Source organism: Loxodonta africana, unplaced genomic scaffold, assembly GCF_030014295.1.
Source record: "Loxodonta africana isolate mLoxAfr1 unplaced genomic scaffold, mLoxAfr1.hap2 scaffold_120, whole genome shotgun sequence".
Lineage (NCBI taxonomy): Eukaryota > Metazoa > Chordata > Mammalia > Proboscidea > Elephantidae > Loxodonta > Loxodonta africana.
Window position 1 is genome coordinate 16,024 of NW_026974882.1, and position 72,089 is coordinate 88,112.

The window sequence follows — 72,089 nt, forward strand, 5'->3', positions numbered from 1 at the left end:
GAACATTCTCAATATTTCTGTTATGGTTGTTCCACTTTCATTAATCTAGTTGCCCTGCCTCCTTGCATTCTTACCTTGGTTTTAAAGTAATTGTTGACTATTTGGTCCCATAAAGATGATTTTTTATGGGATCACAGTCGTCATGGCTGGTATTCTTTATTTTAGGAGCCTATTTATCTATTATTTAGCTAAAAGATAACCTCAGGTCTAGTTTCAGCTCAAGGTTTAAAGAGTATCTCAGGACAGTAGTCCTCCATTCTCAACCAGTCTGGTTTTTGTTTAGTTTTTTATGAATTTGAGGTTCTATTCCACGTTTTTCTCCCATACTATCAGGGTCCATCTACTGTGGCCCTGATAAGAATGGTCGGAGGTGGTAGCCGGGCACCATCTAGTTTTTTTTTTTTTTGGTTTCAAGGTAGATGAGGTCATGGCTCATGTAGACTATTTGTCCTGTAGACTAGTTTCTTCTTTGAGCCTTTGGTTTCTTTCTTTCTTTTATTCTGGAGGAGTAGAGACCAATAGTTGTATCCTAGATAGGCAATTGCAACCTTCCAATAATCTACTTCCCCTGACTCTTACATTCTCATCTTTGTTTTAAAGTAATTGTTTACCATTTGCTCTCATATAGATGATTTTTTTAAAGCGGCACGTTACTTATGAGAGGTATTCATTATTTTGTGAGCCAATCTGTTATTTCGCTACTGGGATTAGTTTCAGTTCAAAGTTTGAAGAGTATCTCAAAGCAGTGATTTCAGGGAGTCCTCAAGTGTGAACCAGTCCAGTAAAAAAAAAAAAAATTTTTTTTTTGCCCCCCTCTTTTTTTGTATTTGATGATAAATATATATTTTTTATTTTGCTTTAAGTGAAAGTTTACAAATCAAGTCAGTCTCTCTGATAAAAACTTATATACACCTTGCTACCAAAACTAAACCCACTGCCATTGAGTCGATTCCGTAGAGCTTCCAAGGAGCACCTAGGTGGATTCAACCCACTGACCTTTTGGTTAGCAGCTGTAGCACTTAACCACTACTCCACCAGGGTTTCCTATACACCTTGCTAAAAAAAACCTTACTACATACCCACAATTACTCTCCCCCCTAATGAGACAGTCTGCTCCCTCCTTCCACTCTCTTTTTCCGTGTCCATTTCGCAAGCTTCTAAGCCCCTCTACCCTCCCATCTCCCCTCCAGTCAGGAGGTGCCAACATAGTCTCAAGCGTCCACCTGATCCAAGTAGCTCACTCCTCACCAGCATCCCTCTACTGCCCATTGTCCAGTCCAATGCATGTCCGACGAGCTGGCTGCAGGAATGGTTCCTGTCCTGGGCCAACAGAAGGCCTGGGGACCATGACCACCAGGGTCCTTCTAGTCTCAGTCAGACCATAAAGTCTGGTCTTTTTTATGAGAATTTGGGGTCTGCATCCCACTGTTCCCCTCTCCCTCAGGGGTCATCCACTGTGTTCCCTGTCAGGGCAGTCATCGGTTGTGCCCAGGCACCATCTAGATCTTCTGGTCTCAGAACAATGTAGTCTCTGGTTCATGTAGCCCTTTCTGTCTCTTGGGCTTGTAATTACCTTGTGTCCTTGGTGTTCTTCATTCTCCTTTGATCCAGGTGGGTTGAGACTCATTGATGTATCTTAGATGGCTGCTTGCTAGCATTTAAGATCCCAGAAGCCACTCTTCAAAGTGAGATGCAGAATGTTTTCTTAATGGATTTTATTATGCCAATGGACTTAGATGTCCCCTGAAACCATGGTCCCCAAACCCCTGCCCCTGCTTCGCTAACCTTTGAAGCACTCAGTTTATTCAGGAAACTGCTTTTGGTTTAGTCCAGTTGTGCTGACCTCTGCTGTATTGACTGTTGTCCTTCCCTTCACCTAAAGTAGTTCTTATCTACTATCTAATTAGTAAATATCCCTCTCCTACCCTCCCTCCCTCCCCCCCTCATAACCACAAAACAATGCATTCTTCTCAGTTTAAACTATTTCTCAAAATCTTATAATAGTGGTCTTATACAATATTTGTCCTTTTGCAACTGACTGATTTCACTCAGCGTAATGTCTTCCAGGTTCCTCCATGTTATGAAATGTTTCACAGATTCATCACTGTTCTTTACCGATGTGTACTATTCCATTGTGTGAATATACCATAATTTATTTATCCATTCATCCTTTGATGGGTACCTTGGTTGCTTCCATCTTTTTGCTATTGTAAATAGTGCTCCAATAAACATGGGTGTGCATATACCTGTTAGTGTAAAGGCTCTTATTTCTCTAGGATATATTCCGAGGAGTGGGATCCCTGGGTCCTATGATAGTTCTATTTCTAGCTTTTTGAGGAAGCGCTGAATAGATTTCCAAAGTGGTTGTACCATTTCACATTCCCACCAGCAGTGTATAAGTGTTGAAATCTCTCCACAGCCTCTCCAACATTTATTATTTTGTGTTTTTGGATTAATGCCAGCCTTGTTGGAGTGAGATGGAATCTTATTGTAGTTTTGATTTGCATTTCTCTAATGGCTAATGATCGAGAGCACTTCCTCATGTATCTGTTAGCTGCCTGAATGTCATCTTTAGTGAAGTGTCTGTTCATATTGTTTTCCCATTTTTAATTGCGTTGTCTTTTTGTGGTTGAGTCTTAGCAGAATCATGTAGACTTTAGAGATCAGGTTCTGGTCGGAGATGTCATAGCTGAAAATTTTTTCCCAATCTCTAGATGGTCTTTTTACTCTTTTGGTGAAGTCTTTAGATGAGCATAGGTGTTTGATTATTATTAGCTCCCAGTTATCTGGTTTCTCTTCAGCATTTTTAGTAATGTTTTGTATTCAGTTTATGCCATGTATTAGGGCTCCTAACGTTGTCTCTATTTTTTCTTCCATGATCTTTACCGTTTTAGACTTTATGATTAGGTCTTTGATCCATTTGGAGTTAGTTTTTGTGCATGATGTGAGGTACGGGTCCTGTTTCATTTCTTTGCACATTGATATCCAGTTATGCCAGCATCATTTGTTAAAAAGACTGTCTTTTCCCCAATTAACTGACACTGGGCCTTTGTCAAATATCAGCTGCTCTTATGTGGATGGATTTATATCTGGATTCTCAATTCTGTTCCATTGGTCTATGTGTCTGTTGTTGTACCAGTCTTTTTTATCTACTGTGGTAGTATAATAGGTTCTAAAATCAGGAAGAGTGAGGCCTCTCACTTTGTTCTTCTTTTCCAGCAATGCTTTACTTATCCGGGGTTTCTTTCCCTTCCATATGAAGTTGGTGATTTGTTTCTCCATCTCATTCAAAAATGCTGCTGGAATTTGGATCAGAATTGCATTGCATATATAGATGGGTTTTAGTAGAATAGACATTTTTACAACGTTAAGTCTTCCTATCCATGAGCAAGGTATGTTTTTCCACTTAGGTCTTAGGTATGTCCCTTTTGGTTTCTTGTAGTAGTACCTCATAGTTTTCTTTGTATAGGTCTTTTACGTTTCTGGTTAGATTTATTCCTAAGTATTTTATCTTCTTTGGGACTACTGTGAATGGAATTGATTTGATGATTTCCTCTTCAATCTTCTTTCCGTTGGTGTAGAGGAAGCCAAATAATTTTTGTATGTTTATCTTGTAACCTGATACTTTGCTGAACTATTAGTTTCAGTAGTTTTCTTGAGGATTCTTTAGGGTTTTCTGTGTATAAGATCATGTCATCTGCAAACAGACATATTTTTACTTCTTCCTTATCAATCTGGATGCCCTTCATTTCTTTATCTAGCCTAATTGCTCTGGCTAGGACCTCCAGCACAATGTTGAATAAGAGTGGTGATAAGGGGCATCCTTGTCTGGTTCCCGTTCTTAAGGGGGATGTTTTTAGAATGTCTCCATTAAGGATGATGTTAGCTGTTGGTTTTGTGTAAATGCCCTTTATTATGTTGAGGAGTTTTCCTTCTATTTCTATTTTGTTGAAAGTTTGTATCAAGAATGGGTGCTGGACTTTGTCAAATGCCTTTTCTGCATCAATTCATAAAATAAAGTGGTTCTTGTATTTTGTTTTATTTATATGGTGGATTACACTAATTGTTTTTCTAATATTGAACCATCCTTATTTACCTGGTATAAATCCCACTTGGTTGAGGTGGATTATTTTTTAGATATGTTGTTGAATTCTATTGGCTAGAATTTTGTTGAGGATTTTGCATCTATGTTCACGAAGGATATAGGTCTGTAATTTTCTTTTTTGTGTTGTCTTTAGCTGGTTTTGGTATCAGGGATATGCTGGCTTCATAGAATAAATTAGGGAGTATTCCATCCTTTTCTATGCTTTGAAATACCTTTAGTAGTAGTGGAGTTAAGTCTTCTCTGAAAGTTTGGTAGAACTCTGCAGTGAAGCCAACTCTTTTTTGTTATGCATTTATTTAGTTGTTCTACTTCTGTTTGTGTTAGTTTAGGTAGGTAGTGTGTTTCTAGGAATTCATCCATTTCTTCTAGATTTTCAGATTTGTTAGAGTACAATTTTTCATAGTAATCTGATGTGATTCTTTTAATTTCAGTTGTGTCTGTTGTGATATGGCCCACCTCATTTCCTTTTTGGGTTATTTATTTCCTTTCCTGTATTTCTTTAGTCAGCCTGGCCAATGGTTTATCAATTTTGTTGATTTTTTCAAAGAAGTAGCTTTTGGGCTTGTTAACTCTTTCAGTTGTTTTTCAATTATGCTCTAATTTTTATTATTTGTTTTCTTCTGGTCCCTGAAGGTTTCTTTTGTTGCTCTCTTTCTATTTGTTCAAGTTGTAGGGACAGTTCTTTGATTTGGCTCTTTCTTCTCTTTATATGTGTGCATTAATTGATATAAATTGACCTCTGAGCACTGCTTTAGCTGTGTCCAAAAGGTTTTGATAGGAAGTGTTTTAAGTCGCATTGCATCCTATGAATTTCTTTAGTCCCTCCTTAATGTATTGTATAACCCAGTCTTTTTTGAGCAGGGTATTGTTCAGTTTCCAAGTATTTGATTTGTTTTCCCTAGTTTTTCTGTTATTGATTTCTACTTTTATGGCCTTATGGTCTGAGAAGATGCTTTGTAATATTTCAATGTTCTGGATTCTGTACAGGTTTGCTTTATGACCTAATATGTGGTCTATTCTAGAGAATGTTCCACGTGCACTAGAAAAAAAATATACTTTGCAGCTGTTGGGTGGAGTGTTCTGTATAAGTCTATGAGATCAAGTTAGTTGGTTGTGGCAATTAGATCTTCGGTGTTTTTGTTCAGCTTCTTACTGGATGTCCTGTCCTTCACTGAATGTGGTGTTTTGAAGTCTCCTACTATAATTGTGGAGTTGTCTAATCTCACTTGTCAATTCTGTTAGAGTTTGTTTTATATATCTTGGAGCCTTGTCATTGGGTACATAAATATTTAATATGGTTATATCTTCCTGGTAAGTTGTCCCTTTAATCATTATGTAGTGTCCTTTTTTATCATTTGTGGTGGATTTAACTTTAAAGTCTATTTGGTCAGGAATTGATATTGCCACTCCTGCTCTTTTTTGATTGTTGTTTGCTTGATATATTTTTTCCATCCTTTGAGTTTTAGTTTATTTGTGTCTCTAAGTCTAAGGCATGTCTCTCGTAGGCAGCATATAGACGCATCATGTTGTTTTATCCAGTGTGTGGCACTCTGTCTCTTTATTGTTGCACTTAAGCCATTTACATTCAGCGTAATTATAGATAAGTGTGAGTTTAGTGCTGTCATTTTGATGCCTTTTTCTGTGTGTTGTTGACAATTTCATTTTTCCCTTTCCTTTTTTTGTGCTGAGAAGTTTTTCTTTGTAAATTGTGTGTTCCTCATTTTCATAGCAGTTGAATTTGTTTTTGCTGAGTCGTTATGTTTGTCTTGGTTTTTTTTTTTTTTGAAGTATGGAATTGTTAGACCTCTTTGTGATTACCTTAATATTTATCCCTATGTCTCTAAGTAAAAACCTAACTTGTATCATCCTATATTGCCTTGGTTTCCTCTCCGTATGGAAGATCTATGCCTCCTGTATTTAGTCCCTCTTTTTTGATTATTGTCATCTTTTACATAAAGACATCAATGATTCCCTGTTTTGATCATTTTTTTTCATTAATCTTATTTTGTTTTTGTGATTTCCCTATCTGAGTTGATATCAGGATGTTCTGTTTTGTGACCTTGTGTTGGTATCTGATATTATTGATTTTCTGACCAAATAATTTTCTTTAGTAATTTTTATAGCTTTGGTTTGGTTTTTGCAACTTCTCTAAGCTTGTGTTTATCTGTAAATGTCTTAATTTCACCTTTCTATTTGAGAGAGAGTTTTGCTGGGCATATGATTCTTGGCTGGCAGTTTTTCTCCTTCAGAGCTCTATATATGTCATCCCATTGCCTTCTTGCCTGCATGGTTTCTGCCGAGTAGTCTGAACTTATTCTTATTGATTCCCCTTTGTAGGTGACTTTTTGTTTATCCCTGGCTACTTTTAAAATTTTCTCTTTATCTTTGGTTTTGGCACATTTGATAATTATTTTGGTGATTTTCTTTTGGGATCTGTCTTGTATGGGGTTCGATGAACATTTGGATATATATCCTTTCATCTTTCACAATGCCAGGGAAGTTTTCTGCCAACAGATCTTCAACTATTCTCTCTGTATTTTCTGTTATTCCTCCCTTTTCTGGAACTCCAGTCACATGCAAGTTATTCTTCTTGATAGAGTCCCACATGATTCTTAGGGGTTCTTCATTTTTTTTAATTCTTTTATCTGATTTTTCTTCAATTACATTGGTGTCAATTGACTTATCCTCCAACTCTCCCATTCTCCATTCTAATTCCTCGATTCTTCTCCTCTGACTTCCTATTGAGTTGTCCAATTCTGTAATTTTATTGTTAATCTTTGGGATTTCTGAATGCTGTCTCTCTGTGTATTCTTGCAGCTTATTAATTTTTCACTACATTCTTGAATAATCTTTTCAATTTCTTCAACTGCTTTATCTGTGTGTTCCTTGACTTTTTCTGTAGATTGCCTTATTTCATTTCTGAGGTCATCCTTGATGTCTTGAAGCATTCTGTACATTCGTTTCTTATATTCTATATCTGGCAACTCCAGGAATGTATCTTCATTTGGGAAAGATTTTGATTCTTTGATTTGGGGGTTTGTAGAAGCAATCATGGTCTGCTTCTTTATGTGATTTGATATCGACTGCTGTCTCCAAGCCATCTATGAGTTATTGTAATGATTTATTTTATATTTGCTTGCTGAGTCTTATCTTCTTGTTTTCTTTTGTTTTGTTTCAATGCACCCAGATGGACTACTAGAATGAGCTAACTTAATTGTTGGAGCTTTTGAATTGCTTATTCCTGTTACCAGCTGGTTTGAGCTGTTACCCAGTATATGAGCCGATGTGTCCATTCACTATGCTTGAATAGAATCAGCTCAGGTGTTCTGATAGTGGGTCAGCTAGTGTGTGGTGTAGGCTCTCTGCTACTAACTTAGAGGAGTAGTGGTGATGGTTGTATGTACTGGTTTCTTGTAACGGCAGGGGGTCACACTCTGAGGAGGGCAGGGTGTGGACAGCCTTCCCCCAAGTGCCAGTGAGGAAAGAGCATCTATGTTCTCTAGAGTGGTCTGGTGGGTGGGCTCTGCAGCTGTACCTTAGGCACCCAATGCTTGTACCTCTAAAAATTGGTAGGCATTGCTATCCTCTAACCCCTTTAGCAGCTGGTTAGGTGGTGTGGATGGAGCCTCAGCCCTCAGTTCCATGCTACAGATCAGTGAGGTCTCTGTTTAATAGGTAGAGTGGTCCAAAACTTGCCTTCCCACTGCTCAGCTACAACAATTACAGCTGATCTCTAAAAGAATTGCCTTTGCATTAAAATAGCCACCTGGTTCCAGGTAGGGGTGAAAGCCAAAGACTGTGGAGCTCTTATGCCTGAATGGCGCTTGTTCTGTAATGCTATTCCAGTTTAGAGAAATCAGGAAAGGATTTTTCATCTGATTGTTAGTTGCTGCTTTTCCAGGCCAGGAGAATGGGTTAGAAAAAAAAAAAACCTGCAAAGCACTTCAATCTCTGGCCCAGGGAATTCCAATGTTAATGAAGCCGGCTGGGGCAGGGAGGGGAGGGATCAGTTAGATCGGAGATAGTAAATTAGATAAACTCACTTCTCTTGTTTGGTGAGGACAGTTTTATCTGAGATTCCGGAGGAGTGTGTAGCCCGTGTGCATGGGCTAGGTCTCTGTGGAGATTGCCCAGGGGGTTAGCACTGCATCCCTGTTTGCCTTGTCTCAGGAAGCCACGATCATCTCCATAGCTCTGCTTCCAAGACTCCGCAAGGGTTCAGGTCTGGGACGTGGCTTGCCTGGCTCTGGAACTGGTCGCTTCTTCAGCGAGCGGTTTCTCATTCCCCTGAGGCCTCGGGGCTGGGGAAAAGCTCACCTGACTCCGGGACTGCACCCTCCTTCAGTACGCGGATTCTCACTTCCCTATTACTCAGGTCAATTCCCTAGTTCTCAGTTTGATGGTCAGCGTTCCTAGATTGCCATGTATGTAATTGCTTCACTTGTTTTTCTGAATCTTTGTTGCAAGAGGGGTCAGCTCGAGCTTCTGCACAGTCAGCCATCTTGGTCCCCCCCCCAATTTTTTTAGATGAGTTGAAATTCTGTGCCACATTTATCTCCCATGCTATCAGAATCCATCTATTGTGGCCCTGATCACAAGGGATGGTAGTGGTATCTGGCACCATCTAGTTCTTCTGGCCTCAGGGTAGATTAGCTCGAGGTTTGTTTAGACTTTGTCTTGTAGGCAAGTTTCTCCTTTGAGTCTTTGGTTTTCTACATTGCTTTTTGCTGCAGATGAGTGGAGAACAGCAGTTGTATCATGGAAGGCCACTCACAAGCTTTTAAAACCACAAACACTACTCAGCAAATGAGGATATAAAACATAACTGTATGAACTATATCATGCCAAGATGTTCTATGAGACTCTGGTCCTAATAACTTAAAATCCAGAAAACCAATCCTGCAGGTTTCATCTCAGCGTCCTCTTCCTCTGAAAGGGTGATCTGACCTTCTTTATTTTCCACCATGTCGTGTGCAACATCAAACACACCAGAGGGTGTCATGTGACCATGATGGACCCCAGTTGACTGCACATAGGCCTCCTACCTCACTTGTACCCACTCAAGGACTTCTGCACCTTATGGCGACTCTCTTTCCTTTTGGTGGATTCTACTGCGTAAAAGTGTACTGACACCTCTTTCTGGAATGATCAAGTAACTTCTTCTCTGTACTACAAATGGATCCCTTGTAGCCTGGCCAGTCTGCTTTATATGTTCAGTGTAGCATTATTCCCAACATGATGACCGTACTTTGTAGTAATTATGTACTCTTTTTTTGGCAGAATGGTGGTTGGCCTTCTTTTATATTGTAAAATACCACATATTTTACAATATAAAATGTGGAGATCCAGTTGTCCCAGCATCATTTGTTGAAGGGACTATTCTTTGCCCATGGAATGGGCTTGCATCATTGTTGAAACAAATTTTATATTAAATACAATATTTAATAATTCATGCTAGGTTTCATAGGTTTCTTTTCCTTTGGTTTTGAATATTCTTTTTCTTGTTGCTTTGTTTTCAGCAATGACTCCCTATGCTTTGTGCCTTCAGTTCTCCTAGCCATTAATCTGCTCTCTATCTTTGCGTGTTGTAGATTTTCATGTAAGTAGGATCACGCAATAATTGTTCTTGGGATTTCAGTTACTTCATGCATAACAATGTTTTCAAGGTTCATCCATTTATTGCAAGTAATAGAACTCCACTGCTCTTGTGGCTGCATAATATTGCATGTATGTATTTGTCATGTTTTGCTTATCCAATCATCTTTTGATGGACACTTGGGTTGTTTCCACCTTTTTCATTCAGTGAATAATGCTACAATGAACGTGAGTGTCCAAGTACCTGTTTTCTTACTTTCAGTTCATTTGTGTACATGCCTAGGAGTGGAATTACAAGGCATATGGTAATTCTGTGTTAAATTATTTGAGGAGCCACCAAAGTGTATTTTACAGTGGCTGCAGCACATCATATCCCCAGTAGCAATGCACTCCCCGTTTGTCCATATCCTCACCAAATCTTTTTTTTTTCCTTGTTTGTTCGTTTTTATTCTGGCAACATCCATCGATGTGATAAGGAATGATACCTCTCTGTCATTTTGATTTGCATTTCCCCACTGACTGATAATGTTGAACATCTTTTCATGTGCTTACTGGCGATTTGTATATTTTCTTTGGAATAATGCCTTAAAGTCTTTTGTCCATTTTTTAAGATGGGTTGTTGGTGTTTTTGTATTTAGCTCTAGGCAGTCTATATATCAGGATATGAAACCCTTAAGCAGAGTAGAGATTCCGAGTACATTCTCACAATCAGTAGTTGTCTTCACTTTCCACTTTCTCGATAATGCTCATTGGTGCACAAAAGATTTAAATATTCACCAAGAGAAATTTATCTATTGTTTCCTGTGTCATATCTACGAAGATGTGGGAAAAAATCCTAAAATATAACTCTGGGTTATACTTCTAAGGGTTTTATGGTTTTAGCTCTCATATTCAGGTCATTGATCCTTTTAGAGTTAATTTTTGTATTTGATGTAGAGTATGTGTCCAACTTCATACTTTTCCATGTGGAGATCCAGTTGTCCCAGCATCATTTGTTGAAGAGACTATTCTTTTCCCATGGAATGGGCTTGCATCATTGTTGAAACAAATTCGGCAAAGATGTATGAATTCATTTCTGGGCACCCTATTCCTTTAGTCTCTATGTCTATCCTAATGCCAGTACAAAACTGTTTTGTTTACTGTGTGTTTGTAGTGATACTTTAAATCTTGAAGTGTGAGCCCCATACTTTCTTCTTCTTTTCTAAAATTGTTTTGTATATTCAGAGCCCTGTGTGTTTGCAATATTTATGTTATACAGACTTGGTAGATATTCTTGAGTTCTTGCGTGTTTGTTTTTCTCTGTTTTACTGAATTTGTAAGTGGTAAGACATGAATTCTGGGAATTAGGAGAGAGTAATAGGAGATTCTCAGCATCTTGACCCAGGACTGAAAATTCCACATCAGGTTTGCATGAAGGAGATTGCCAGAAGGGCTGGTGATGAACAGAGCTGGGAGATCTGGGGCTCATTTTTGTGAGATCTATGTCATGGGTTGGAGAGAGAATGTACCCTGAAGAATCAAGTCCTCCTATGATGGAGAAAAGTGAAGCATGCTTGGCTGTGCCCTGGCTGCCATCAAGGGCACAAGGAGGGTCAAGGTAGCAGAGTCCATAGCATCACAGTTTTGGGAGATGGGTAGGGCCAGCATGTTCTCTGAATGAAGCTACTTTCCCAACATCACAGTGCTCATCAATAGTGTGGAAGTGTCTTTTTATAATAAGAACTCCCCACACAGCCATTTAATGAGACCATGGGTAAAGAGGTCTCATCACAGAGACAGATGTCAATCCTCTTCCTGTTCAAAAATATAAGAAGTCCTCAGGGGCTTCTCACCAGCTCTACCTTGTGGCCTCCGAATGGTGACTGCCAAAATCAGCAGAGCCTAAAGCTATTCCTCACTAAGTACCTGAAAGACAACAGTGAGGTGATGCAGAATCCATGCTCTAAATGTTGGTTGGATGATGGTTACACGATGGTATTTAAATTATAAATTGAAACGGGCAAGTTCCATTGCATGCAAATTACACTTCAGAGGAGATTAATTGCAACGGAAAGAATTCTTTTTTTTTTTTTTTAACTGTGTCAATGCCTTATTTGTAACAGTAAAAGACTATACAATTTGAAACCATGGGAAGTCCCCGGCACAAAGGAATAAGGATCCGGCTAGTGATCGAAAGGTTGGTAGTTTGAGCCTACACAGAGGTTTCCTGAAACAAATGCCTGGTGATCTCCTTAAGAAACTCAATCACTAAATACCCCATGGAACACTGTTGTGAAATGCTTGGGATCACCATGAGTCAGAATTAACCCAACAACACCGGCTTTTTTTTCTTTTGGAACCAACCTGGGTTCCTCTTACTGACTCGTGACCTTGGATGAGTTGTTCCCCATATGTACAACGGGAATGGTCTCAAATCATGAGATAATTTTGACATTTAACTGTATCTTTAACAATCACTGAGAAAAATCTCGCATGAAATATTCAGCAAATGATAGCAGATACAAATATTATTGTTGTTTTGTGTTAATGTCCTAGTCCAAGTGAAGACAAGGACACTCTTTCTGTCTTTAGAAAAACACAGTTAACAGGGAATAGGAACACTGGAACAGTGACATGCAGTGCAGGGTGAGAGCATGATAAAGTCGTAATGGTTAGTGGGTCCTGCTCCCAGGGTGTTTGGTGTGGGGGTGCAAGAGTGGGCTAGGGAAAGAGCAGTGCAGTGAAAGGAGACGTGGAGGCACCAGGATTCATGGTCATATTCGGTCCCAGCACTGGAGTTGCTGTTGTGACAAAGGAAAAGTGCAAATGGAGGTGGAGGAAAGGCAACCAGGTGTTAGGTCATCCGAATTCCCTGCCTGGTCACTGGGAATCAGCGCAATGAATCTCAAGTGATGAGTGGCAGTATGGAAGGAGGAAATGGTAAATATTGGAAAAGTCCCTGCAGTGAATTTTATGTTCCTTCCCTCCAGTTGAGAAGTTTCCCAGTAGAGAACTTGTGAGCAGTTCAACCAGACCCCCAGGCCTCTGAGTACCCAGAAGTAAGAGACCCAAGGTGTCACTGACTCTCAGAGACTGTCTCAGGAATTCCTGAGAGACACCCTGCCATCCTCATATGCTCTTTCCAACACATGGAACAGGGTTGACATCCACTCTGTCTGAAATGCCCCCAGCAAGCTCAATAGCAGGGAATGGACCTTCTAAAGTGAAAGACATCCTCCAGACTTTCTTGAAGGACTGAGCCTTCAAAAGAGTGGTTTCGCCATCTGTTACCTAGTGTTTCTTTTCATGATGCACGGCATAAAACCCCTTTCCTTTTTTGCCAACATCCTGTTTCATTTTTCCCATCTGCCTCTTCATTCTCCCCTGGTGGGATGTCCTTGGTGGTATCAAGAGTTTACTCCTTACTTCTGCTCAGAGAGCTTGTCCCCAAGGGAAGCGTCAAATTTGAATTTCCAAAGGTTGAGGGGGTGGCAGGGTCTGATAACACAACACACCACCTCCCCACCAACTTACCTCCTGCTGAAGTCATCTCCACAGGCTTGGTCACTGACCACAGCTGTCTGGCAAGCTTCAGCATGTGAAGTCGCCACGTCCTGGACTCAGTATGATCTGGCTCCAACAGATGTTCAGAGATCCAAGGAAAGGAGGGAGAAGTTTCAATCTAGACAGGAGTAGAATGTAGGACTCAAGACATTCTACGGTGGGGGAGGGGCGGAGGGCATGTTGGGATGAGGAGACATTCCTGAAGGGGACCTGACAGGCAAAATGCTACAAAACAAACAAACAAACAAACAAACAAACAAACAAACAAAAACACTACCATCTGTTTCCTTCAAATTACATTGCCAACACAAGTGGTATGAACCTCTTAGGGCCATTTGTGGGTTCTTTCTCTTATCGACAGCACAAAGGCTGTACTCTAGACTTCTTATCAACGTATCTACTTTTGTGCCCCTAAACTCACCCTGCTCCTTAGCTCAAGGTGGTAGGTTCTTGCATTATTACAAGGGCACCAATACTTCATGAACAAAATTTGGGAAACGTTGTCTAATGAAGGCTGGGGTACATATGACAACAAGGAAACTCAGTGTTTGAAATTAGGATTGTCTCAGAAGTTCCATTGTGTTTCGAGTGTGTATGCACACAGTGCGTGTATTGACTTAGGAAATAATATTGGAGTCATTATTCCCTCTCCTTGAGTACAGAAAAGGTGACCCAGCTGAAGCTGGGCTCACAAGGGCTTGCAAGGACTCGCAAGGACACATCAACTGTGCCCCGAGGCATGAAGACAATAGCTAAGATAATCTTGGAAAATATCTTTTAGGGAGCCTTTTGGAAAAGCCAGAACAGAAAAGACTTTCCACTCTTATCTTTTTCTATTAGCATTTAGTGGATAGAAATTTGTTGGACCATTGAAGACCTGCCTAACTGTCAATACTGAAACCTGTACCAATGATTGTTGAGAGAGACAGTTCGCAATGTAGGATCACAATTTCTAGCCAACCTGTGAACAGGTGAAGCTTTCAGTGGTTTTGCCCATGTGGTAGTGTTAATATATACAGATGACTTCGTAATGTTCTTTGGACTCAGATAGGCATGGCTGTGGCAGCATGCTTGTCCATTTTCCCATTCTTGCTTATTCTGTAATATTTCCTTGGACTTGGGCAGACATGGCTCTGCCAGCATGCTTGGCTGCTTTTCAACTTTTGCCTCTTTGAATGTATGCCGAAAAAAACTCTTTTTGCTCTCACTAAACTTTGTGATGTTTTCACCTACAACAGTATGCATCATTGTTTAGGAAGCAGTCCTTGTGTCCCAAAATTCCTGTCCACTACTGAAAGCTCTGGGAGCTCCAGCATGACCAGCCTTACTCATGATCCTCTTTCCGGATAAGCTCCACAGCCTCAAAGGAAGGCCAGCAGCCTCTAGTTCCATGACCAAAAGTAGGTTCTTGTTGCTTCTCAGGTTATTTTATTTTATATTTGTGTTTAAGTTTGTATTTCTGACAATGAATATAATTCAATAATTGTACATAATTATTTCAAAAGTCAGACAGTTCCAGATAGCTTCTTCAGTGACAGCTCTTCTCCCGGCACCTTTGTCTTGGCAACCAAATGTTGTTTTCACATTACCTAGTGTGTAGGCATTAAGGAAATAACACGGGCTGCCATGTATTCCTAATCACAACACAGAAGAAAAAGTAAACTGAAGTACATATATTGAGGACCTTTTCCTTAGGAGATCTCTTACATTCATTCCTAGAAGATTTGTAGAGCCAGGGGACACTGAGAGAATGATATAGTGCATGTAAAAATGCAAATACAATGTAGTAGGAAGTGCCAAAGGCAGGTGATGTGAAAATCAAACATTTCTTATTGCAAGGCAGCCTGGGATGTTTGAATGAACAGCAGGGCTGCCTGAGGCAAAACTGACCCTTGGGTGATGGATTTCTTCCTTTTTAGAGGCAGCACAGCTGTCTGCCCTGTCTGGTAGGAAGGCTGGGAGGTTAAGTCTGGAATCAGGGGTTTTACAAAGAGCAAGCTTGAGAGGGTTCACATGTCAATCGAGTTTATTTCTCATTTTAGGAACGGCCTCTTAAGCAGCAATCTTTGGATTTGGAGTAAGCGTGCATTTCTTAAATGGGAGTGTATTTGCTTAGGTCTTATATATCAGAAAGTATAACGAATCCTGGAGCTTTATTTGATTCCATAAATATTTTAAATTTTCTTTTTATTGTGGTCAATATATATGTAACAACACACGTGTGATTCCCACCTTCTTCACATGCACAATTCAGTGACACTGTGTTCATCATGTTGTGCAAGCACCACTGCCGTCTGTTCTAAGCGTGTTACTTTTTAAAAAATAATATTTTACTGTGTTTTAGGTTCCCATTCAACAATTTCTCCACAATTTGTTCGGTGACATTGGTTACATTCTTCGCAATTCTTGAACATTGTCCTTATTTACATTCTGGTTTTTCTGTTTCCTATAATCTCATTTCCCTGACTCTGACATTCTCATCTTTGTTTAAATTGTTGACCGTTTGGTCCCATATAGGTGATTTTTAAGGAGCACAGTGTTTACAGGTGATGTTCATTATTTTGGGAGCCAGTCTGTTATTCAGGTACAAGGTGACCTCAGGGGTTTGATTCAGTTCAAAATTTGAAGAGTATTTCAGGGCAGTGATTTTGGGGAGTCCTCAAATCTGAACCAGTCCAGTAAACTTGTTTTTGTTTTTTTTTTTAATGAATTTGAGATTTTGTTTTACATTTTTCTCCCATTCTGTCATAATCCATCTATTGTGGCCCTAATCACAAGGAATGGTAGTGATAGCTGGGCACTAGCTAGTTTTTCTGGTCTCAGGGCAGATGAGGCCGTGGTTTCTGTAGACTATTTGTCTTGTAGACAAGTTTCTTTAAGTCTTTGGCTTTCTACATTCTGTTTTGCTGCAGAGGAGTAGTAGAGACCAATAGTTGTAACTTAGAAGGCCGCTATCAAGCTTTTGAAATCCCAGACACTATTCAGCAAACTAAGAGGTAAAATATAACTTTATGAACTATGTCATGCCAGTGGACGAAGATGTTCCGCGAGACCCTGGTCCTAACACTTCAAATCCAGAAAAACAATTCCGTGAGGTGTTTGATTATATCTAAGAAATATTTATTACTATTTCCTCTATGTGATTTATTATATATATTAATATGCGTGCATGTTTACACCTATATACACACTTATGTATACTTATATATACTTATACACATATATGCCTACATGCATATATATATATACTCACATATATATTTTTTGGTTGTTTTTGCTTATCTTTCAAAATTGTGTGTTACATGCTATCACCAACAAGTTCTTTTTCCTTGTGTACATTTTACTGACATGGTTTGCCTTCATCAAGCTGTATACATTTCACTCTCATTTGGTGTTACTTTTTCCATCACCAGAAATAACAAGTGTTTACTATCTAGTGAGTGAATTTTCATTTTCCCCCACCCCATCTCTGGTAACACTAATGAGCATTATTTTCTATATATTTTTATTTGTTCATATCATTTCAAAAAAGTAATAACATACAATATTTGTTTTTTGTGACTGACTTATTTCACTCAAGGTAATGTCCTCCAGGTTCCTTCATGTTCCAAGGTGTTTCGGGAACTCCTGGATTACTGAGTAGTATTTCCTTGTACGAATGTATGACAGTTTACTTATCCATTAATCGATCGATGGGCACTTAGGTTCTTCCATCGTTTTGCTACTGTGAATAGTGCTGCAATGAAAAAGGTATCCTTATGTCTGTTCGTGTCACTTCTACCAGATTCCTAGGGCATATACCTGCAGTGGAATTGCTGGGTCATATAGCAGCTCCACTTCCAGTTTTTTGAGGAACCAGTAGGCTCTTTTGCAAAATGGCTGTATCATTTTGCATTTTCACCAGCAATGGACGAGGGGTTCAGATTTCCCCAGGACACCTCCAACACTTGTTATTTTCCATTTTTTTTAGTGTTTTTTTTTATCTTAGTCATCCTAGTGGGAGTGAAATGGTATCTCATTGTGGTTTTGATTTGCATTTCCCTGATGGCTAATGAAGTTGAGCATCTTCTCATGTGTCTGTTGGCCATTTGAATATTCCCTTTGGTGAAATGTCTTTTCATGTTCTTCGGCCAGTTTTTATATGGTTATTTGTCTTTTTGTTATTAAGTTGTAGAAGTTTGCTATATATTTTAGATATTAGACTCCAGTCACTTATATCCTTCCCAAATAATTTTTCCCAGCCTGTAGGCTGTCTCTTCTCTATTTTTATTGTCTTTTGATGAGCATAAGTATTTAACTTTTTATGAGGTCCCACTTACATATTATCTGATGCTTGTGCATTCATTATTGTGTTTGCTAATCTATCATTGAAAATTAGTTTGGTCCAAAAAGGTTTACTCCTATATTTTCTTCCAAGAACTGTATGGTTTTAGGCTTAAATCGAGGTCTTTGATCCATATTGATTTAATTTTTGTGTATGGTGTGAGGTATGGTTCTTGTTTTATTTATCTGCTTGGGGAAATCCAGTTTAGCCAGCACCATTTGTTGAAGAGACTACTCTTTTTCCTTTAAATGGATTTGGCTCACTTGCTGAAAATCAGTTGACCATAGAGGTTTGGATTTATTTCTGGGTTTTCAATTCTGTTGCCTTGGTCTGTGTGTCTGTCATTTAACCAGTACCAGGCTGCTTTGATCTACTGTAGTTTTGTAATATGATTGGAAGTCAGGAAATGTGAGGTCTGCTACTTCATTCTTTTTCAAAATTGCTTTCACCATCCGGGGTCTCTTGTCTTTAAATAGAAAAATGAGGATTTTTTTTTTCCATTTCTGTAACGAATGGTGTAGGAATTTTGATTAGGGTTTTGTTCTCTCTGTAGATCACTTTGTGTAGTACTGACATCTTGATTATATTAAGTCTTCCAATCCATGAGCACAGAATGTCTTTCCATCTATTTAGGCCTTCTTTAGTATCTTTCAGCTGTATTTTATAATTTCACTGTAGAAGCCTTTTACATCTCGGGGTACGTTTATGCCTATATATTTTATTCTCTTAGATGCTATTGTAAATGGAGTTGTTTTCACTCCATAAATATTTATTTTAGAATAAAAGTTCCATAAATTTTATTATCCGACTTGTATATGCTAAGGATGCATCTTAAGCCATTCAGCTTGTGAGGAGCAAGGACCTAGGCGAGGCCAGGGGCTACTTTCTGGGACCTGCCCCTCAACTGTCTTAGTCAAGGTAACAAGTACATTTCAGACAAAACCTTGGTACATCAATATTTATTGTGAAATGTCTATGTATTAAATAAATGCAGCATGAAAAATACTGTGTGACAATAAATACAGTAGGAAAAACCTAAGAATGGAGTCAGAAGAAAGCATATCTTACAGTGTTTCCCAGGTCTAAAATTCTTTGGCCGTGCCGTTGTGTAAAAGAACTTTCAAAGTGAATAGGAAAAAGAAACAGTATTTTTTGAAAGTCCATTCAGAAGAAGAAACGAATGTGGTCCAAAGTGTATCTAAATGTGTAAGAGCACTATTCCCAATTCGAGGATACTGTATTTTAAGCGGTGCCAAGTGATTAAGAGCCTGACTACTAACCCAAATTTGGCAGTTCAAATCCATTGTCCACTCCTTGGAAACCCTATGGGTCAGTTCTACTCTGTCCTATAGGATTGCTGTAACTCGGAATGGACTACATGGCAAAGGGTATGCTTTAGGTAAGGAGCCCTGATGGTGCAAGGTTAAGCGCTGGGCTGCTAACCAAATACCCAGCAACTGAGGCTCTGGCTTTAGAGAAGAAAGAGCAGGGAATCTGCTCCCATAAAGATTACAGCCTAGGAAACCCCAATCGGCAGTTCTACTCTGCCCTATAGGGTCTCTGTGAGGGGGGATCGACTCCATGGCACAAAACAGCAATGACCACAATTTTTACAAAGCATGAGTGGTGGCTTCAAACATGCTCCTTTGGCGGAAGGGCTAACGTGGAGCTTCCGGGTGAGGAGGTGTAGCCTGCTTTCCAAGAAGCCTCAGAATGAGCCCCAGATGCTCTGTATTCTGCTCCTGCACTGCTCTCCATAAACCAATTGCCTTACAGTCGATAGCAACTCATAGCGACCCTATAGGACGGGGTAGAACGAAACCACAGGGTTTCCAAGTAATGGCTGGTGGATTCAAACTGGTGACCTTTTGGTTAGCAGCCCTAGCACTTAGCTAATGCACCAGCAGGACTCAGGTGATCCCATTCCCGCCTTGCTTTAGGAGGTCACACATGCGCACCCTCTCCTGGGACAGGAACTTCTGCACTCTAAAGGCCTCAGGCAACAGTTGCGGAAGGTCCTCTTCAGGGAGACATGCAGGCATGAGCAGGGAATGGCAGGGTTCCTAAGGGTAGGTCTAGTGGCTGAGCTGGGCAGGGCTGTCGAGGGCAAGACCTCAGACCCTGCAGACAGCAGTGTACTGCTCTTCCACTTTCTCCTGTCAATTCTCTTACAAACAAAGGTAAAGGCTACTCAAACTCATCCTTAGTAATTTTGCTACTATGCTTTACTCCCATATACGGGCTCTGTTAGAAATATGTTTATATGAATTCACAGTTTGGAGGTTGTGTATATGTTGAATGGGTTCTCGGGAAGTTTGTATTTGTATTAAGTGTGTGGATTGGTGGTGTCTACATGAATATTTGGGGTTCAATATGAGTGTGTTTTTGTGGGAGTGTGCAGGACATGAGATATAAGCATGTGCACTCGAAGACTTGGAGGTGAGCTGTTTACAAATTGTGGCTCAGGGGAACACTTTAGGTCTGGCTCTTCTGCCATGAATTTTGGGTCTTTGCATGTACATAATGGCAGGTTTGGAATGTGTTTCTCTGCTTTCCTTTGGAGCATTTGAGGGAGTGTACCTGTGTATATTAGTTTGGGTATAGGACCAGTTTTTTTTCTATATTTGGGGAATGAGGGAGAGTCACTGGTGTGTACTCAGGGCATGTCGTATGGTTGTGTTGCTTTGGGTGCTTTTCTGGAGTTGCACATGCATCCTTCCATGTTTATTCTGGGGTTTCTATGATTCTGTATTCTGGAAAATTGGGGATTGATTTCTGTTTGAGTATTTTGAATTGTTGGATTATGTATAGGCAGGCATTGTGAGGTTACATTAGTACTGGAAGATATAGGGTCATATTTTAGCATAGGTTTAGTATCCTGGATACTTTAGGCTATAATTGGGGTATGAGGACAGCTGTATATGTAATGAGTTTGTGTGTTTCATGAAGGGGCATGGCAGTTTAGATGACTATTTTCTAGGGCTATGTGTAATATTTTTCAGTAGGGAGTATGGTATTTTCTGGGAAACGAGGATGGGTGTATATGACGAAAAGATGGGGTTCTGTATTTGCACAGAGAGTGGGGAATTGTATTTACATATACTAGAGGCATGTTGATATTGTTATGTGTGAGATTTTGAGAAACGTGGGATATGGGACCTGGAATGGGGTTTCAGTGTATTTCTATAGGATGTGTAAGAGCTATTTCATTGTGCGTGGGGAGTATATACTGGTGTGTGTAAGTCATGAGTGGATGCGTGAATTATTCTTGGAGTATTCTACCTGTATTTCTTTGGAGAATGTTGGGGTATGTCTATGTGTGTTTGGGCATATGTGGATGTTGGGAAAGTGAGGCTATGTTCTAGAGATGTGCTATAGTGTTTTGGGTCATGTGTACTTTGAGGAATTAGGGATATTTGTGTCTGTGTGTGTGCATATGTGTGGCGTCTGGTATTTGTGCACACCTGGGCATGTAGGGGTGTAGGTTGTGTGTGTATAATAGCTAGAGTGCTAGGATTGGCGGTATTTTAGAGTTTTATCTGCATCTCTGAATGTGTGGGGCGTACACCCATGGTTGAGTTTTGGGTGAGTGTATGTGGGTTTTGTCTGTATGAAAGCAGTCAGAGTTCCTCTTTGTGCCTATTCTGGTCTAATTCTTGCAGAATTTGGTGGTATCATTTGTATGTGCATTTTCTGTGTTTGTGTGGTGTATTTATATATATTTATAATATAGATTGTATGTGGCTGTGTTTGTATTTGGTTTCATTGGTTTTCTAGGGTGTTTATTCTGGAGGATGTAGGAGGTTAAGTATGTATATTTGGAAACTGAGAGGGTTTATATAAATTGTGCATGCATTTTGGGAATTGTGTATTATATGTGTTTTAGAGATGTGGAATTTTGTGTCGGTCTGTATTAGGGTGGCATTTTGACCTTGGTGGTGATAGATAGTTTGACTGTGTGTACAGTGGTCACTGAGTATGTATGGGTACTCTTGGTTGTACATGTGCCTGTTCAGCAAATGTGGAGAGCACATATATAGTTGTAGAAATGGCTGTGAATATTCACCATAGATTTTCAGTAAAACTCTAGGCAGTAAAAGGTGGTATGTATTTTTTTTTTGTATATATATTCAGGGTATGGGTAGTATTTGTATGTGTTTGTTCAGGAGTTGTGAGTTGTGTGTTCTGAAAGTATATAGCGATATTTGGTTTACATATTAGGGGTGGGAGTTAAGGGTTCTTCTCATGGTGCAGGTGGAGTGTGTACATACTCATAAGAAAGTGGATCAGTTATGCTGGAATCAGTTCCTGTTAACTTGGGATAGTAGATGGAGCATATATGTGCCCAATTGTGGACAAATGACATCAGGCTGGCACCTTGAAATGTGCCGTGGTGGGATTATTTGTATCAGGTAAATTGCCATCCTTTACAAATCAAGGCTTGCAGCATTCCCAGTGGAGAGTGAATTGATAAATATTTACAACACTTGTCAGTGTGTGTGTATCTGTGTATGTGCCTGTGTGTCATTAGAATGCAAGAACACTTAGACATCATTGGGGTACTTTATCAGAGATTGTGAGTGGGGCATTTGGGGGAAGTAGGCCCTTCCATGTGTTCCTGGAAAAAAGGTGTAGCAATATTGTATCCTTTCATCGTAATTTTTCAATCTCTATGTTTAACAAATAATCTGACAAGCCAGAGTATATGAAGAAGAATGGGATATCAGGATTGCAGGAGTGTCATTTACAACCTGGGATATGAAGACGACACAAACTCGCATGCTGAAAATGAAGAAAACTTTAAGAACTACCTGATGAAGTTCAAAGATCACAGCTTCAATGTGAATCACACCTGTACATAAAGAAAATGAAAATTGTCACGCTGGACTAACAAAGGAAATAGAGACATATTTGAAGTTGTCAAGGATTTCGTGACCCTTTCATCAACATTCAGTAACCAAGGAAGCGGCAATCAGGACATCAAAGGACGTGTTGTGTTGGGCAGATCTGCTGCAAAAGACCCCCTTAAAGTTGTAAAAATGAAAGAGGTCACTTTGGTAAGAAAGGTGCACCTGTGGCAAGCCTGGCTTGGGAGTCCCACCAAAAGGCTGCCCCTCAGAGCTGGGGAGCCTTTCTAGAGTCAGAGAGCACCAGTAACCAGGAGCTGGAAAATGTAATGTTAGTACCTGGGCCTGGGAAGAGAGGGCCCCAAGAACCCTGAGTTGAGGGGTCCTCAGTTGGCTGAAAAACAGCCAGATACAGACCTTCACAGCCAGAATTTCTCCAACCGTCGCTGTGGGCAGTGTGAACCTTCTGATGTGCTCCTGTGCTGGGAGACCTGAGATCCAGGTGAAGGTCTCAGTGAAATCTGAGCAGGTATGTGGGGCTGGGCCTCACTCTGGTGCCTCAGGGGAACTGACAGGTAACGGACATGAGGAACTGGGTGTGTGTTCCTTGAACAATCTGGAAGAATATGCCAGATCCCTCTTGTAGTAGGGCTTCCCAGACACACCCCTTGTCTCTTCTGTCACAGGAGGCCTTAGTACCCCAAGGAGAGAATGTATTCACTTTCTGTGGTGTGTCTCATCTCTTGGTGCTGATCTCCACTTTCTCTGGTAGGCTTGGTGCCAGTTCGGTGGGAGTGGAAGAAGTAAAGCAAGGGTTAGGGTCAGATAAGTGACAAGGGAGGGCAGGGGGAAGCACTGGCCCCGAGAGAGGGTGGGGAGGGTGGATCTAGAGAGCATGGGGAAGCCCACCCGTGAATAGAAATGACTCTTAGTTTCCTGACTCCTTTCTTTTCTGAAGCCATTAGGATGCTGCTGGCACTGGGAAGCTCATGTTAGCGTTCTGTTTTTCTGATAGGGTGACCTGACCTTCTTTATTTTCCCCCATGATTATTTTTTTAATGTGCAGCTACAAACACACCATAGGGTATCAGGTGACCATTATGGACCCCAGTTGACTCCACACAGGCCTCCTACCTCACTTGTACCCACCCAAGGATTGCTGCACCTTATGTTGAGTCTCCTTCCTTTTAGTGGATTCTACTGCCCAAAAATATACTGCCACCTCTTTCTGGAATGATCCAGTGACTGCTTCTCTGTAGTACAGATGGATTACTTGTAGCCTAACCAGCCTGCTGTGTATGTTATTTCCAACATGACGACTCCGTTTTATAGTTTTTATGTGCTCTTTTGTTGGCAGAATGGTGGTTGGCTTGCCTTTGTATAGTAAAATATCACCTAGTTTAAGTACAATATTTTGTAGGTTCCTTTTCATTTGGTTAGGAATATTCATTTTGTTGCTGTTATTTTGTTTTTAACAATTACTCCCCATGCTTTTTTGCCTCCAACCGTCCTAGCCTTTAATCTACAGTGTATTTTGCTTACTGTAGATTTTCATATAAGTGGGATCATGCAGTAATTGTTCTTGGGATTTCAGTTATTTCACTCAGAAGAATCTATTCAAGGTCCATCAATTTATTACAAATAATAGAACATCGTCACTCTTTATGGCTGCAACATATCACACGTATCTTTATGTCACATATTGCATATTCAATATCTTTTGATAGACACTTGGATTGTTTCCACCTTTGTTTTTTATTGTACTTTAGATGAAGGTTTACAGAACAATCTAGCTTCTCATTAAACAACTAATACATATATTGTTTATGACATTGGTTACCAACACCACAACATGTCAACACTGTCCCATCTCAAGCTTGGGATCCCTATTGCTGCCTTTCCTGCTGCCTCCTGCCTTCCAGTCCTTGCCCCTTGGCTGTTGTGCCCCTTTAGTCTCATTTTGTTTTGTGGGCCTGTCTAATCTTTGGGTGAAGGGTGAACCTCAGAAGTGACTTCTTTACTGAGCTAAATGGGTGCCTGGGGGCCATACACTCGGGGTTTCTGCAATCTGCCAGGCCAGTAAGTCTGGTATTTTTTGTGAGTTAGAATATTTTTCTACATTTTTCTTCAGGAGTGTCCAAAACTCTCTATTGTGATCCCTATCAGAGCAGCCAGTGGTGGTAGCCAGGCACCAAGTATTTTTACTGCACTAAGTCTGGTGGAGGCCATGGTAGATGTGGTCCATTAGTTCTTTGGACTAATCTTTCCCTTGTATTTTTAGTTTTCTTCATTCTTCCTTGCTCCTGAAAGGGTGAGACGAATGGAGTATCTTGATGATGACTCACAGACTTTTTTTCCAATCTTTTTTTTTTAATTTTTATTGTGCTTTAAGTGAAAGTTTACAAATCAAGTCAGTCTCTCATACAAAAACTTATATACACCTGGCTACATACTGCCAATTGGTCTCCCCCTAATGAGACAGCGTGTTCCCTCCATCCACTCTCTATTTTTGTGTCCATTTCTCCAGCTTCTAACCCTCTCCACCCTCTCATCTCCCCTCCAGGCAGGAGATGCCAACATAGTCTCCGATGTCCACCAGATCCAAGAAGCTCACTCCTCTCCAGCATCCCTCTCCAACCCATTGTCCAGTGCAATCCCTGTCTGAAGAGTTGGCTTTGGGAATGGTTCCTGTCCTGGGCCAAGAGAAGATCTGGGGGCCATGACCACTGGGGTCCTTTTAGTCTCAGTCAGACTGTTACGTCTGGTCTTTTTATGAGAATTTGGGGTCTGCATCCCACTGGAAGAAAAAAAGGGACAACGTTAAGACCCCTAATACATGGCATAAACAGTATACAAAACATTACTAAAAATGCAGATGAAAAACTAGATAACTGGGAGCTCCTAAAAATCAAACACCTATGCTCATTCAAAGACGTCATCAAAAGAGTAAAAAGACTACCTACAGACTGGGAAAAAGTTTTTAGCTATGAAATTTCTGATCAGTGACTGATCTCTAAAATCTACGTGATACTGCAGAAACTCAACTACAAAAAGACAAATAACCTAATTTAAAAAATGGGTAAAAGGTATGAACAGAAACTTCACTAAAGAAGGGTAACTAACAGATACATGAGGAAATGCTCAAGATCATTAGTCACTAGAGAAATGCAAATCAAAACTACAATGACATTTCATCTCACTCCAACAAGGCTGGCATTAATCCAAAAGACACAAAACAGTAAATGTTGGAGAGGCTGTGGAGATATTGGAACACTTATACACTTCTGGTGGGAAAGTAAAATGGTACAACCACTTTGGAAATTGATTTGGCACTTCCTTAAAAACGCTAGAAATAGAAATACCATATGATCCAGCAATCCCACTTCTTGGAATATATCCTAGAGAAATAAGAGCCTTTACGCGAACAGATATATGCATACCCATGTTCACTGAAACTCTGTTTACAATAGCAAGCAGATGGAAGCAACTAAGGTACCCATCAACAGATGAATGGATGAATAAATTATGGCATAGTCACGCAATGGGACATTATGCATTGATAATGAACAGTGATGAATCTGTGAAACATTTCATAACATGGACAAATCTGGAAGGCATTATGCTGAGTGAAATTAGCCCTGACTAGTAGACTTGACTCATTGGGTAGGGTATGGTAGGGTAGGATAGGGTAGGGTAGGTGTAGCACATGCTAGGGTAGCATATGGTGGGGTAGCATAGGGTGGAATACAGAGAATAGAATAGAAAAGATTAGGGCAGGGTAGGGTAGGGTAGCAAAGGGTGGAACAGAGAGATTAGAAAAATAGAATAGAATCTAGTCGAATCAAGTCGAATCGCGCCAAATGGCATCAAATTGGGTAAAATTGCATTGATTCATGCCAATTCGCGCTGAAAATCAGGGCAGGGCAGAGCAGGGGAGGGGAGCGGAGGGGACGGAATGGCAGGGCACGGCATGGCAGGGAACAGCACAGCACGGCAAGGCAGAATAGAAATAGAACAGAATAGAAATCATGCAATAGAATAGAGAAGAGTAGACTACAGTACAATAGAGTAGACTAGAGTATAATAGAGCCGAAATGAGAAGAATTGCGTCGAATCGATTAGAGTAAAATAGTGTGGTGTAGGTTAAGGTAGAACAGAATAGAGTAGCATAGCATACAATGGTGTGGAATGAATAGAATGGAGTAGAGTGGAGTCAAGTAGAGACGAATAGAGTAGAAAAGAGTCGAATAGAGCAGAATAGGCCCAAATAAGGCCGAATCGAGCAGAATCGAAGCGATTCAAGCCAAAAGGAGCTGAATGGAGCCTAATTGAGCCGAATAGAGCCAAACCGATCCAAATCGAGCCGATTCAAGCTTAATCGCGTCGAATCGCTTTAAAAGCATCAAATCCAATAGAAATGTATAGATTAGAGAAGGGGAGGGGAGGGTAGAATAGAGTAGAATAAAAGAGATTAGAACAGAATAGAAGGAATAGAATAGAATAGAGTGGAAAAGAGTAGGGTCGAATACAGTCGAATAGAGTCAAATAGGCCAAATAGAGATGAATAGAGCTGAATACAGCTGAAAAGAGCCGCATAGTGCTGAATCGCAACTAATCGAGCTGAATCAAGCAGAATCGCACCGTCGCCGAATACCATCGAATCACATCGTTTTGCGTCAAACCAGGCCGATTCGCTTCATATCGCGTCGAATGTTGTTGAATCACAGCGAATCGCATTGTATCACGTCAAATAACTTTGAATTGCGTCAAATCTCATAGAATTTTGCTGAATCATATCGAATTGCATAGAATCTGGTCAAATCTCTTCGAATCCCTTCGGATCTCTTGGAATCCTGTCAAATTCTGTCAAATCACATTGAACTGAATCGAATTGAGTCAAATAGATGAAAGTAGGGTAGGTTTGGGTGAGGTGCAGTAGGGTTGGATAGGGTAGAATAGAATAGAGTACAACAGAATAGGACAGAACAGAACAGAATAGAAAGAATACAACAGAATAGAATACAGTAGAGTAGAATAGAGTCAAATAGTGCAGAACATAGCCGAATTGAGCCGAATGGAGACAAAACGAGACGAATCACATTGAATCGCTTCGAATCGGGCCAAATCAAATGGAATCAATTAGAATAGATTATGATAGGGAAGGGTAGGATAGAATAGAGGAGAATAGTGTGGAATGGAATAGAATGGAGTCGAATAGAAACGGATAGAGATGAATAGAGTAGGAAAGAGTTGAATAGGCAGAATAGGGCCAAATAAGGCCTAATAGAGCAGAATCCAGCAGAATCGATGCAGTTCGAGCCAAATATAGCCGAATGGAGTGAAATGGAGCCAAATCGAGCCGATTTGAAGCGAATCGAGCTGATTCAAGTCTAATCGCGTCGAATCGCGTGGAAATGCGTCGCATCGAATTGAATCAAATAGATTAGAGAAGGGTGGGGGGTGGGGAGGGTAGAATAGAATAGAACAGTACAGAATAGAAAAATAGAATATAGTACAGTAGGGTAGAGCAGAGAAGAGTAGAGTAGAATTGAGTCGAACAGAGTCAAATAGTGCAGGATATAGCTGAATAGAGCGAATTCTAGCCGAATTGAGCCTAATGGAAACAAAACGAGACGAATCGCATTGAATTGCTTCGAATCGCGTCAAATCGAATCCATTAGCATCGATTAGAGTAGGATAGGGTAGAACAGAATAGAGTAGAAAGGAATAAAATGGAGTCAAATGCAGTCGAATAGAGAAATATAGAGTAGAAAAGAGCCGAATCAAGCCGAATGGGGCTGACTGAGGCTGAACTGAGCTGAATCGAGTCAAAAAGAGCCGAATTAAAGTGATTTGAGCCAAATCAAGCTGAATCTTAACTAATAGCCTCGCCTTAACTAGTAGTCTTAACTAGTGCTCTTGCCTTAACTAGTACCCTTGCCTTAACTAGTAGTCAACTAGAAATTTTGCCCTAACTAGTACCCTGACCTTAACTAGTAGCCTGAACTAGTACCCTTGCCTTAAGTTGTACCCTTGGCCAAACTAGTATCCTTAATTAGTACGCTTATTTAGTACCCCTAAATAGTAGGGTATGATACGGTGAGGTAGCATAGTGTAGGGCAGCGTACGGTGGAACAGACAAAAAAGAATAAAATAGAATAGAATGGTATAGGTCAGGGGAGGTTAATTTAATGTAGGGTATCGTAGAGTAGCATAGGGTGGAATAGAGAAAATAGAAAACGAGAATAGAATACAACAGAATAGAAAAGAACAGACTCAATATGACAGGGTAGGGTTGGGTAGGGTTCTGTAGAATAGAGTAGTGTAGAATGGTGTGGAATGGAGTCTAATGGAGTCGAACAGAGATGAATAGAGTAGAAAAGAGTTGAATAGAGCTGAATAGCGCCGAATAGGGCCAAATAGGGCCAAATCAAGCCGAATGGAGACGAATTGGGCCGAATCAAGTCGATTTGACCACATTCGAGCTGAATGGAGCTGAAACGAGCCAAATAGAGACAAACAAAATGAGCTGAGCTAAATCAAGCCAAATCACACCTAATCGCATCCTACTGCATCCAATCTCTTCGAATTCCATCAAATTCTACCAAAACCCGTCGAATCTCGTGGAATCTCACCGAATCCCGTCGAACTGTGTCAAATCAGGTCGAATTGAATGGAATCGAATTAAATTGAACCCATTAGAATAGTGTAGGTTCGGCTGGGATTCGGTAGGGTAAGGCACAGAAGAATAGAATAGAGTAGCATAGAGTAGAAGAGAAGAGAATACAAGGAGTAGAATGGAGTAGAGTTGAGTAGAGTAGAATAGTCAGAGTCGAGTAGTGCAGAATATAGATGAATAGATGCAATTTGAGCTGAATCGAGTTGAATGGAGAGGAAACGGGACAAACCACAATGAATCGAATCAATTAGAACAGATTAGGGTAGGGTAGAACAGAATAGGATACAATAGAATAGTGTAGAATGGAGTCGAACAGAGTAGAATGGTGTGAAATGGAGTCGAATGGAGCCAAATAGAAACGAATAAAGTAGAAAAGAGTTGAATAGAGCCAAACAGGGTTGAATAAGTTTCGATCGAGCCTAATTACACTGAATGGAGCAGAATCGAGCCCAATTGACCCGATTCAAGCCAAATAGAGCTAAATCAAGCCGATTCAAGCCTAATCACATGGAATCGTGTCGAAATGCATTGACTCGAATTGAATAGAGTAGAGGAGGGTAGGGTAGGAGAGGTTAGAATAGAACAGAACACAATAGAAAGAATAGAATTAAGTAGAGTCGAGTACAGTAGATTAGACTCAAATCGAGTTGAATAGAGATGAAAAGAGCTGAATACAGCCGAATTGACCAAATTCGAGATGAATCGAGACGAATCATGTCGAATCGCGTGGAAATGTGTCGAATCGAATCAAATAGATTAGTGTAGGTCAGGTAAGGTTAGGGTAGGGTAGAATAGAATAGACTAGAACAGAACAGAAAGAATAAAGTACACTAGAGTGAAATAGAGTCAAATACTGCCGAAAAGAGCCGAATAGAGAGGAAAAGAGCTGAGTAGAACCGAATCGAGGCTAATGGAGTGGAAAGGAGCTGAATCGAGCCGATATGACCTGAATCAGGCCAAATCGTGTTCAAGTGTGTCCAATAGAATTGAACAGATTAGGGTAAGTTAGGGTAGGGTAGGGTAGAATAGAATGCAGTAGAAGAGAACAGGATAGAACAGAACAGAACCGAAAGAATAGAACACGGTCAAGTAGAGTAGAATATAGACGAGTAGAGTAGAATAGAGTCGAATATTGCCGAATAGAGACAAATACAGCCAAATAGAGCCAAAAAGAGCCGAAGCGATAGAAATCAAGACGAATGGCACCGAGTACCACGGAATCGTGCCGTATCGCGTCGAATTGCATTGAATCCCATCGATGCAACTCAGATCAAATCCAATCGATCGGAATAGACTAGAATAGGGTAGAGTACAATACAATGCAATAGGGAACAGTAGAGTAGAATGGAGTTGAATGGAGTCGAAAAGAGATAATAGAGTTGAGTAGAGTCTAATAGAACTGAATAGAGCCGAATAGAACTGAGTAGAGTCGAATGGAGCCGATTAGAGATGAATCGAAACTTTTTGAGCCAAAGGGGAGTGAATGGAGTGCAATGGAGCTGATATGAGCTAAATCGCATCGAAATGCATGGAATGGAATCCAACAGAATAGAGTAGGGTAGGATAGAATAGAGTAGAATAGAATTGATCACAGTAGAAGAGAATAGAAAGAATACAATAGAATAGAGTAGAAAATGGTAGAGCAGAGCAGAATAGTGTAGAGTAGAACAGAGTTGAATCGAGCCAAATGGAGACGAAACGAGACAAATCGCGTCGAATCCCATTGAATCAATTACAGTAAATTAGAGTAGGGTAGAGTAGAATAGTGTAGAATTGAGTAGAATGGTGTGCAATGGAATCGAATGGAGTCAAATAGAGTAGAAAAGAGCAGAATAGAGCCGAATAGTGCCGAAAAGCCCAAAGAGGGCCAAATCTAGCTGAATTGAACCAAATCGAGCCGAATCCAGTGAATTGAGCTTAATGGAGCCGAATCGAGCCTAAGGAACCGAATTGACACTATTCAAGGCAAATGGAGTCGAATGGACACGAATCGTACCGATTCGACCTGAATCGAACCAAAATTCGTTGAATTGAATTGAATAGATTAGAGTAGTGGAGGTTCAGGTAGGGTAGGGTAGAATAGAGTAGAGTAGAATAGCGTAGAACAGAATAGAATAGTAAAGAACAATACAGAAAGAATACAGAAAAGCATAAGCTAGAGTAGAGTAGAGGAGAATAGAGTAGAGTAGAATAGATTCGAACAGAGTCAAATAGAGCCAAATCGAGCCAAATCGCGTCGAAATGGGTTCAATCAAATCCTATCAAGTGGATTAGAATTGATTAGAGTTGGGTAGCATAGGGTAGGGTAGAATAGAACAGAACAGAATAGAAAAAATACAATAGCATAGAGAAGAGTAGACTAGAGTACAACAGAGTAGACTGGAGTATAATAGAGTCGAATAGAGCTGAATAGAGCCGAATGGAGACGAAATGAGAGCTGAATGGAGACGAAATGAGAGGAATCGCGTCAAATCGATTAGAGTAAATTAGAGTGGTGTTTTTTTTTTTAGGGTAGGGTAGAGCAGAAGAGAGTAGAATAGAATGGTGTGGAATGAATAGAATGGAGTCAAATAGAGATGAAAAGGATAGAAAAGAGTCGAATAGAGCAGAACAGGGCCGAATAAGGTGGAATCGAGTAGAACTGAAGCGATTCAAGCCAAAACGAGGCGAATGGAGCCTAATTGAACTGAATAGAGTCAAATTGATCAGAATCGAGCCGACTCAAGCTTAATCACATCGAATCGCATTAAATGTGTCAAATCCAATCCAAACGTATAGATTAGAGGAGGGTAGAATTGAGTAGAGTAGAATAGAAGAGATTAGAACAGAATAGAGTGGAAAAAAGTAGGGTCAAATAGAGTCGAATAGAGCAGAATAGAGAAAATAGAGATGAATAGAGCTGAATGGAGCAGCATACAGTCGAAAAATGGCACCTAATCAAGCTGAATCAAGGAGACTCTCACTGACCATCCCCAAATAGAGTAGAATCATGTCGAATCGCACTGAATCACCTCGTTTTGCATCAAACCAGGTCGAATCGCTTCGTATCGCGTCAAAATGTGTTGAACGTCGTCGAATCATGGCGAATTGCATCATATCACGTCGAATAACTTCAAATTACATCAAATCTCATAGAATTCTGCTAAATCACGTCGAATCACATGGAATCTCGTCAAATCTCTTTGAATCCCTTTGAATGCCTTCGGACCTCGTCGAATCCTGTCAAATCTCATTGAACTGAATCGAATTGAATCCACTAGATTAAAGTTGGTAGGCTTGGGTGGGGTGCAGTAGGGTTGGGTAAGGTAGAATAGAATAGAGTACAACAGAATAGGAGAGAACAGAACAGAATAGAAAGAATACAACAGAATAGTGTAGAGTAGAATAGAGTAAAATAGTGCAGAACATAGGCGAATGGAGACAAAATGAGACGAATTGCTTTGAATTACTTCGAATCAGGTCAAATCCAATCGAATCAATTAGAATAGATTAGGGTAGGGAAGGGTAGAATAAAATAGAGGAGAATAGTGTAGAATGGTGTGGAAAGGAATAGAATGGAGTTGAAAAGAGACGGATAGAGATGAATAGAGCAGAAAAGAGTCAAATAGAGCAGAATAGTGCCAAATAGGGCCAAAGAAGGCCTAACCCAGCAGAATCGATGCAATTCGAGCCAAATCGAGCCGAATGGAGTGAAATGGAGCCAAATCGAGCCGATTCGAAGCGAATCGAGCTGATTCAAGCCTAATCGCGTCGAATCGCGTGGAAATGCATCGAATCGAATCAAATAGATTAGAGAAGGGTAGGGGTTGGGCGGGGAGGGTAGACTAGAATAGAACAGGACAGAATAGAAGGAATAGAATATAGTACAGTAGGGTAGAGCAGAGAGCGGTAAAGTAGAAATGAGTTGAATAGAGTCAAACAGTGCAGGATATAGCTGAATAGAGCCAATTCTAGCCAAATAGAGCCAAATGGAAACGAAACAAGACGAATCGAGTCGAATTGCTTTGAATCGCGTCGAATCAAATCCATTAGAATCGATTAGAGTTGGGTAGGGTAGAACAGAATAGAGTAAAATGCAGTAGAATGGAGTCAAATGGAGTTGAATAGAGAAAAATAGAGTAGAAAAGAGTCGAATCGAGCCAATAGGGCCTAATAAGGCTGAATCGAGCCGAATCGAGTCGAAACAAGCTGAATCGAAGATATTCGAACCAAATCAAGCTGAATCGAGCTGATGGTGCCGAATCGAGCCGATTCAAGAGTAATCGCGTCCAATCGCATCGAAATGCTTTGAATAGAATCAAAGCGAATAGATTAGAACAGGTTAGGGTAGGGTAGTTTATGATAGGGTAGACTAGAGTAGACGAAACTAGACTAGAGTAGACAAGAGAAGGCTAGAGTAGTAGCCTTAGACTAGTAAGCTGGACTAGTCAGCTAGACCAGTGGCATGGATCAGTAGCCTAGACAACTAACCTTGACAAGTACCTTAAATTAGTAATCTGAACTAGAACCCTTGCCTTAACTAGTAGTCTTAGCTAGTACCCTTGCATTAACTAGTACCCTTGCCTTGACTAGTACCCCGAGCTAGTATCTTGCCTTAACTAGTAGACTTAATTAGTACCCTTGCCTTAACTAGTAGTCTTAAGTAGTACCCTTGAGTTACTAGTACACTTAACTAGTACCCTTGCCTTAACTAGTAGTCTTAACAAGTGACCTTGCCTTACTAGTGCACTTAATTATTACCCTTGCCTTACCTAGTATCCTTAACTAGTACCCTGGTCTTATCTAGTACCCTTGCATTAACTAGTAGTCTCAACTACTACCCTTGCCTTAACTAGTAGCCTTAACTAGTTTCCTTGCCTTAACTAGTACCCTTATCTAGTACCCTGGCCTGAACTAGTAACATGAATTAATACTCTTGCCTTAAGTAGTACCCTTACTTGAACTAGTAACCTTAATTGGTACCCTTATTGAGTACCCCTAAGTAGTAGGGTACGGTATAGTGGGGTAGCATAGGGTAGGGTAGCATACGGTAGAACAGAGAATATAGAATAGAACAGCATAGGTCAGGGTAGGTTAGTTTAGTGTGAGGTATGGTAGAGTAGCATAGGATGGAATTGAGAAAATAGGAAATGAGAATAGAATACAACAGAATAGAAAAGAACAGACTAGATTAGGATAGGGTAGGGTGGGGTTGGGTTCTATAGAATAGAATGGAGTAGAATGGTGTGGAATGAAGTCTAATGGAGTCAAACAGATGAATAGATTAGAAGAGTTGAACAGAGGCGAATAGTGCCGGTTAGGGCCAAATAGGGCTGAATCGAGCTGAATAGAGCCGAATCGAGCCAAATCGAGTCAAATCGACCAGATTCTAGCTGAATGGAGCTGAAACGAGCCAAATAGAGACAAACAAAATGAGCCGAGCTAAATCGAGCCAAATCGCACCTAATCGCATCCTATTGGATTGAATCACGTCGAATTCCATCAAATCCCACCAAAACCCGTCGGATCTTGTGTTTTTCTCACCGAATCCCATCGAGTTGTGTCAAATCGGGTCGAATTGAATGGAATCAAATTAAATTGAACAGATTAGAGTAGTGAAGGTTATGCTGGGATTTGGTGGGGTAGGGCACAGAAGAATACGATTGAATAAATTAGAGTAGGGTAGGGTAGAACATAATAGAATAGTGTAGAATGGAGTCGAACAGAGTAGAATGGAGTGGAATGGAGCCAAACAGAGACGAATAAAGTAGAAAAGAGTTGAATAGAGCCGAACAGGGCTGAATAAGTTTGGATCGAGCCTAATTATGCTGAATGGAGCAGAATAGAGCCGAATTGACATGATTCAAGCCAAATAGAGCTAAGTCAAACTGATTCAAGCCTAATCACATGGAATCGCGTCAAAATGCATTGAATCGAATCAAATAGATTAGAGTAGAGGAGGGTAGGGTAGGAGAGGTTAGACTAGAACACAACAGAACAGAACACAATAGAAAGAATAGAATAGAATTAAGTAGAGTCGAGTACAGTAGAACAGAGTCAAATCGAGTTGAATAGAGCCAAACAGCTGAATACAGCCGAATTGACCAAATTCGAGGTGAATCGAGGTGAATCATGTTGAATCGAGTTGAATTGTGTCGGATTGAATCAAATAGATTAGTGTAGGGCAGGTAAGGTTAGGTTAGGGTAGGGTAGGGTAGAATAGAATAGAGTAGAATAGAACAGAAAGAGTAGAGTAGACTAGAATCAAATACTGCTCAAAAGAGCTGAATAGAGTGGAAAAGGGCCGAGTAGAACCGAATCGAGTCTAATGGAGCAGAAAGGAGCTGAGTTGAGCCGATACAACCCGAATCAGTTCGGATCGTGTTCAAGCGTGTCCAATAGAATCGAACAGATTACAGTAGGGTCAGTTAGGGTAGGGTAGGATAGAATGCAGTAGAACAGAACAGGATAGAACAAAACAGAACTGAAAGAATAGAATAGAGTAGAATAGAGTTGAATATTGCCGAATAGAGCCAAAAAGAGCTGAAGTGATAGAAATCAAGACGAATGGCTCTGAATACCGTGGAATCGTGCCAAATCGTGTCGAATTGCATTGAATCCCATCGTTGCAAGTCAAATCAAATCCAATAAATTAGAATAGACTAGAGTACAATACAATACAATAGAGAAGAATAGAGTAGGATGGAGTAGAATGGTGTAGAATGGAGTTGAATGGAGTCGAATGGAGTCAAAACAGATAATAGAGTTGACTAGAGTCTAATAGAACTGAACAGAGCTGAACAGAGCCTATTAGAGCCGAATAGAACCGACTAGAGCTGAATGTAGCCGATAGAGGCTGAATCGAACTGATCTGAGCCAAAGGGGAATGAACGGAGTGCAATGGAGCCGATTTGAGCCGAATCGCATCGAAATGTGAGGAATCAAATCCAGTAGAATAGATTAGAGTAGGGTAGGATACGATAGCGTAGAATAGAATTGAACACAGCACAAGAGAATAGAAAGAATAGAGTACAAAAGGGTAGAGCAGAGCAGAATAGTGTAGACTAGAGTAGAACAGAGTCGAATAGAGTTGAATTGAGCCAAAATGGAGACAAAACGAGACAAACTGCGTCAAATCCCATCAAATCAATTACAGTAAATTTGAGTAGGGTAGATTAGAATAGTGTAGAATGGAGTACAATGGTGTGCAATGGAATCGAATGGAGTCAAATAGAGTAGAAAAGAGCCGAAGAGAGTCAAAGAGGGCCGAATCGAGCTGAATTGAGCCAAATCGAGCTGAATCCAGTGAATCAAGACTAATGGAGCCGAATCGAGCCTAATCAAGCTGAATCAACACTATTCGAGCCAAATGAAGCCGAATGGACACGAATGGAACTGATTCTACCTGAATCGCGTCAAAATTCGTCCAATCGAATTGAATAGATTAGAGTAGGGTAGGTTCAGGTAGGGTAGGGTAGGGTAGAATAGAGTAGAATAGAATAGCATGGAATAGAAGAGAACAGAATACAGATCAAATACAGAAGAGTAGGCTAGAGTAGAGTAGAGGGGAATAGAGTAGAGTAGAATAGATTCGAACAGAGCCAAATAAAGCCGAAGTGTGTCAAAATGGGTTGAATCAAATCCAATTAAATGGGTTAGAATAGATTAGAGTTGGGTAGCATAGGGTAGGGTAGAATAGAGTAGAAGAGAACAGAACAGAATAGAAACAATACAATAGCATAGAGAAGAGTAAACTAGAGTACAATAGAGTAGACTGGAGTATAATAGAGCTGAATAGAGCCGAATGGAGATGAAATGAGAGGAATTGCGTCGAATCGATTAGAGTAAATTAGAGTAGTGTAGGGTAGGGTAGGGTAGAGCAGAATAGTGTAGAATGGAATGGTGTGGAATGAATAGAATGGAGTCAAATAGAGACGAATAGAGTAGAAAAGAGTCGAATAGAGCAGAATAGGGCCATATAAGGCCGAATTGAGCAGAATTGAAGCAATCAAGCCAGAACGAGCCGAATGGAGCCTAATTGAGCCAAATTGATCCGAATCGAGCCGATTCAAGCTTAATTGCATCGAATCACGTTAAATACATCAAATTCAATCGAAACGTAAAATTAGAGAAGGGTAGGGTAGAATAGAATAGAGTAGAGAAGAAGAGATTAGAACAGAATAGAAGGAATAGAGTGGAAAAGAGTGGGGTCGAATAGAGTCGAATAGAGCCAAATAGGCTGAATAGAGACAAATAGAGTTGAATGGAGCTGAATAGAGCCGAAAATAGCCGTACAGTGCCGAAACTCACCTAATCGAGCTGAATCAAGCAGAATCGCACCGTCACCGAATAGCGTCGTATCACATTGAATAACTTCGAATTGCATCAAATCTTATAGAATTCTACTGAATCACGTCGAATTGCATGGAATCTCTTCAAATCTCGTCAAATGCCTTTGGATCTCATCGAATACTGTCAAATCACCACAAACTGAATCGAATTGAATCAAATGGATTAAAGTAGGGTAGGTTTGGGTGGGGTGCAATAGGGTTGGGTAGGGTAGAATAGAATAGAGTAGAACAGAATAGGAGAGAACAGAACAGAATAGAAAGAATACAACAGAATAGAATAGATTCAAATAGTGCAGAACAGAGCCGAATGGAGACAAACCAAGACGAATCGCGTTGAATCACTTCGAATCGGGTGAAATCAAATCGAATCAATTAGAATAGATTAGGGTAGGGAAGGGTAGAATAGAATAGAGGCGAATAGTGTAGAATGGTGTGGAATGGAATAGAATGGAGTCAAATAAAGACGGACAGAGATGAATAGAGTAGAAAAGAGTTGAATAGAGCAGAATAGGGCTGAATAGGGCCAAAGAAGGCCTAATCGAGGAGAATCCAGCAGAATTGATGCAATTCGACCGAACTACAGCCGAATGGAGTGAAATGGAGTCAAATCGAACCGAATCGAGTTGACTTAAGCCTAATCGCGTCGAATCGCGTGGAAATGCATCGAATTGAATCGAATCAAATAGATTAGAGAAGGGGTGGGGAGGGTAGACTAGAATAGAACAGGACAGAATAGAAGGGATAGAATATAGTACAGTAGGTAGAGCAGAGGAGAGTAAAGTAGAGGAGAGTAAAGTGGGATTGAGCTGAAATAGAGTCAAATAGTGCAGGATATATCAGAATAGAGCCAATTCTAGCCAAATCGAGCCCAATGGAAACAAAACGAGATGAATCGCGTCGAATTGCTTGAAATCACGTCAGATTGAATCCATTAGAGTAGGGTAGGGTAGAACAGAATGGAGGAGAATGGAGTCAAATGGAGTCGAATAGAGACAGAGTAGAAAACAGTCGAGTCGAGCCTAATAGGGCCGATTGAAGCATAATCGCGTCCAATCGCATCGAAATGCTTTGAATCCAATCAAATCGAATAGATCAGAAGAAGTTAGGGTAGGATAGTTTAACATAGGCTAGACAAGGGTAGACGAAAGTAGACTACAGTAGAGTAGCCCAGAGAAGGCTAGAGTAGTAGCCTAGACTAGTAAGGTGGATTAGTCAGCTAGACTAGTGGCATAGAACAGTAGCCTAGACAACTAGCCTTGAATACAACCCTTGCCTTGACAAGTACCCTAAATTAGTATTCTGAACTAGTACTCTTGCCTTACCTAGTACCCTTGCCTTACTAGTACTTTTAACTAGTACCCTCACCTTTACTAGTACCCTTAACTTGTACCCTTAACTAGTAGCCTTGCCTTAACTGGTAGCCTTAATCAGCACCCTGGCCTTAACTAGTAATCTTGCCTTAACTAGTAGCCTTAACTAGTACCCCTGCCTTAACTAGTAGTCTGAACTAGTACCCCTGCCTTAAGTAGTACCCTAGCCCAAACGAGTACCCTTAATTAGTACCTTTATTGAGTACCCTTAATTAGTACCTTTTTTTTTTAAGGAGTAGGGTATGGTACGGTGGGGTAGCATAGTGTAGGGTAGCATATGGTGGAACAGAGAAAATAGAATAAAATAGAGTAGAATAGCAAAGGTCAGGGTAGGTTAGTTTAGTGTAGGGTATGGTAGAGTAGCATAGGATGGAATAGAGAAAATAAAAAAGGATAATAGAATACAACAGAATAGAAAAGAACAGACTAGGATAGGGTAGGATGGGGTAGGGTTCTGTAGAATAGAATAGTGTAGAATGGAGTAGATTGGTGTGGAATGGAGTCTAATGAAGTCAAACAGATATGAATAGAGTAGAAAAGAGTTGAATAGAGCCAAATAGCACAGAATAGGGCCAAATAGGGCAGAATCAAGCTGAATCGAGCCGAATGGAGACAAACCGAGCCGAATCAAGTCGAATCAACCAGATTCGAGCTGAATGTAGCCTACTGGAGCTGAAACGAGCCAAATAGAGACAAACAAAATGAGCCGAGTTAAATCGAGCCAAATCGCACTTAATTGCATCCTATTGCATCGAATCTCAACGAATTCCATCAAATCCCACCAAAACCCATTGAATCTCATAGAATCTCACCAAATCCTATCGAATTGTGTCAAATTGGGTCAAATTAAATAGAATTGAATTAAATTGAACAGATTAGAGTAGTGTAGGTTAGGTTAGGCTGGGATTCGGTAGGGTAGTGCACAGAAGAATAGAATAGAGGAGCATAGGGTAGAACAGAAGAGAATACAGAGTAGAATAGAGTAAAGTTGAATACAGTAGAATGGTCAGAGTCAAGTAGTGCAGAATATAGGTGAATAGATCCAATTTGAGCTGAATCAAGGCTAATGGAGTGGAAACGAGACAAATCGTGATGCATTGAATCGATTAGAATATATTAGATTACGGTAGGGTAAAACAGAAAAGGATAGAGTAGAATAGTGTAGAATGGAGTAGAACAGAGTAGAATGGTATGGAATGGAGTCAAATGGAGCCAAATAGAGAAGAATAAAGTAGAAAAGAGTTGAATAGAGCCGAACAGGGCCGAATAAGGTTGGATCGAGTCTAATTATGCTGAATCGAGCAGAATCGAGCCGAATTAACCTGATTCAAGCCAAATAGAGCTAAATCAAGCTGATTGAAGCCTAATCACATGGAATTGCTTCAAAACGTATTGAATCGAATCGAATAGATTAGAGTAGATGAGGGTAGGGTAGGAGAGGTTAGAATACAACAGAACACAACAGAAAGAATAGAATAGAATTAAGTAGAGTCGAGTACAGTAGAATAGAGTCAAATAGAGTTGAATAGAGCTGAAAAGAGCCGAACAGAGCTGAGTACAGCCAAATCGATCAAATTCGAGGTGAACCCTGACGAATCATTTCGAATTGTGTTGAAATGTGTCGAATCGAACCAAATAGATTAGTGTAGGGCAAACTAGGTTAGGGTAGGGTAAGGCAGAATAGAATAGAGTAGAATAGAACAGAATAGAAAGAACAAAGTAGAGTAGACTACAGTCAAATAGAGTTGAATACTGCCGAATAGAGCGGAAAAGAGCTGAGTAGAGCCGAATTGAGTCTAATGGAGCGGAAAGGAGCTGAATCGAGCTGTTATGGCCGGAATCAGGTCGAATCGCGTTCAAGTGTGTCCAGTAGAATTGAACAGATTACAGTAGGGTAAGTTAAGGTAGGTTAGGGTAGAATAGAATGCAGTAGAACAGAACAGCATAGAACTGAACAGAACTGAAAGAATAAGGTTGAGTAGAGTATAGAAGAGTAGAGTACAATAGACTCGAATATTGCCAAATAGAGCCAAATAGAGCCAAAATCAGCCAAAGCAATAGAAATCCAGACGAATCGCTCTGAATCCCGTGGAATCGTGCCATATTGCATCAAATCCCATAGAATTGCATTGAATCCCATTGATTCAAGTCAAATCAAATCCAATCGATTAGAATAGACTAGAGTAGGGTAGAGTACAATACAATAGAATAGAGAAGAATAGAGTAGGATGGAGTAGAATGGTGTAGAACGGACTTGAGTGGAGTTGAATCCAGTCAAAAAGAGATAATAGAGTTGAAGAGTCTAATACAGCCAAAAAGAGCTGAATAGAGTGTATTAGAGCCAAACAGAGCCGACTAGAGTGGAATGGAGCTGATTAGAGCTGAATCGAACCGATCTGAGCTGAAGGGGGATGAATGGAGTGCAATGGAGCCATTCTGAGCTGGATCCCATTGAAATGTGTGGAATCGAATCCAGTAGAATGGATTGGAATAGGGTAGGATAGAATAGAGTAGAATAGAATTGAACACAGTAGAAGAGAATAGAAAGAATACAATAGAATAGAGTAGAAAAGGGTAGAGCAGAGCAGAATAGCGTACAGTAGAATAGAACAGAGTCAAAAAGAGTTGAATCAAGCCAAATGGAGATGAAACGAGACAAATTGTGTAGATCCCATCGAATCAATTACAGCAAATTAGAGTAGGGTAGAGTAAAATAGTGTAGAATGGAGTAGAATACTGTGCAATGGAATCAAATGGAGCCGAATAGAGTCGAATAGTGCCGAAGAGGGCCGAATTGAGCTCAATTGAGCCAAATCGAGCCGAATCCAGTGAATCGAGGCTAATGGAGCCGAATCGAGCCTAATCAAGCTGAATTGACACCATTCGAGCCAAATGGAGCCAAATGGACACGAATCGAACCGATTCGACCTGAATCGGGTCAAAATTCGTGGAATTGAATCGAATAGATTAGAGTAGGGGAGTTTCGGGTATGGTAGGGTAGGGTAGAATAGGGTCAAGTAGAATAGAATAAAACAGAATAGAGTAGAACAGAACAATACAGAACGAATACAGGAAAGAGTAGGCTAGAGTAGAGCAGTGGGGAATAGAGTAGAATAGAATAGATTCCAATAGAGCCAAATCGAGCCGAATCGCGTCAAAATGGGTTGAATCAAATCTAATCAAATGGATTTGAATAGATTAGAGTTGGGTAGCTATTATAGGGTAGGGTAGAATAGAGTAGAATAGAACAGAACATAATAGAAACAACAGAATAGAGAAGAGTAGATTAGAGTATAATAGAGTCAAATACAGCTGAATAGAGCCGAATGGAGATGAAATGAGAGGAATCATGTCAAATTGATTAAATTAGAGTTGTGTAGGGTAGGGTAGAGCAGAAAAGAGTAGAATAGTGTAGAATGGTGTAAAATGAATAGAATGGAGTCAAATAGAGATGAATAGAGTAGCAAAGAGTCAAATAGAGCAGAATAGGACTGAATAAGGCCGAATCAAGCAGAATCGAAGCAATTCAAGGCAAAATGAGCCGAGTGGAGCCTAACTGAGCTGAATAGAGCCAAGTCGATCCGATTCGAGCCGATTCAAGCTTAATCGCATCGAATCGTGTTAAATGCATCAAATCCAATCGAAACATATAGATTAGAGACGGGTAGACGAGGATAGAGTAGAATAGAAGAGACTAGAACAGAATAGAAGGAATAGAATAGAGTGGAAAAGAGTAGGGTCGAATAGAGCCGAATAGGCCGAATAGAGACGAATAGACCTGAATACAGCCGAAAAGAGCCCTATAGTGCCAAAACGCACCTAATCGAGCTGAATCAAGCATAGAATCTGGTCAAATCTCTTCGAATCCCGTCGAATGCCTTCAGAACTCGTCGAATCCCGTCAAATCCTGTCAAATCGCGTCGAACTGAATTGAATTGAATCAAATAGATTAGAGTAGGGTAGTTTGGGTGGGGTGCAGTAGGGTTGGGTAGGGTAGAATAGAATAGAGTACAACAGAATACGAGAGAACAGAACGGAACAGAATAGAAAGAATACAACAGGATAGAATAGAGTAGAGAAGGATAGAGTCAAATAGTGCAGAACAGAGCCGAACTGAGCCGAATGGAGACAAAACGAGACGAATTGTGTTGAATCAGGTCAAATCAAATAAAATCAATTAGAATAGAGTAGGAAAGGGTAGAATAGAATAGAGAATAGTGTAGAATGGTGTGGAATGGAATAGAATGGAGTAGAATAGAGACGGATAGAGATGAATAGAGTAGAAAAGAGTCGAATAGAGCAGAATAGGGCCAAAGAAGGCCTAATCGAGCAGAATCCAGCAGAATCGACCCAATTAGAGCCAAATCGAGCCGAATGGAGTGAAATGGAGCCAAATTGAGCCGATTCGAAGCAAATCGAGCTGATTCAAGCCTAATCGCCTCGAATCGCGTGGAAATGCGTAGGATGAAATCGAATCAAATAGGTGAGAGGAGGGGAGAGGAGGGTAGAATAGAATAGAACAGGACAGAATAGAAAGTATAGAATATAGTACAGTAAGGTAGAGCAGAGAAGAGTAGAGCAGAGTTGAGTCAAATAGAGTTGAATAGGGTTAAATAGTGCAGGATATAGCTGAATAGAGCCAATTCTAGCCGAATCGAGCCAAATGGAAACAAAACGAGATGAATCGTGTTGAATTGCTTCGAATTTCGTCGAATCGAATCCATTAGAATAGATTAGAGTAGTGTAGGGTATGGTAGAATAGAATAGGGTAGAATGGAGTCAAATGCAGTCGAATAGAGACAAATAGAGTAGAAAAGAGTCGAATCGAGCCGAATAGGGCTGATTCAAGCATAATTGCGTCCAATGTCATTGAAATACTTTGAATCAAATCGAATCAAATATATTACAATAGAGCTTAGGGTAGGGTAGTTCATGATAGGGTAGGCAAGAGTAGATGAAAGTAGACTACAGTAGAGTCAGCAAGAGAAGGCTAGAGAAGTAGCATAGACTAGTAAGCTGGACTAGTCAGCCAGACTAGTGGCAAAGACCAGTAGCCTAGATTACTAGGTTTGAATACTACCCTTGGCTTGACAAGTACCCTAAGTTAGTAATCTGTACTACTACTGTTGCTTAACTAGTAGCCTTAATTAGTGCCCTTGTATTAACTAGTACCCTTGCCTTAACTAGTAGTCTTAACTAGTACCCTTGCCTTACTAGTACCTTTAGTTAGTAGCCTTCCCTTAACTAATATTCTCAACTAGTAACCTGGCCTCAACTAGTAACCTTACCTTAACTAGCAGTCTTAACTAGTACCCTTCCTTAATTAGTACCCTTGCCTTAATTAGTAGGCTTGACTACTGCCCTTGCCTTAACTAGTAGCCATAACTAGTCCTCTTACCTTAACTAATAGCCTTGCCTTAACTAGATGTCTTAACTAGTACAATTGATTTTACTAGTAACCTTAACTAGTACCCTAGCCTTAACTAGTAGCCCAAACTACCATCCTTGCCTTAAGTAGTACCCTTGCCCCAACTAGTACCCTTAATTAGTGTCCTTATTGAGTACCCCTAAGTAGTAGGGTATGGTGTGGTGGGGTCGCGTAGGGTAGGGTAGTATAGTATATGCTGGAACAGAGAAAATAGACTAGAACAGCATTGGCCAGGGTAGGTTAGTTTAGTGTAGGGTATGGTAGAGTAGCATAGGATGGAATAGAGGAAATAGAAAGCGAGAATAGAATACAACAGTAGAAAAGAACAGATTAGGATAGGGAAGGGTGGAGTAGGGTTCTGTAAAATAGACTAGTGTAGAATGGAGTAGAATGGTGTGGAATGGAGTCTAATGGAGTCGAACAGAGATGAATAGATTAGGAAAGAGTTGCATAGAGCCAAATAGACCCGAATCGAGCCGAATCGAGTCGAATTGACCACATTCGAACTGAATGTAGCCGAAGGGAGCTGGAACGAGCCAAATAGAGACAAACAAAATGAACAGAAATAAATCGAGCCAAGTCTCACCTAATCGCATCCTATTGCATCGAATCTTGTCGAATTCCATCAAATCCCACCAAAACCCGTCGAATCTCACCAAATCCCGTCGAATTGTGTCAAATCAGGTCGAAATTGAATGGAATCGAATTAAATTGAACCCATTAGAATAGTGTAGGTTAGGCTGGGATTTGGTAGGGTAGTGCATGGAAGAATAGAATAGAGTAGCATAGAGTAGAAGAGAAGAGAATACAAAGAGTAGAATGGAGTAGAGTTGAGTAGAGAAGAATAGTCAGAGCCGAGTAGTGCAGAATAGAGATGAATAGATCCAATTCGAGCTGAATCGAGTCGAATGGTGAGGAAACGAGACAAATCACATTGAAGCGAGTCGTTTAGAATAGATTAGAGTAGGGTAGGGTAGAACAGAATAGGATACAATAGAATAGTGTAGAATGGAGTCGAACAGAGTAGAATGGTGTGGAATGGAGTCGAATGGAGCCAAATAGAGATGAATAAAGTAGAAGAGTTGAATAGAGCCGAACAGAGCCGAATAAGGTTGAATCAAGCCTAATTATGCTGAATCGAGCTGAATTGACCTGATTGAAGCCAAATAGAGCTAAATCAAGCCGATTCATGCCTAATCACATGGAATCGCGTCAAAATGCCTTGAATCAAATTGAATAGATTAGAGTAGAGGAGGGTAGGGTAGGAGAGGTTAGAACACAACAAAACAGAACACAATAGAAATAGAATAGAATTAAGTAGAGCCAAGTACAGTAGAATAGAGTCAAATCAAGATGAATAGAGCCGAAAAGAGCTGAACAGAGCTGAATACAGCCGAATCGAGCAAATTCGAGGTGAATCGAGATGAATTATGACAAATCGCATATAATTGTGTCGAATCGTATCAAAGAGATTAGTGTAGGGCAGGTAAGGTTAGGGTAGGGTAGGGTAGAATAGAATAGAGGAGACTAGAACAGAACAGAAAGAATAGAGTAGGGTAGACTACAGTCAAATAGAGTTGAATACTGCCGAAAAGAGCTGAATAGAGTGGAAAAGGGCTGAGTAGAACCGAATCGAGTTTAATGGCCAAAAAGGATCTGAATCGAGTAGATACGGCACGAATCAGGTCAAATCCCATTCGAGTGTTTTGAATAGAAAAGAATAGATTACAGTAGGGTAAGTTAGGGTAGGGTAGAATAGAATGTAGTAGAACAGAACAGGATAGAACAGAACAGAAAGAATAGAATACGGTCGAGTAGAATATAGAAGAGTAGAGTAGAACAGTTCGAATATTGCCGAATATAGCCAAATAGAGCCAAAAAGAGCTGAAGCAATAGAAATCAAGATGAATCAGGCCGAATCCCACGGAATCATGCCATATCGCGTCAAATCCCGTTGAACTGCATTGAATCACATCGATTCAAGTCAAATCAAACCCAATCAATTAGAATAGACTAGATTTTTTTTTTAGAGTAGGGTAAAGTACAATAAAATAGAATAGAGAAGCATAGAGTAGGATGGATTAGAATGGTGTAGAATGGAGTTGAACAGAGTCGATAAGAGATAATAGATTTGAGTACAGTCTAATAGAGCTGAATAGAGCCTATTAGAGAAGAACAGAGCCGACTAGAATGCAATGGAGCCGATTTGAGCCGAATCCCATTGAAATGCATGGAATCGAATCCAGTAGAATAGATTAGAGTAGGGCAGGATAGAATAGAGTAGAATAAAATTGAACACAGTAGAAGAGAATAGAAAGAATACAATAAAATAGAGTAGAAAAGGGTAGAGCAGAGCAGAATAGTGTAGAGTAGAGTAGAACAGAGTCGAATTGAGCCAAATGGAGAGGAAATGAGACAAATGACGTCGAATCCCATCGAATCGATTACAGTAAATTAGAGTAGGGTAGATTAGAATAGTGTAGAATGGTGTGCAATGGAATCGAATGGAGTCGAATAGCATAGAAAAGAGCTGAATAGAGCCGAACAGGGCCGAGGAAGGTCGAATCGAGCTGAAATGAGCCAAAAGCAGCCGAGTCCAGTGAATCGAGCCTAATGCAGCCAAATCAAGCCTAATCAAGCTGAATCGACACTACTCGAGCCAAATGGAGCTGAATGGACACGAATCAAATGGATTCGACCCGAATCTCATCAAAATTCGTTGAATCGAATTGAGTAGATTAGAGTAGGGGAGATTCAGGTAGGGTAGGGTAGGGTAGAGTAGAGTAGAATACAACAGAATAGAAACAGTACAATAGAATAGCAAAGAGTAGACTATAATAGAGTAGAGTTGAACAGAGCTGAATAGAGCCGAATCGCGATGAAATGACAGGGATCGTGTCAAATCGATTATACTAACTTAGAGTGGTGTAGGGTTGCGTAGAGCAGAATAGAGTCGAATAGTGTATTATGGTGTGGAATGAATACAATGGAGTAGAATGGAGTCAAATAGAGGCGAATAGAGTAGAAAAGAGTCGAATAGAGCAGAATAGGGCCAAATAAGGCCGAATTGAGCAGAATCGAAGCAATTGAAGCCAACACGAGCCGAATGGAGCATAATTGAGCCGAATAGAGCCAAATCTATCCGAATCGAGCCAATTCAAGCTTAATCACGTCGAATCGCGTTAAATGCGTCAAATCCAATCGAAACGTATAGATTAGAGAAGGGGAGGGTAGAATAGAGTAGAATAGAAGAGATTAGAACAGAATAGAAGGAATAGAATAGAATAGAGTGGAAAAGAGTAGACGTCAAATAGAGTCGAATAGGCCGAATAGAGACGAACACAGCTGAATGGAGCTGAATACAGCCGAAAAAAGCCGTATTGTGCCGAATCGCACCTAATCGATCTGAACCAAGGAGAATCGCACCGATTATTGCTGAATAGCGTCGAATCACATCGAATCACGTACAGTCATATCATTTTGAGTCAAACCCGGTCGAATTGCATCATATTGTGTCGAATTGCAACGAATGTCGTCGAATCACGGCAAATTGCATCGTATCACATCGAATAACTTCGAATTGTGTCAAATCTCATAAAATTCTGCTGAATCACGTCAAATCGCATGGTATCTCATTAAAACTCTTCAAATCCCGTCAAATGCCTTCCAATCTCGTTGAATCCCATCGATTCCCGTCAAATCGTGTGGAACTGAATCGAATTGAATCAAATAGATTAAAGTAGGGTAGGTTTGGGTGGGGTGCAGTAGGGTTGGGTAGGGTAGAATGGAATAGAGTACAACAGAATAGGAGAGAACAGAACAGAATAGAAAGAATACAACAAAATAGAATAGAGTAGAAAAGAGTCAAATAGTGCAGAACATAGCTGAATTGAGCTGAATGGAGACGAAACGCATTGAATTGCTTTGATTCGTTTCAAATCAAATCGAATCAATTAGAATAGATTAGGGTAGGGAAGGGTAGAATAGAATAGAGGAGAATAGTGTAGAATGGTGTGGAATGGAATAGAATGGAGTCAAATAGAGACGGATAGAAACGAATAGAGTAGAAAAGAGCCGAATAGAACAGAATAGGGCCGAAGAAGGCCTAATCGAGCAGAATCCAGCAGAATCGATGCAATTCGAGCCAAATCAAGCCGAATGGAGTGAAATGGAGCCAAATCGAGCCGAATTGAACCAAATCGAGCTGATTCAGGCCTAATCGCGTCGAATCTTGTGGAGATGCATCAAATCGAATTGAATCAAATAGATGAGATAAGGGTAGGGGAGGGGCGGGGAGGGTAGAATAGAATCTAATAAAACAGTACAGAATAGAAAGAATAAGAGTATAGTACAGTAGGGTAGAGCAGAGGAGTAGAGAAGAGTAGAATAGGATTAAGTCGAATAGAGTTGAATAGAGTGAAATACTGCAGGACATAGCTGAATAGAGCCAGTTCTACCTGAATTGAGCCATATGAAAACAAAACGAGACGAATCGTGTCAAATTGCTTCGAATTGTGTCAAATCGAATCCATTAGAATAGATTAGAGTAGGGTAGGGTAGAACAGAATAGAGCAGAATGGAGTCAAATGGAGTCGAATAGAGACAAATAGATTAGAAAAGAGTCGAATCGAGCCGAATAGGGCCAAATAAGGATGAACAGAGCCAAATCTATTCGAAACGAGCTGAATCAAAGCGATTCGAGCCAAATCGAGCTGAATCGAGCTGATGATGCTGAATCGAGCCGATTCAAGTATAATTGCGTCTAATCGTATAGAAATGCTTTGAATAGAATCAAATCGATTAGAATAGAAGAGGTTAGGGAAGGGTAGTTTATGATAGGGTAGACTAGGGTAGACGAAAGTAGACTGCAGTAGAGTAGACAAGAGAAGGCTAAAGTAATAGCCTAGACTAGTAACCTGGACTAGTCAGCTAGACTAGTGGCATAGATCAGTAGCCTAGACAACTAGCCTTGAATAGTACCCTTGCCTTGAAAGGTACCCTAAATTAGTAACCTGAACTAGTACCCTTGCCTTAACCAGTAATCTTAACTAGTACCCTTACATTACTAGTACCCTTAACTAGTGGCCTTTACAAGTAGCAAGAACTAGTACCCTTGTCTTAACTAGTACTCTTAAGTAGTAGCCTTGCCTTAACAACTAGCCTTAACTAGTACTCTTGCCTTAACATGTAGTCTTAACTAGTACACTTGCCTTAACTAGTACCCTCGCCTTAACTAATAGCCTTAACTAGTACTCCTGCCTTAACTAGCTGACTTAACTAGTACCCTTGAACTAACTAGTAGCCTTGCCTTGACTAGTAGGCTTAACTAGTAGCCTTGCCTTACTAGTACCTTTAACTAGTAACCTTGCCTTTACTAGTATCCTTAACTACTACCCTGGCCTGGTCAAAATGCATTGAATCTAATTGAATAGAGTAGAGGACGGTAGGGTAGGACAGGTTAGAATAGAACAAAACAAAGCACAATAGATAGAATAGAATAGAATTAAATAGAGTCGAGCATAATAAGATAGAGTCAAACAGAATTGAATAGAACCAGAAAAAGGCTTACAGAGCTGAATGCAGCTGAATCAACCAAATTCGAGGTGAATCGAGACGAATCGTGTCGAATTGCATTGAATTGTGTCGAATCGAATCAAATATATGAGTGTAGAACAGGTAAGGTTAGGGTAGGGTAGGGTAGAATAGAATAGAGTAGAATAGAACAGAACAGAAAGAATAGAGAAGAATAGACTAGACTAGAGTCAAATAGAGTCGAATACTGCTGAAAAGAGCCGAATAGAGAGGAAAAGGGCCAAATAGAACCGAATCGAGTTTAATGGAGCTGAATCGAGCTGATATGACCTGAATCAGGTTGAATCCCATTCAAGTGTGTTGAATAGAATAGAACAGATTACAGTAGGGTAACTTAGGGTAGGGTAGGGTAGAATAGAATGCAGTAGAACAGAACAAAGAATAGAATAGGGTCAAGTAGTGTAGAGTATAGAATAGAGTTGACTATTGCCTAATAGAGCCAAATACAGCCAAATAGAACCAAAAAAAGCAAAAGCGATAGAAATCAAGAAGAATCGCACTGAATCCTGTGGAATCGTGCCATATCGCGTCAAATTCCGTCGAATTGCATTGAATCCTATCGATTCAAGTCAAATCAAATCCAATCGATTAGAATAGACTAGAAAAGGGTAGAGTACAAGACAATAGAATACAGAAGAATAGGGTCGGACGGAGAAGCATGGTGTGGAATGGAGTTGAAAAGAGATAATAGAGTTGAGTAGTCTAATAGAGCCGAATAGAGCTGAACAGAGCATATTGGAGCTGAATAGAGCTGACTAGAGCCGAATGGAGCTGACTAGAGATGAATCGAACTGATTTGAGCCGAAGGGGGATGAATGGAGTGCAATGGAGCCAATTTGAGCCGAATCCCATCGAAGTACGTGGAGTCAAAACCAGTGGAATAGATTATAGTAGGGTAGGATAAAAAAGAGTAGAATAGAATTGAACATAGAGGAAGAGAATAGAAAGAATACAATAGAATAGAGTAGAAAAAGGTAGAGCAGAGCAGAATAGTGTAGAGTAGAGTAGAACAGAGTCAAATAGAGTCGAATTGAGCCAAACGGAGACGAAACGAGACAAATAGCGTCGAATCCCATCAAATAAATTACAGTAGAGTAGGGTGGAGTAGAATAGTGAAGAATGGAGTAGAATGGTGTGCAATGGAATTGAATGGGGTCAAATAGAGTAGGAAAGAGCCGAATAGAGACGAATAGGGCCAAAGAGAGCTGAATTGAGCTGAATTGAGCCAAGTCAAGCCGAATCCAGCAAATCGATCCTAATGGAGCCGAGTCGAGCCTAATCAAGCTGAATCGACACTATTCGAGCGAAATGGAGCCAAAAGGACATGAATCGAACCGATTCGACCCAAATCACGTCAAAATTCGTCAAATTGAATTGAGTAGATTAGAGTAGGGGAGGTTCGGGTACGGTAGGATAGGGAGGAATAGAGTAGAGTAGCATAGAATAAAACAGAATAGAATAGAAGACAACAGAATAGAACAGAACAATACAGAACGAATACAGAAAAGAGTAGGCTAGAGTAGAGTAGAGGGGAATAGAGTAGAATAGATTCGAACAGAGCCAAATTGAGCCGAATCGTGTTGAAATGGGTTGAATCAAATCCAATCAAATGGATTAGAATAGATTAGAGTTGGGTAGCATAGGGTAGGGTAGAATAGAACAGAACAGAATAGAAACAATACAACAGAATAGAGAAGAGTAGAATAGAGTAGAGCCGAATAGAGCAGAGCTGAATAGAGCTGAAAAGAGCTGAGTGGAGTCGAAATGAGAGGAATCGCGTTGAATCGATTACAGTAAATTAGAGAGGTGTAGGGTTAGGGTAGGGTAGAGCAGAACAGAGTAGAATGCTGGGGAATGAAAACAATGGAGTAGATGGAGTCAAATGGAGATGAATACAGTAGAAAAGAGTCAAATAGAGCAGAATAGGGCCGAATAAGGCGAATCGAGCAGAATCGAAGCAATTCAAGCCAAAACGAGCCAAATGAAGCCTAATTGAGCCAAATAGAGCCAAATCGATCCAAATCGAGCAGATTCAAGCTTAATCGGGTCGGATCGCGTTAAATGTGTCAGATCCAGTCAAAACGTATGTATTAGAGAAGGGCAGGGTAGGGTAGAATAGAATAGAGTAGAGTAGAATAGAAGGAATAGAATAGAGTGGAGAAGAGTAGGTTCGAATAGAGCCGAATAGGCCGAATAGAGACAAATAGAGCCTAATGGAGCTGAATACAGCTGAAAAGAGCCATACAATGCCGAATTGCACCTAATCAATCTGAAACAAGCAAAATTTCACCGACTGTCGCACAATAGCCTCGAATCGCATCGAATCACGTCTAGTCACGTCCAATCACATCATTTTGTGTCGAACCAGGTCGAATCGCTTCATATCGAGTCCAGTTGCATCGAATGTCATCGATCCATGGCGAATCGCATTGTATCACATCGAATAACTTCGAATTGTGTCAAGTCTCATAGAATTCTGCTGAATCACATCGAATCACATGGAATCTCATCAAAACTCTTCGAATCCCGTCGAATGCCTTGGGATCTTGTCGAATTCCGTCGCATCCTGTCAAATTGCGTTGAACTGAATCAAATAGATTAAATTAGGGTAGGTTTGGGTGGGGTGCAATAGGGCTGCGTAGGGTAGAATAGAATAGAGTACAACATAATAGAAGAGAACAGAATAGAACACAATAGAAAGAATACAACAGAGAATAGAGTCAAATAGTGCAGAACATAGCCTAATTGAGCCGAATGGAGACAAAACAAGATGAATCGCATTGAATCACGTTGAATCGGGTCCAATCAAATCAAATCAATTAGAATAGATTAGGGTAGGAAAGAGTAGAATAGAATAGAGGAGAATAGTGTAGAATGGTGTGGAATGGAATAGAATGGAGTTGAATAGAAATGGATAGAAATGAATAGAGTAGAAGAGTCAAATAGAGCAGAATAGGGCCGAATAGGGCCAAAGAAGTCCTAATCGAGCAGAATCCAGCAAGATCGATGCAGTTCGAGCCAAATCGAGCCGAATGGAATGAAATGGAGTCGAATCGAGCTGATTCGAACCAAATCGAGCTGATTCAAGGCTAATCGGGTAGAATCTTGTGGAAATGCGTCGAATCGAATTGAATCACATAGATTAGAGTAGGGTAGGGGAGGGGTGGGGAGCTTAGAATAGAATCGAATAAAACAGTACAGGATAGAAAGAATAGAATACAGTACAGTAGGGTAGAGCAGAGGAGTAAAGTAGAGTAGAGTAGGATTGAGTCGAATAGAGTTAAAAAGAGTGAAATAGTGCAGGATATAGCTGAACAGAGCCAATTCTAGCCGAATCGAGTCAAATGGAAACAAAATGAGAAAAATCGCTTCGAATTGATTTGAATCGCGTCTAATTGAACCCATTAGAATAGATTAGAGTAGGGAAGGGTAGAATGGTATAGAGTAGAATGGAGTCAAACCAAGTCGAATAGAGACAAGTAGAGTAGAAAAGAGTCGAATCGAGCCGAATAGGGGCAAATAAGGCTGAACCGAGCTGAATCGAGTTGAAACGAGGTGAATCGAAGCAATTCGAGCCAAATCGAGCTGCTGGTGCCGAATCGAGCCAATTCAAGCATAATCGCGTCTAATCGCATCAAAATGCTTTGAATCGAATCAAATCGATTAGAATAGAAGAGGTTAGGGTATGGTAGTTTATGATAGGGTAGACAAAAGTAGACTACAGTAGAGTAGACAAGAGAAGGCTAGAGTAATAGCCTAGACTAGTAAGCTGGACTAGTCAGCTAGACTAGTGGCATAGATCAGTAGCCTAGACAACTAGCCTTGAATAGTACCCTTGCCTTGACAGGTACCCTAATTTAGTAATCTGAACTAGTATCCTTGCCTTAACTAGTAGTCTTAACTAGTACCCTTGCCTTAGTAGTACCTTGAACTAGTGGCCTTGCCTTAAAAGTAGCCTTATCTCCTATCCTTCCCTTAACTAGTACTCTTAACTAGTAGGTTTCCCTTCACAAATAGCCTTAACTAGTACCCTTGCCTTAGCAAGTAGTCTTAACTAGTACCCTTGCATTACCAGTACCCTTAACAAGTACCCTTGCCTTAACTAGTACCTGTGCCTTAACTAGTAGCCTTGCCTTAACTAGTAACCCTACCTTACCTAGTAGCCTTAACTAGTACTCTTGCCTGAACTAGTAGCCTTAGCTAGTACCCTTCTCTTAACTAGTAGCCTGAACTAGCACCCTTGCCTTAAGTAGTACCCTTGCCCAAAGTAGTACCCTTAATTAGCACCCTTATTGAGTACCCCTACGTAGTAGGGTATGGTACGGTGCAGTAGTATAGGGTAGGGTAGCATACGGTGGAACAGAGAAAATAGAATAGAACAGCATAGGTCAGGGTAGGTTAGTTTAGTGTAGGGTATCGTAGAGTAGCATAGGATGGAATAGAGAAAATAGAAAGCGAGAATAAAAAACAGACTAGATTAGGCTAGAGTAGGGTGGGGTAGGGTTTCGTAGAATAGAATAGGGTAGAATGGAGGAGAATGGTGTGGAATGGAGACTAATGCAGTCGAACAGAGATGAGTAGAATAGAAAAGAGTTGAATAGAGCCAATGGGGCGAATCAAGCCGAATAGAGCCGCATCAAGCCAAATCGAGTCGAATCGACCAGAATCGAGCTGAATGGGGCCAAATGGAGCTGAAATGAGCCAAATAGAGACAAACAAAATGAGCCAAGCTAAATCGAGCCAAATCGCATCTAATCGCATCCTATTGCATCAAATCTCATCGAATTCCATCAAATCCCACCAAAACTTGTTGAATCTCGTGGAATCTCACCGAATCCTGTCAAATTGTGACAAATGGGGTCAATTAATGGAATCGAATTAAATTGAACAGATTAGAGTAGTGTAGGTTAGGCTGGGATTCGGTAGGGTAGGGTACAGAAGAATAGAATAGAGTAGCATAGAGTAGAACAGAAGAGAATACAAAGAGTAGAATGGAATAGAGTTGAGTAGAAGAGTAAGAGTCAAGTAGCGAAGAATAGAGAGAAATAGATCCAATTTGAACTGAAACAAGTCGACTGGAGAGGAAACGAGACAAATCACGATGAATCGAATCGATTAGAATGGATTAGATTAGGGTTTTTTTTTTAGGGTAGAACAGAATAGAATAGTGTAGAATAGAGTAGAACAGAGAAGAATGGTGTGGAATGGAGTCGAATGGAGCCAAATAGAGATGAATAAAGTAGAAAATAGTTGAATAGAGCCGAACAGGGCCGAATAAGTTTGGATCAAGCCTAATTATGCTGAATCGAGCAGAATCGAGCCGAATTGACCCGATTCAAGCCAAATAGAGCTAAATCAAGCCGATTCAAACCTAATCACATGGAATCGCGTCGAAATGCATTGAATCAACTTGAATAGATTAGAGTAGAGGAGGGTAGGGTAGGAGACGTTAGAATAGAACAGAACAGAACACAATAGAAAGAATAGAATAGAATTAAGTAGAGATGAGTACAGTAGAATAGAGTTGAATAGAGCCAAACAGAGCTGAATGTAGCTGAATCGACCAAATTCGAGGTGAATCAAGAAGAATCATGTTGAATCACATTGAAATGTGTCGATTCAAATCAAATAGATTAGTGTAGGGCAGGTAAGGTTAGGGTAGGGTAGGGTAGAATAGAATAGAGTAGAACAGAACAGAACAGAAAAAATAGAGAAGAGTAGACTAGACTAGAGTCAAATAGAGTTGAGTACTGCCGAAGAGAGCAAACAGCAGAAAAGGGCCAAGTAGAACCGAACTGAGTTTAACGGCGCAAAAAGGAGCTGAATCGAGCCGATACAACCCCAATCAGTTCGAATCCCATTCAAGTGTGTTGAATAGAATAGAACAGATTATAGTAGGGTAACTTAGGGTAGGGTAGGGTAGAATAGAATGCAGTAGAACAGAACAGGAAAGAACAGAACAGAACTGAAAGAATAGAATAGGGTCGAGTAGTGTAGAGTATAGAAGAATAGAGTAGAATAAAGTTGACTATTGCCAAATAGAGCCAAATCCAGCTAAATAGAGCCAAAAAGAGCCAAAACGATAGAAATCCAGAGGAATCGCGCTGAATCCTTCGGAATCGTCACATATTGCGTCGAATCCTGTCGAACTGCATTGAATCCCATCGATTCAAGTCAAATCAAATCCAATCAACTAGAATAGACTAGAGAAGGGTAGAGTACAAGACAATAGAATAGAGAAGACTAGAGTTGGATGGATTAGAATGGTGTAGAATGGAGTTGAATGGAGTCAAAAAGAGATAATAGAGTTGAGTAGTCTAATACAGCCGAATAGAGCTGAATAGAGCCTATTAGAGCTGACTCGAGCCGAATGGAGTCAATCAGAGCTGAATCAAACCGATTTGAGCAGAAGGGGGATGAATGGAGTGCAATAGAGCCGATTTGAGCCAAATCGCATCGAAATTCATGGAATCGAATCCAGTAGAATAGATTAGAGTAGGGTAGGATAGAATAGAGTAAAATAGAATTGAACACAGTAGAAGAGAATAGAAAGAATACAATAGAATAGAGTAGAAAAGGGTAGAGCAGAGCAGAATAGTGTACAGTAGAGTAGAACAGAGTGAAATAGAGTTGAATCGAGCCAAATGGAGACGAAATGAGAAAAATCACGTCAAATCCCATCGAAAACAATTACAGTAAATTAGAGTAGGGTAGATTAGAATAGTGTAGAATGGAGTAGAATGGTGTACAATGGAATCGAAAGGAGTCAAATAGAGTAGAAAAGAGCTGAATAGAGCCAAATAGTGCTGAATAGGGCCGAATCGAGCTGAATTGGGTCAAATCAAGCCGAATCCAGCAAATCGATCCTAACGGAGCCGAGTCGAGCCTAATCAAGCTGAATCGACACTATTCGAGCAAAATGGAACTGAATGGACACGAATTGAATCTATTCGACCCAAATCGCGTCACAATTTGTTGAATCGAATTGAGTAGATTAGAGTAGGGGAGGTTCAGGTATGATAGGGTAGGGTGGAATAGGCTAGAGTAGCATAGAAGAAAACAGAATAGAATAGAAGAGAACAGAATAGAACAGAACAATACAGAACGAATACAGAAAAGAGTAGGCTAGAGTAGAGTAGAGGGGAATAGAGTAGAGTAGAATAGATTTGAACAGAGCCAAATAGAGCTGAATCAAGCCGAATCATGTCAAAATGGGTTGAGTCAAATCCAATCAAATGGATTAGAATAGAATAGAGTTGGGTTGTATAGGGTAGGGTAGAATAGAGTAGAATAGAATAGAACAGAATAGAAACAATACAATAGAATAGAGAGGAGTAGAATAGAGTATAATAGAAAAAATATATAGAGCCGAATGGAGATGAAATGAGAGGAATCGCGTCAAATCGATTAGAGTACATTAGAGAGGTGTAGGGTAGGGTAGAGCAGAATAGTGTAGAATGGTGGGGAATAAAAGGAATGGAGTAGAATGGAGTCAAATAGAGACGAATAGAGTAGAAGAGTCGAATAGAGCAGAATAGGGCCAAATAAGGCCAAATCGAGCAGAATCGAAGCAATTGAGGCCAAAACGAGCCAAATGAAGCCTAATTGAGCCAAATAGATCCAAATAGGTCTGAATTGAGCAGATTCAAGCTTAATCGTGTTGAATCACGTTAAATGTGTCAAATCCAATCGAAACGTATGGATTAGAGTAGGGGAGGGGAGGGTAGAATAGAATAGAAGAGATTAGAACAGATTAGAAGGAATAGAATAGATTGGAAAAGAGTAGGTTCGAATAGAGCTTAACAGGCCGAATAGAGACGAATAGAGGTGAATGGAGCTGAATACAGCCGAAAAAGAGCCGTATAGTGCCGAATCGCACCTAATCGATCTGAATCAAGCAGAATCGCACCAACTGTCGCCGAATAGCGTCGAATCTCATCAAATCATGTTGAGTCACATCCAATGATATCATTTTGCATCAAACCGGGTCGAATCGCTTCATATTGCGTCAAATTGCGTCGAATGTCATCGAATCAAGGCGAATCGCGTTGTATCACGTCGAATAACTTCGAATTGCGTCAAATCTCATAGAATTCTGCTGAATCTAGTTGAATTGCATGGAATCTCATTAAAACTCTTCGAATCCCGTCGAATGCCTTCGGATCTCATCAAATCCCATCAAATCCTGTCAAATCTCGTCGAACTGAATCAAATAGATTAAAGTAGGGTAGGTTTGGGTGGGGTGGAGTAGGGTTGGGTAGGGTAGAATAGAATAGAGTACAACAGAATAGGAGAGAACAGAACAGAATAGAAAGAATACAACAGAATATAGAAAGAGTCAAATATTGCAGAACATAGCTGAATTGAGCCTAATGGAGACAAAACGCATTGAATCGCTTCGATTCGTTTCAAATCATATCGAATCAATTAGAATAGATTAGGGTAGGGAAGGGTAGAATAAAATAGAGGAGAATAGTGTAGAATGATGTAGAATGGAATAGAATGGAGTCAAATAGAGACGGATAGAGACGAATGGAGTAGAAAAGAGTCGAATAGAGCAGAATAGGGCCAAATAGGGCCAAAGAAGGCCTAATCAAGCAAAATCCAGCAGAATCGATGCAATTCAAACCAAATCGAGCCAAATGGAGTGAAATGGAGCCAAATCGAGCCGATTAGAACTGAATCGAGCTGATTCAAGCCTAATGGCGTCGAATCGCGTGGAAATGCGTCGAATCGAATCATAGATGAGATAAGGGTAGGGTAGGGACAGGGAGGGTAGAATAGAATAGAACAGAACAGTACAGAAAGAATAGAATATAGTACAGTAAGGTAGAGCAGAGGAGTAAAGTAGAGAAGAGTAGAGTAGGATTGAGTCGAATAGAGTCAAATAGTGCAGGACATAGCTGAATAGAGCCAATTCTAGCCGAATCGAGCCAAATGGAAACAAAACGAGATGAATCGCGTCGAAATGCTTTGAGTCGTGTCGAATCAAATCCATTAGAATAGATTAGAGCAGGGTAGGGTAGAACAGAATAGAGTAGAATGGATTCCAATGGAGCCAAATAGAGACAAATAGAAAAGAGTCGAGTTAAGCCGAATAGGGCCTAATAAGGCTGAATTGAGCCGAATCGAGTCGAAACGAGCTGAAGCGAAGCGATTTGAGCTGAATCGAGCTGATGGTGCCGAATCGAGCCAATTCAAGAATAATTGCGTCTAATCGCATCGAAATGCTTTGAATTGAATCAAATCGATTAGAATAGGTTAGGATAGGGTAGATTATGATAGGGTAGACTAGGGTAGACGAAAGTGAACTACTGTAGAGTAGACAAGAGAAGGCTAGAGTAGTATCCTCGACTAGTCAGCTGGACTAGTCAGCTAGACTAGTGGCATAGATCAGTAGCCTAGACAACTAGCTTTGAATAGTATCCTTGCCTTGACAAGTACCCTAAATTAGTAATATGAACAGGTACCCTTGCCTAAACAAGTAGTCTTAACTAGTACCCTTGCCTACTAGTACCCTGAACTAGTACCCTTGCCTTAACTAGTAGCCTTAACTAGTAGCCTTGCCTTACTGGTACCCTTAACTAGTAGCCTTACCTACCAACCTGACCTTAACTAGTACCCTTACCTTAACCAGTAGTCTTCACTAGTACCCTTGAATTAACTAGTAGCCTTAACTAGTACTGTTGCCTGAACTAGTAACCTTAAATACTGCCCTTGCCTTAACTAGCACACTTAACTAGTACCCTTGCCTTAACTAGTACCCATAACTACTACAGTGGGCTTAACTGGTAGCCTGAACTAGTACCCTTGCCTTAAGTAGTACCCTTACCCGAACTACTACCCTTAATTAGCACCCTTATTGAGTACCCCTGTAGAATAGAATGGAGTGGAATGGAGTCTAATGGAGTTGAATAGAGATGAATAAAGTAGAAAAGAGTTGAATAGAGCCGAATAGCACTGAATAGGGTCAAATAGGGCCGAATAGAGCTGAATCAAGCCGAATCGAGTCGAATCGACCAGATTCGAGCTCAGTGGAGCCAAATGGAGCTAAAAAGAGTCAAATAGAGACAAACAAAATGACCCGAGCTAAATCGAGCCAAATCGCACCTAAATGCATCCTACCACATCGAATCCCGTCAAATTCCATCAAACCCCACCAAAACCTGTCGAATCCCGTGGAATCTCACTGAATCCAGTCCAATTGTGTCAAATGGGGGCAAATTGAATGGAATCAAATTAAACTGAACAGATTAGAGTAGTGTAGGATAGGCTGGGATTCGGTAGGGTAGTGCACAGAAGAATAGAATAGAGTAGAATAGAAGAGAATACAAAGAGTAGAATGGAGTAGAGTTGAGTAGAATAGTCAGAGTTGAGTAGTGCAGAATATAGATGAATAGATCCAATTCGAGCTGAATTGAGTCGAATGGAGAGGAAAAGAGGCAAATCGTGATGAATCGAATGGATTAGAATAGATTAGAGTAGGGTAGGGTAGGGTAGAACAGAATAGAATAGAGTAGAATAGTGTAGAATGGAGTCGAACAGAGCAGAATGGTGTGGAATGGAGTCGAATGGAGCCAAATAGAGATGAATAAAGTAGAAAAGAGTTGAATAGAGCTGAACAGGGCCGAATAAGTTTGGATCGAGACTAATTATGCTGAACTGAGCAGAATCGAGCAGAATTGACCTGATTCAAGCCAAATAGAGCTAAGTCAAGCCGATTCAAGCCTAATCACATAGAATCGGGGTGAAATGCATTGAATCGAATCAAATAGATTAGAGTACAGGAGTGTAGGGTAGGAGGGGTTAGAATAGAACAGAACAGAACAGAACACAATAGAAAGAATAGAATAGAATTAAGTAGAGACAAGTACAGTAGAGAAGAGTCAAATAGAGTTGAATAGAGCCAAACAGAGCTGAATGCAGCCGAATTGACCAAATTCGAGGTAAATCGAGACAAATCTTGTCGAATCACATTAAAGTGTGTCGAATCGAATCAAACAGATTAGTGTAGGGCAGGTAAGGTTAGTGTACGGTAGGGTAGAATAGAATTCAGCAGAACAGAACAGAACTGAAAGAATACAATAGGGTCAAGTGCTGTAGAGTATAGAAGAGTAGAGTAGAATAGAGTTGAATATTGCCGAATAGAGCCAAATACAGCCAAACAGAGCCAAAAAGAGCCGAAGTGATAGAAATCAAGATGAATCACACCGAAGCCTACGAAATCGTGCCATATCGCGTCAGATCCCATCGAATTGCATTGAACCCCATCGATTCAAGTCAAATCACATCAAATCGATTAGAATAGGCTAGAGTAGATTAGAGTACAATACAATTGAATAGAGAAGGATGGAGCAGAATGGTGTATTGCAGTTGAAAAGAGATAATAGAGTTCAGTAGAATCTAATAGAGCTGAATAGAGTTGAATAGAGCCTATTAGAGCTGAATAGAGCTGACTAGAGCTGAATGGAGCTGATTAGAGCTGAATCGGACCGGATTGAGCTGAAGGGGGATGAATGGAGTGCAATGGAGCCGATTTGAGCCAAATCGCATCGAAATGCATGGAATCGAATCCAGTAGAATAGATTAGAGCAGGGTAGGATAGAATAGAGTAAAATAAAATTGAACACAGTAGAAGAGAATACAAAGAGTGCAATAGAATAGAGTAGAAAAGGGTAGAGCAGAGCAGAATAGTGTAGAGTAGAACAGAGTTGAATACAGTCGAATTCAGCCAAATGGAGATGAAACGAGACAAATCATGTTGAATCCCATCGAATCAATTACAGTAAATTAGAGTAGGGTAGAGTAGAATGGAGTAGAATCATGAGCAACGGAAGCGAATGGAGTCAAATAGAGTAGAAAAGAGCTGAATAGAGCCGAATAGTGCTGAATAGGGCCGAGGAGGGCCGAATCGAGCTGAATTGAGCCAAATCGAGCCGAATCCAGCGAATCGAGCCTAATGGAGCCGAATCGAGCCTAATCAAGCCGAATCGACACTGTTCGAGACAAATGGAGCCGAATGGACATGAACGGAAATGATTCGACCCAAATCACGTCAAAATTCATCGAATTGAATTGAATAGATTAGAGTAGGGGAGGTTCGGATAGGGTAGGGTATGGTAGGGTACAATAGAGTAGAATAGAATAGAACAGAGCAGAATAGAATACAGAATGAATACAGCAAAGAGTAGGCTAGAGTAGAGTAGAGGGGAATAGAGTAGAGTAGAAGAGATTTGATTAGAGCAAAATCGAGCAGAATCGCTACAGAATGGGTTGATTCAAATCCAATCAAATGGATTAGAATAGATTAGAGTTGTGTAGAATAGGGTAGGGTAGAATAGAGTAGAATAGAACAGAACAGAATAGAAATATTACAATAGAATAAAGAGTAGACTGGAGTACAATAGAGTAGACTAGAGTATAACAGAGTCGAACAGAGCTGAATGGAGAAGAAATGAGAGGAATCACTTTGACTCGATTAGAGTAAATTAGAGTGGTGTAGGGTAGGGTAGAGCAGAATAGTGTAGAATGGTGTAGAATGAATAGAATGGAGTAGAATGGAGTCAAATAGACATTAATAGAGTAGAAAAGAGTCGAATAAAGCAGAATAGGGCCGAAAAAGGCCAAATCGAGCAGAATTGAAGCAATTTAAGCCAAAACGAGCTGAAAGGAGCCTAACTGAGCCGAATGGAGCCTAATTGAGCCGAATAGAGCCAAATCGATTTGAATCGAGCTGATTCAAGCTTAATCACGTCGAATCCAATCGAAACGTATAGATTAGAGAAGGGGAGGGAAGGGGAGGGTAGAATAGAGTAGAGTAGAAGAGAAGAGATTAGAACAGAATAGAAAGAGTGGAAAAGAGTAGGGTTCAATAGACTCGAATAGAGTCGAATAGAGCCGAATAGGCCGAATAGAGACAAATAGAGAAAATAGAGCTGAACGGAGCTGAATAGAGCCGAAAAGAGCCGTATAGTGCCGAATCGCACCTAATTGAGCTGAATCAAGCAGAATCGCACCGACTGTCACGGAATAGCGTCGAATCACATCATTTTTTGTCAAACCATGTCGAATCACTTCATATCGTGTCGAATTGCATCGAATGTCATCGAATCACTGCAAATCGCGTTGTATCATGTGACATAAATTCGAATTGCGTCAAATCTCATAGAATTCTGCTGAATCACGTCGAATCACATGGAATCTCGTCAAATCTTTTTGAATCCCGTGGAATGCTTTGGACCTCGTCAAATCCCGTCGAATCCTCTCAAATCGCGTCGAACTGAATCGAATTGAATCAAATAGATTAAAGTAGGGTAGGTTTGGGTGGGGTGCAGTAGGGTTGGGTAGGGTTGAATAGAATAGAGTACAACAGAATAGGAGAGAACTGAACAGAACAGAAAGAAAGAATACAACAGAATAGAATAGAGTAGAAAAGAGTCAAATAGTGCAGAATCTAGCCGAATTGAGCCGAATGGAGACAAAACAAGACGAATTGCATTGAATCCCTTCAAATCGGGTCAAATGAAGTTGAATCAATTAGAATAGATTGGGGTAGGGATGGGTAGAATAGAATAGAGGAGAATAGTGTAGAATGGTGTGGAATGGAATATAATGGAGTCGAATAGAGACGAATAGAGTAGAAAAGAATCAAATAGATCAGAATAGGGCTGAATAAGGCCGAATCAAGCAGAATCAAGGCGATTCAAGCCAAAACGAGGTGAATGGATCCTAAAGGAGCCGAATAGAGCCAAATCCATGCGAATCGAGCCAATTCAAGCTTAATCACGTCGAATCGCGTTAAATAGGTCAAGTCCAATCGAAAAGTATAGATTAGAGTAGGTGTTGGGAGGGTAAAATAGAACAGAGTAGAGTAAGATAGAAGAGATTAGAACAGAAGGAATAGAATAGAGGGGAAAAGAGTAGAGTCGAATAGAGCTGAATAGGCCGAAAAGAGACGAATAGAGCTGAAGGGATCAGAATACAGCCAAAAAGAGCCATATAGTGCTGAATCGCACCTAACTGAGCTGAATCAAGCAGAATCGCACTGACTGTCACCGAATAGTGTCTAATCACATCGAATCACGTCAAATCGAGTCAAGTCACATAGTTTTGCATCAAACAAGGTCAGATTGCTTCATTTCGTGTCGAATCCCATTGTATCAGGTCGAATAACTTCGAATTGCATCAAATCTCATAGAATCCTACTGAATCACATTGAATCGCATGGAATCTCGTCAAATCTGTTCAAATGCCTTCAGATCTCGTCGAATCGAGTCGAATCCTGTCAAATCACGTCGAATTGAATCAAATAGATTAAAGCAGGGTAGATTTGGGTGGGGTGCAGTAGGTTTGGGTAGGGTAGAATAGAAGAGAGTACAACAGCATAGGAGAGACAGAATAGAAGAATACAACAGAATAGAATAGAGTAGAAAAGAGTCAAATAGTGCAGAATATAGCCAAATTGAGCCGAATGGAGACAAAAGAAGACGAATTGCATCGGATCGCTTCGAAATGGCTCAAATCAAATCGAATGGATTAGAATAGATTAGGATAGGGAAGGGTAGAATAGAATATAGTGTAGAATGGTGTGGAATGGAGTTGAATGGAGTCCAGTAGAGACAGATGGAGATGAATAGAGTAGAAAAGAGTCGAATAGAGCAGAATAGGGCCAAATAGTGTCAAATTTGGCCTTATCGAGCAGAATCCAGTAGAATCGATGCAATTCAAGCCAAATCGAGCCGAATGGAGCCGATTCGAACCGAATCGAGCTGATTCAAGCCTAATTGCATTGAATCGCGTGGAAATGCGTCAAATCGAATCTAATCAAATAGACTAGAGAAGGGTAGGCTAGGGGCAGGGAGGGTAGACTAGAATAGAACAGAACAGTACAGAATAGAAAGAATAGAATATAGTACAGTAGGGTAAAAAGAGCAAAGTAGAGAAGAGTAGAGTAAAATTGAGAAGAATAGAGTCAAATAGTGCAGGATATAGCCGAATAGAGCCAATTCTAGCCGAATCGAGCCAAATGGAAACAAAACGAGATGAATCGCGTTGAATTGCTTTGAATCGTGTCCAATCAAATCGATTAGCATAGATTAGATTAGAGTAGGGTAGAACAGAATAGAGTAGAATAGTGTAGAATGGAGTCAAAAAAGAGACAAATAGAGTAGAAAAGAGTCGAATCGAGCCAAATAGGGCTGAATAAGGCTGAACCGAGCCAAATTGAGTTGAAACGAGCAGAATCGAGGCAATTCGAACCAAATCGAGCTGAATCGAGCTGATGTTGCTGAATCGAGCCGATTCAAGCATAATCACGACCAATCACATCAAAATGCTTTGAATCGAATCAATTGGAATAGAATAGGTTAGGGTAGGGTAGTTTATGATAGGGTAGACGAAAGTAGACTACAGTAGAGTACACAAGGCTAGAGTAGTAGCCTAGACTAGTAAGCTGGGCCAGTCAGCTAGACTAGTGGCATAAATCAGTAGCCTAGACAACTAGCCTTGAGTAGTACCATTGCTTTGACAAGTACCCTAAATCAGTAATCCAAACTAGTACCCTTACCTTAACTAGGAGAATGAATTAGTACCCTTGCCTTAACTAGTAGTCTTAACTAGTACCCTTGCCTTAAATAGTAGTCTTAACTGGTACCTTGCTTTAACCAGTAATCTTAACTAGTACCCTTGCCTTAACTAGTTCCCTAGCATTAACTAGTACTCTTAACTAGTAATGTCAACTAGTACCCCTGCCTTAACCAGTACCCTCAACAAGTACCCATGCCTGAACTAGTACCCTGAAGTAGTATCCTGGCCTTAACTAGTACCCTTAAATAATACACTTACATAACTAGTACTCTTAAGTAGTACCCTGGCCTTAACTTAACTAGTAGCCTGAACTAGTACCCTTGCCTTAAGTAGTCCCCTCGCCCAAGCTAGTACCCTAATTAGTACCCTTATTGAGTACCCCTAAGTAGTAGGGTATGGTACAGTGGGGTAGCATAGGGTAGGGTAGCGTACGGTGGAACAGAGGAAATAGAAGAAAATAGAATAGAACAGCATAGGTCAGGGTAGGTTAGTTTAGTGTAGGGTATGGTAGAGTAGCATAGGATGGAATAGAGAAAATAGAAAACGAGAATAGAATACAACAGAATAGAAAAGAACAGACTAGATTAGGATAGGGAAGGGTGGGGTAGGGTTCTGCAGAATAGTATAGTGTAGAATGGAGTAGAATGGTGTGGAATCGAGTCGAATGGAGTCGAACAGAGATGAATAGAGTAGAAAAGAGTTGAATAGAGCTGAATAGCGCCAAATAGGACCAAATACAGCCAAATCGAGCCGAATAGAGCCAAATCAAACCAAATTGAGCTGAATCGTGTCAGTAGAACTGCCCCATGTGGCTTCCTAGGAGCAGTTGGTGGATTTGAACCACTGACCTTTTGGTTAGCAGCTGAGCTCTTAACCACTGTGCCATCAGGGCACCAATAATGTACCCAAGCCTTTATTAATGCATAAATGTGTGCCAGTGGAATTTTTAATGAAAATTATTGTGAATTTTTGTTCACGGAGCCATTCTATTAGACAAATGCAAATGCTCTTTCAGATATGTTCATTGAAACTTTATCATGACCCACATGAACGTTTTCTTTTGCTGTAATTCTGAATTTAATTGGTTTAATACTATGGTCTAGCACTCACGATGTAATGGATTCTGTACTAATTCTTTGTACACAAAACAATAGAATACTAAAAATAATTACTGTCTATGAATTCCACAAGAGTTTTGTTTACAGACACATTGTGAATTGTTTCTTCTGTATCACTAACCTAAAAGGTAATAGGAATGAATTTTGCAATAAAATACTTGTATCTTCCAAACCCATAATTTTTTTTTGCTTTCTCAATGTCATTGGAGACCTTGCTCATATTAAAATCCAGAAACATTTAATAACAAATGTAAGCCTTGTTGGATCTCTTTCTCTTTCTAATCGGCACACAGGGGGCTTTTACAGAGATATTTTTTCTGATGTCTCTTCAAATGTGTTCATCCTAACAGCCTAGTAATTAAGCTATTTACACAGAATCAATAACAGTATTTTTAAACAGATTTTCTGATTCTCTCTTGAATACACCACAGTAGATTTATCTCTGCCTAACAAAAAGGATAGTAAACAAAGAGGATATTTACCAACATGAACAGTGACTATACACATGAACTTCACCAGATGGAATACACAGGAATCAAATTGACTACATCTGTGGAAAAAGATGATGAAAAAGCTTGATATCATCAGTCAGAACAAGGCCAGGGGCTGAGTCTGGAACGGACCATCAATTGCTCTTAAGCAAGTTCAAGTTGAAACTGAAGAAAATCAGAGCAAATCCACAAGAGCCAAAATATGACCTTGAGTATATCCCACCCGAATTTACAGACTTCCTGAAGAATAGATTTGATGCGATGAACACTAATGACCAAAGGACAGATGAGTTGTGGAATCACATGAAGGATATCATATGTGAAGAAAGCAAGAGGTCATTGAAAAGACAGGCAAGAAAGAAAAGACCAAGATGGATGTCAGAGGAGACTGAAACTTGTGCTCAAACATCGAGCAGCTAAAGCAAAAGGAAGAAATGACAAAGTAAAAGAACTGAACAGAAGACTTCAAAGGGCGGCTTGTAGAAAGAGCTGGAGATAGAAAGCTAAAAGGGATGGACATGCTCAGCATTACTCCAGCTGAAAGAACTGAAGAAAAAAGTCAAGCTTCGTGTTGCAGTAGTGAAGGATTCTATGGGGAAAATATTAAGCAATGCAGGAAGCATCAAAAGAAGATGGAAGGAATACACAGAGTCATTACACCAAAAAGAATTAGTCGGGGGGCAACCATCTCAAGAGGTAGCAAATGATCGGGAACCGATGGTACTGAAGGAAGATATCCAAGCTGTACTGAAGTCACTGAGGAAAAACAAGGCTTCAGGAATAGATGGACTATCAATTGAGATGTTTCAGCAAATGGATGCAGCACTGGAAGTGCTCACTCATCTATGCCAAGAAATTTGGAAGACAACTTCCTGGCCAACTGACTGGAAGGGATCCGTATTTATGCCTATTCCCAAGAAAGGGGATCCAATCTAATGAAGAAATTATCAAACAATACCATTAATATCACATGTAAGCAAAATTTTGCTGAAGATCATTCAAAAGTGGCTGAAGCAATATATTGACACAGAACTGCCAGAAATTCAGGCCAGATTCAGAAGAGGACGTGGAACCAGGGATATCATTGCTGATGTCAGATGGATCCTGGCTGAAACCAAAGAATATCAGAAAGACGTTTACCTGTGTTTTATGGACTATGAGAAGGCATTCAACTGTGTGGATCATAACAAATTATGGATAACATCATGAAGAATAGGAATTCCAGAACACTTAAACGTGCTCATGAGGAACCTGTACATAGACCAAGAGACAGTTGTTTGGACAGAACAAGGGGATATTGAATGGTTTAAAGTCAGGAAAGGTGTGCGTCAGGTTTGCATCCTTTCACCATACCTTTTCAATCTGTATGCTGAGAAGCTGGACTATATGAAGAAGAACGGGGCATCACGATTAGAAGATGACTCCTTAACACCCTGCATTACGCAGATGACACAACCTTGCTTGCTGAAAGTAAAGAGGAACTGAAGAACTTACTGATGAAGATCAAAGATCTTCAAGATGGATTACACCTCAAAATAAAGGAGACAGGAAATCCTTGCAACTGGACCAATAAACCACACTCTGAAATATGAAGAAAGGGTTGAAGTTGTCAAGGATTTCATTTTACTTGGATACACAATCAACACCCATGGAAACAGTAGTCAAAGAATCAAAAGCTGCATTGCATTGGGCAGATCTGCTGCAAATGACCTCTTTAAAGTGTTGAAAAGCAAAGATGTCACCTTGAAGACTAAGGTGCACCTGACCTAAGCCATGGTATTTTCAGCCACATCTTATGTGTTTGAAAGCTGGACAGCGAATTAGAAGAGTGAAACAGAATTGATGCCTTTGAATTGTGTTGGCAAAGAATATTGAATATACCATGGACTGTCAAAACAATGAACAAATTTGTCTTGGAAGAAGTACAACCAGAATGCTCCTTAGAAGCAACGATGTCAAGACTGCATTTTACATACTTTGGACATGTTGTCAGGAGGGATCAGTCCCTGGAGGACATCATGCTTGGTAAAGTACAGGGTCAGTGGAAAAGAGGAAGACTCTTAATGAGATCTATTGCCACAGTGGCTGCAACAAGGGCCTTAAGCATAACAATGATTATAAGGATGGTACAGGACTAGGCAGTGTTTTTTTCTGTGGTACATAGGCTCACTATGAGTCAGAACTGACTCATCAGCACCAAACAACAACAATCCTATATGGGGTTTGTTGAACTTCTCAGATAGTTAGATTTCATCTTTCATACTAAGAAAGTTTTCAGTCAGCAAATCTTGAATGATCTTCTGTGTTTTCCATTTTCTCCCCCTATTCTGGAATTCCAATCACTCACAAAATTTTGCTCTTGATTGTATCCCACATCATTCCCATGGTTTCTTCATTTTTCTTCATTCTTTTCTCTGACTTTTCTCAAACAAATTGGCATCCAAAGATTTGTTTTCAGTTTTTCTGATCCTGTCTTCCATTGTTTCAAACCTGCTCCTCAAACCTTTTATGGTACTGTCATTTCTGAAATCTTGTTGATCATCATTTTGATTTGTAATTGCTGTTTTTGTAAGATTTCTAATTATTAATTTTGAAATTTTATTCTGTATTATTTTTTCTGAATTCTCTTATTGATTTGTCTGTGTTTTCTTTGACTTTGGCTATATATTGGTTAGTTTTGTCTGCATTTTCCTTGATCTCTTTCACCAGATGGGTGGTGTTCGGGTTTCTGTTGCAGGCAGGGAGGGGTCTGGGCTCCTAACCGGGTCTCCTTGGGGCCGTGGTGGACAGCACAAGGGGCCCAGAGCCAGCGAGGAAGAGTCTGGAATCCTGCTTGTGTACCGTCTGGGGTGAGGCTGGTGGCAGTAGATGTCTGGAGCTGTCAGGGAAGGGCCTGAGGTTCATGTCTAGTCCCCTTGGGGCCACAGTGGGTGGCAGGAGTCATCTGGAGCCTACAGGAAAGGGCCAGTTGTTTGGGCCAGGTCCTACTGGGGCCACAGCCAGAAGGTGGAAGAGGTGGGGGGCAAAGGCAGGGGCAGAGGATGCCAAATGGAGGAGGGCAACAGGGTGGGTTGGTACTGTGGTTCCTGGCATTTGGGGTTGCCAGGATGGGGTGGTTATAGCTGCTGTTCACCAGAGGGGTGGGGAGTGTAGGATTGCTCCCCTGTAGTTTCCACTGGAAAGATTTTGGTCTCCTCCTTGAGTTGCAGGCAGCAAATGTGATCTTACTTAGCCCTGGGTATGCCTGTGTTGTGCCTCTATCTCTTATTGGGAATCCTGTGGAGGTGCCTTTCTGTATGCGGGGTTGTTGGTTTTATTCCAAAATGGCCACGCTGAGTCATGCTGTTTGGCAAGGGAATCTCCACTCTGTATCTCTCTTCCTGCTCCGTTTTATATCAGTTTCTTGTTCTCAGTAACTTCCATCTAATACTTTAACCCTTCATTTAAGGTTCAGGGATCCACGATTGATGTCTGTATATGTTTTACTTGTTTTGTCATGTCTTTGTTGCAGCGGGATGGCTTAGTGCATCTGACTACTCTTCCATCTGGGCTTCCACTCCAATGAATATTTTCCTAATTACTTGATCTTCCCAATGGATTAACACTTTTATAATTTTTAAATGTTCTTTTTGTCTGGTAACTTTTTTTACTCAAAGTCTAATATGTCAGATATTAGTATAGCTAATTCAGCTTTCCTCTGATACTGCTCGCTTGGTGTCTTAGTTTCCTAGGGCTTCCATAACACATTAATATATTCTCTCACAATTTTGGAGGTTAGAGGTCCAAATTTAGGGTACTGGCAGGGCTATTATCTTTCTCTTTTTGTTCTGGGGGAATATCCTCCTCTCTCTTCTGGCTTCTTGTAGCCCCTGGCTTTTTTTGACAGTCCTTGGATACATGTAGGCTCATTGGCCTCTATCTTCACATGGTGTCTCTGTTGCCTGTGTGACTCTCTACATTTCCCTGTCTGTTCTCTCCTTTTATAACACTTCCGTCAGAAGTTATTAGGATCAGAACCTACCTTACTCTGATACTATCTTGAAAGAATAACCCTATTTCCCCAAACAAGGTTACACTGACAGGCATAAGGGATAAGACTTCATCACTTGCAGTGACACTTTCAATTCACAGCAGATGGCTTATGTTTCACCGTTCTTTATTTTCACCCGATTTGTGTCTTCACATCTTAAGTGTGTCTGTTGTAGACTGATGCATATTTGTATCATGTTTCCTTTTTCATGCATTTTTCCAACTTCTGCCTTTCAGTTGAGTTGTTTCACTATTTAAATTTAATTTAAATAGATGACTTCTGTTTTCCTTCTTGCAATTTATTTTCTATAGGTCTTATGTCATTTTTAGTTGGTCTATTTCTTGATTTCAGGCCTCTATTGTGTTAAATCAGTAATTTCTAGTGTAATTTTAAAATTTCCTGTTGTATATTTTCCAATATATATTTTATATTATTTTCTTAAAAAGTCTGTGAAGATTATACTTAGCAAATTAGAACAAATTCAAATTAATAATATCTTACTTTCAATAATATTTAATAAATCTCTGTCCCATTTATTCTTTGTAAAAATATTGTCACATAAATTACTTCTTTATATGTTAAAAGCAAGGATTTTCTTTTCTCTGCTTATTGGAAAGATTTTAGTGCAAGAAGTTAAAAGGTCTAGTTTTTTTTTTTTTTTTAAGGAACTAATTGAGGAAACAAACTCAGTGTGCATGGAGGTTCTCAGGGCCTTGAATATAATCACATAACCTCACACTCTTCTCTCTGCCAAGGAAAAGTAGATGTCCCACAATGCTACCTTTAAAAATTTGTAAAACAAATTTCAACACAAATCTGAACTAAATGATATCTATTCAGGCCCATATATATAATAGTTATACCATCAAACATCTAGTGAATTCTTCACTCATGTGTCTGTTATGCCAAATTATATCCAGTTTGGAACCTCATATGTTTTGCAGGTGATTTTTAAAAAATCTGACAGTATATTAATAAAGCTTTCTCTTTTAAAAGACATTAAATACTTGAGTGTTTACGTGCAGATGTAGAAAGTAGGTTAGGCCCAAGAA